General features: G+C 39.7%; 2 protein-coding genes across 2 annotated transcripts; both read left to right on the forward strand.

Moving 5' to 3' along the window:
• The first annotated feature begins 25,810 nt into the window (after positions 1-25,810).
• Positions 25,811-33,886, forward strand: LOC107810684 (neutral/alkaline invertase 3, chloroplastic). Its single transcript, XM_016635486.2, has 7 exons — positions 25,811-26,014; positions 27,046-27,843; positions 30,664-30,829; positions 30,939-31,150; positions 32,104-32,597; positions 32,713-32,761; positions 33,296-33,886. Exons 2-7 carry the CDS (start codon positions 27,127-27,129, stop codon positions 33,620-33,622), a joined length of 1,965 nt encoding a protein of 654 aa, XP_016490972.1. The 5' UTR covers positions 25,811-26,014; positions 27,046-27,126; the 3' UTR covers positions 33,623-33,886.
• A 17,805-nt stretch (positions 33,887-51,691) lies between these two features.
• On the forward strand, positions 51,692-53,957 carry LOC107813830 (protein kinase G11A-like). The gene is made up of 2 exons (XM_016639137.2): positions 51,692-52,342; positions 53,107-53,957. The coding sequence occupies exons 1-2, from the start codon at positions 51,792-51,794 to the stop codon at positions 53,906-53,908; spliced, it is 1,353 nt and encodes a 450-aa protein (XP_016494623.1). The 5' UTR covers positions 51,692-51,791; the 3' UTR covers positions 53,909-53,957.
• Positions 53,958-72,089: the final 18,132 nt, after the last annotated feature.

The following is a 72,089-nucleotide window of genomic DNA, read 5'->3' on the forward strand; positions in this document are numbered from 1 at the left end:
TCGGACATACCTTTCTTAAGGCTGAACGGGCTTTAATCGAAGTGTTTCTCAGATGAGAAACACTTCGATTAAGGTCCATTAGACCTTAATCTTTTGGTTTGAACAAGACACGAACCATCGACGAAGACCTTTAAAGTTCCAAAAATTAGATCTGGGATTCGTGCTTCCCTGGTCAGATTCGGACCAAACCAAGCATGGTTTGGTCACGAGGGGGGTCTGGGGGCTGTCTGGTGTGAAGTTGAGGTCGGTTGGTGTAAATCGGATTCCGACTCGAATCTTCAAATGAAGATTCGAGAAGGTGGGAAGGGATTTGAGCTATGTGGTTAACAGATCCGTGTTCCGGATGGCAAGGGGGTTCTATGGTGTTAAGGGCAGGGTCACCGGCGTCCGTGCCGCCGGTTTTCATGGTGAAGGGTACAGGGGCGGCTCTAGGGTTTGGGGTTCTGGTGAAGACGACGAAGGCTGGGGTTTGGATAGGGGGGGCAGGGTAAGGTAAGAGGCTTATATATGGAATGGGTGGGTCGATCTCAACCGTCGGATGAAGCACGATGAAGGGCCAGGATCCTTCAGCTCGAAGGAAACGGTGTCGTTTCATATTTTAGAGGGTTTGGGTCGGTCCGGGTGGAAATGGGTCGGGGTCATTAGTGGGTTATGAGAAATGTGATCTTGGCCGTTGATCAATCTGAGATCAACGGCCCAGATCAGACTGGATTAAAACGGCGTCGTTTGGACACCCTGGGTATCAACTTGGACTGGACCGGGCAGGCCTGGTTTTGGGCATTGTTTGTTTGGGCCAATTTTAACAAATTGGCCCAAGTCCGAAAAGGAAGGGCTTTCTCTTTTTTTTTTTTTTTTTCTTTATTTTAAAAAACAACCTAAGCAAAAAATCAAATTAAAATTAAATACACACTTAAATACGATTATTTGCACACCATTAAAATATTTTAAAACAGGTAAAATCAAACAAAACAAAATCACGGACGAGGATGCCTATTTATGATTTTCTATTTAACAACCGGATTACGGTTTGAATTATACATGACACACACATTTTTGTATTTTGTTTTAAATAAAAATAAAAATAAAAATGGGCAAAAGTCACAAATAATTAACAAAGTGTCGTACAGAAATCCAAAAATTGTACAGCAAGACCAATTATTATTATTTTATTTTATTCTTTTGGAGCGATTGTCGCGCAAAACAAAAATCACGTGCTCACAGCTGCCCTTCTTTGTTCGGAAACACGAAGTGTTTTCGTGCAAAGATAAAGTGAGCGTGTATGAGCGATTTTTGCCTATGGACTACTCCGTATGAAGCATGTTTTTTTTGAAAGATCTGACCGAATCTTGCTTCAAAGCTTTCCTACATATCCTGGGCTAAACAGGAATCGGGTCAATGTAGTTCGGGAAGCTTTGGTAGCTGGGACTACCGTGGGACTGCAATGCTTGCTGTTACTGCTGTTGCTGTTGTCACTGCTGCGTCACTGACCGCCTTATTACAACCAAATGAAAATTGGAAACTGAACTAACTACTTATACGCATTCAAACTGCTAGTTACAAGATTCCTATCTATGATTCTTTTATGACTTGATCTTGGGTCTTAGCAGATTCTGCTTGTAGACTCCGATCTGAATCTTGATACTTGCGAGTTGCGGCGACTTGTTTAACCTCTGGGATACTGAGTGAGACGCGATTGGCAGGGTTCAGGACCTTAATCAGATGTTGGAGTCAATCTGCCTTCCATTTACTCTGATATCTCGGGACATCTTCTTTTTTTCTTTTTCTTCTTTGATTCCGAGCTGGGACTCATCTCGTGGGTCATTTCGATCCATGTGGCTCGAGGTTAGACCTGCGGGAGAAAACAAACGAACGAAATTTTCTGCCCCAGTTTCACTAGGAAAATTTCGTTAATTATTCGCCAGGAAGTTCACAAAAATTGATGAAGGAAGATAAAAATGCTTAGTTCAGGACTGGAGCCCTAACACAGACTAGCTGGGGAAAGGTTCAGTTTAGGGTTTAAAACCCTAACGCTGACTGGAAGGAAAAGCTCAGTTTAGGGTTTAAAACCCTAAGGCTGATTAAAGGAAAGAGTTTAGTTTAGGGTTTAAAACCCTAATGCTGACTGAAAGGGAAAGTTTAGTTTAGGGTTTAAAACCCTAATGCTGACTGAAAGGAAAAGTTCAGTTTAGTGTTTAAAACCCTAATGCTGACTGGAAGGAAAAGCTCAGTTTAGGGTTTAAAAACCCTAATGCTGGCTGAAAGGAAAAAGTTCAGTTTAGGGTTTAAAACCCTAATGCTGACTAAAGGAAAAGTTCAGTTTAGGGTTTAAAACCCTAATGCTGACTAAAGGAAAAGTTCAGTTTAGGGTTTAAAACCCTAATGCTGACTGGAAGGAAAAGCTCAGTTTAGGGTTTAAAACCCTAATGCTGGCTGAATGGAAAAAGTTCAGTTTAGGGTTTAAAACCCTAATGCTGACTAAAGGAAAAATTCAATTTAGGGTTTAAAACCCTAATGCTGATTGCATGGAAAAGCTCAGTTTAGGGTTTAAAACCCTAATGCTGGCTGAATGGAAAAAGTTCAGTTTAGGGTTTAAAACCCTAATGCTGACTAAAGGAAAATTCAGTTTAGGGTTTAAAACCCTAATGCTGACTAAATGGAAAAGCTCAGTTTAGGGTTTAAAACCCTAATGTTGGCTGAATGGAAAAAGTTCAGTTTAGGGTTTAAAACCCTAATGCTGACTAAAGGAAAAATTCAGTTTAGGGTTTAAAACCCTAATGTTGATTGCATGGAAAAGCTCAGTTTAGGGTTTAAAACCCTAATGTTGGCTGAATGGAAAAAGTTCAGTTTAGGGTTTAAAACCCTAATGCTGACTAAAGGAAAAATTCAGTTTAGGGTTTAAAACCCTAATGCTGACCGGAAGGAAAAGCTCAGTTTAGGGTTTAAAACCCTAATGCTGGCTGAATGGAAAAAGTTCAGTTTAGGGTTTAAAACCCTAATGCTGACTAAAGGAAAAATTTAGTTTAGGGTTTAAAACCCTAATGCTGGCTGAATGAAAAAGTTTAGTTTAGGGTTTAAAACCCTAATGCTGACTGAAATGAAAAAAGTTCAGTTTAGGATTTAAAACCCTAATGCTGACTGCATGGAACAGCTCAGTTTAGGGTTTTAAAACCCTAATGCTGGCTAAAAGGAAAATTCAGTTTAGGGTTTAAAACCCTAATGTTGATTGCATGAAAAAGCTCAGTTTAGGGTTTAAAACCCTAATGCTGGCTAAAAGGAAAATTCAGTTTAGGGTTTAAAACCCTAATGCTGATTGCATGGAAAAGCTCAGTTTAGGGTTTAAAACCCTAATGCTGGCTGAATGGGAAAAAGTTCAGTTTAGTGTTTAAAACCCTAATGCTGACTGAAAAGGAAAAAGTTCAGTTCAGGGTTTAAAACCCTAATGCTGACTAAAAGGAAAATTCAGTTTAGGGTTTAAAACCTTAATGCTGATTGCATGGAAAAGCTCAGTTTAGGGTTTAAAACCCTAATGCTGGCTGAATGGGAAAAAGTTCAGTTCAGGGTTTAAAACCCTAATGCTGACTAAAAGGAAAATTCAGTTTAGGGTTTAAAACCCTAATGCTGATTGCATGGAAAAGCTCAGTTTAGGGTTTAAAACCCTAATGTTGGCTGAATGGAAAAATTCAGTTTAGGGTTTAAAACCCTAATGCTGATTGCATGGAAAGCTCAGTTTAGGGTTTAAAACCCTAATGCTGGCTGAATGGAAAAATTCAGTTTAGGGTTTAAAACCCTAATGCTGATTGCATGGAAAGCTCAGTTTAGGGTTTAAAACCCTAATGCTGGCTGAATGGAAAAATTCAGTTTAGGGTTTAAAACCCTAATGCTGATGGCTGGGGACAAAATTCGAGAACAACAACTGACTTCTGTTTTTTTTTGAAATTTATTTTTGTTTTAGTAAGGATAAAAGGGAGTTTCGTGGAAACTTACCTTTCGAGTGAATTCCTTATTGCCAAAATGTTTCTTGTACCCATGTACCTTCTTCTTTGGGCGACACCTGCCTCTTGCACGGTTGTCTTGGATTAAGCCTGTTTGAACCTTTTCAGACAAAGAACACTTGTTAGTTCGGGAAATGACGGTCGATTTGGTGACCTTGATCGTTCCCGGCTGCCTTGTTGCATCTTCATTTCTGTCGCGAAGTCCCGCTATCGATTTGATTCATATGTCGGAACCCTTTAGACTGCTCAAGCTTGCATTTCCATATTCTGTGATGACTTGCCTCGTAAGGCTTCTTTTTTTTCTTTTCCTTTTTTTTTGTCCCGTTTTGCTTAGAGGTTCTCAACGGGGATTTTATTGGAGGTATTCTGTGGGGATTTATACAAAGGAAACTCTGTGGGGGAATATTTACAAAGTGGATTCTTTGTGTGGATTTTTGTACAATGGGGCATGCTGGGGATTTATTTCAAAACGGGCTTTCTAGGATTTGTTGGGGTAAGCTTGTTGGGGAATTTTTACAAAGGGACTCGCTGGGATGTGCTGGGGAGATTCCATTTTTTTTTTGATTGGGGAGACTCTGTAGGGATTGTACAAAAGGAGAGACTCTGTGGGGATTTGTACAGAGGGAGATTCTGTGGGGATTTATCTGAAAGTGGACTTGCTGGGGGGGAATTTCTCTTTTCCTCTTTACTTTAAACACCATCACACATCATGATTCATCAGGCTCGGGCAATAGTAACAATGAAATGAGGCATTTTCCTTCATGAAACGGGATTCCGTGCAAACAAACCTGCCACCTGCCCTTTCCGGTGTATCCTGAACTTGGGGTTAAAACATAAAAGAGATTCGAAAAGAAACAAAGAAAGGAGAAAACAAATTTCAGGAAGGGAGTGTCCTTTTCGGGACGAGAAAGACTTATCTGAGGAAGATAATGCTGGCTTTAAATGACATGACATGCTCTTTGGACTGGACGCCTGACCTTCCATGAACTTGCGTTTCCCTGAACCAGAACGGATCTGTGATTCCAAACCGGTGGAACTTTGCCGAGACTTCCTTGGGGTAGAGTCATTCTTTTTCGGCCAACAGCGCCCTTTGCGGGTTTTCGCTGGCTAACCTCTCTCATTTCTCTTCCTGTCATCGCTTGATAGCACTCTTTGTGAGTTTTTTACTAAAACAAGCTCTCTTATTTTGGTTTCTCTACTCCCGTCGCCTCGTGGTGCCCGAAGGTTTTCACCGACGAGACTCTCTCATTTTATCTCTCTCAATTCAGAGTGTGCTGGTCTCCATTTGCGACGCTTATTGGTTCCCCACCATATTTGGTAACTGATTTGAAGGCTTGTACTTGGTAAAGAGGGGTAGATGATACTAACTTCTCAACTGCTCGACGTGCCCCGGTTTCAATTTCAGGGTGAATGGGATTTTATTGTTGGTGTGACTGAACCTCAGGGAGAGGCTGCCTACATATCCTTTCGGAATCAAGTCAAACGTAGTTCAGGCCTCAATCAATGTTTTGTTTTGTTTTTTTTTTCTTTTTTTTTGTAGAGAGGATTGAGTAGTGTTTGGGAGTAGTGGGGGATAAAACCTTCGCCATTTTCAAATGTGTCAGGATCACGGGAGTATGATCTAGACGTAGTATCTCTTGACTGCATCTGCATTTACTGCTGTGTCGGGGTCATTTCCTTCGATATCACCTAAATACAAGGCTCCTCTCGGCAATATCTTCCTTACGATGTATGGGCCTTTCCAATTTGGGGCAAACTTTCCTTTTGCTTCTTCATGATGCGGCAGAATACGCCTCAGTACCAGCTGACCTACTTCGAAATTCCGGGGTCAGACTTTCTTGTTGTAAGCACGGGCCATCCTTCGTTGGTATAACTGTCCGTGACAAACTACGGCCATTCGCTTTTCATCAATCAACGTCAATTGCTCTAACCGAGTCTTGACCCACTCGCTGTCCTCGATTTCTGCTTCGACAATGGTTCGAAGCGAAGGAATTTCTACCTCTGCCGGTATTATAGCCTCGGTCCCATAAACCAAAAGATAAGGAGTCGCTCCTACTGATGTGCGTACCATAGTGTGATACCCCAATAATGCAAAAGGTAACTGCTCATGCCACTGTCGGGAACTTTGGATCGTTTTCCTCAAAATCTTCTTGATGTTTTTGTTTGCCGCTTCCACAGCACCATTGGCTTTCGGCCGATAAGGAGTAGAATTCCTATGCGTTATCTTGAATCGCTCGCATACATCTCCCATCAAGTGACTGTTCAAGTTTGCTGCATTATCTGTAATGATAGTCGCAGGAATACCGAAACGACAGATAAGATTTGAGTGTACAAAATCCACTACAGCTTTTTTAGTGACCGACTTGAGAGTGACAGCTTCTACCCATTTTGTGAAGTAATCGATGGCGACCAGTATAAACCTGTGTCCATTCGAAGCCTTCGGTTCGATTGGTCCAATGACGTCCATGCCCCAGGCGACAAATGGCCAAGGCGCAGACATAGGATGCAGCTCCGTGGGAGGTGCGTGAATCAAATCACCGTGCACCTGACATTGATGACACTTCCGAACGAAGCTAAAGCAATCCTTTTCCATGGTCATCCATTAATAACCTGCTCGAAGGATTTTCTTTGCTAGGACATAACCGTTCATGTGAGGTCCGCACACACATGCGTGTACTTCCTGCATGATCTTTCTTGCCTCCTCGATATCGACACATCTTACAAGATTGAGGTCCGGGGTCCTTTTATACAACAATTCACCGATCAGAAAGAAACCACTTGCGTGTCGCCTAATGGTCCTCTTTTGATCTCCAGTAGCATGCTCGGGGTATTCTTGTGTCTTCAGGAACCTCTTGATGTCATAGTACCAAGGCTGCGTATTTGATCCCGCCTCGATTACATTGCAGTAACCGTGTCTTTCCTTGATTTGGATTTCCAAAGGATCGACGTGGGCATTGCCCGGGTAGGGTAGCATTGAAGCCAAAGTAGCGAGTGCATCTGCCAGTTCATTGTGACACCTCGGGATATACCTGAACTCTATTGATGTAAAGCGCTTGCTGAGGTCCTCCACATGTTGTCGGTATGGGATAAGTTTGACATCCCGAGTTTCCCATTCACCTTGGACTTGTCGGATGATCATGTCAGAATCTCCCATAATCAGTAAGTCTTCGACATCCTGATCGATTGCCATATGCATGCCCATGATGCAAGCTTCATACTCAGCTGTATTATTTGTGCAAAAGAAACAAAGTCTAGCTGTGGCGGGATAATGCTGACCAGAAGGCGAGATCAAAATTGCCCCAATCCCTACACCCTTGGCGTTCACGGCTCCGTCAAAGAACATCTTCCAAACATGAGCTTCCTCCGAGATCACTTCTACGGTGTTTACTTCTTCATCTGGAAAGTAAGTATCCAATGGATGGTATTCCTCATCGACCGGATTTTCGGCCAAATGATCTGCTAACGCCTGGGCTTTCATTGCCGTGCGAGTGACATAAACTATGTCGAATTCCGTAAGCAAGATTTGCCATTTAGCCAGTCTCCCAGTAGGCATTGGTTTCTGAAATATATACTTCAAAGGATCCAACCTGCTTATGAGGAACGTGGTGTGGGCTTGGAGATAATATCTCAGCTTTTGAGCAACCCATGTGAGAGCGCAACATGTCCTTTCCAATAGTGTGTATTTGGCCTCGTAGCCGGTGAATTTCTTGCTCAAGTAGTAGATTGCTTGCTCCTTCTTTCCGGTTACGTCGTGTTGCCCGAGAACGCAGCCGAAAGAGTTCTCCAAGACTGTTAGATACAAGAAAAGTGGCCTTCCCGGTTCTGGAGGGACCAGGACCGGGGGATTCGAAAGGTATTATTTGACTTTATCAAAGGCTTCTTGACACTCAGTTGTCCATTTAATCGCCGCATCTTTCCTTAACAGCTTGAATATGGGCTCACACGTGCTTGTCAGCTGGGCAATAAACCGACTGATGTAGTTCAACCTGCCCAAAAGACTCATCACGTCTTTCTTTGTTCTTGGGGGAGGCAGATCTCTGATGGATTTTATCTTAGTTGGATCTAGCTCGATACCTCTCCTACTTACGATGAAGCCCAAAAGTTTGCCCGACGGAACTCCGAAAGCACATTTGGCTGGGTTTAGCTTCAAGTCATACTTCCTTAGCCTCTCGAAGAATTTCCTCAAGTCTTGGATGTGATTATCCTGCGTCCTGGACTTGACTATCACGTCATCCACGTACACCTCTATTTCCTGATGCATCATGTCATGGAAAATGGCAGTCATGGCCCTCATGTAAGTAGCCCCAGCATTCTTCAAACCAAATGGCATGACCCGGTAACAGTAGGTGCCCCAAGGCGTGGTGAAGGCAGTTTTCTCGGCGTCCTCTTCATCCATCAATACCTGATGATACCCAGCATAACAATCTACAAAAGACTGTATCTCGTGTTTGGCGTAATTATCAACGAGGATGTGGATGTTGGGCAGCGGGAAATTATCTTTAGGACTTGCTCTGTTCAAATCTCGGTAATCTACACATACTCAAGTTTTCCCGTCCTTCTTTGGTACTGGAACCACATTCGCCAACCATGTTGTATATTGGACTACCCGAATCACTCCCGTTTTCAGTTGTTTGGTGATCTCCTCTTTAATCTTGTCACTGACCTCAGTTTTGAACTTTCGTTGCTTTTGTTGAACTGGGGGACAATCAGGATGAATCGGCAATTTATGAACCACTAGATCAACACCTAGCCCCGGCATGTCATCATATGACCAAGCAAACACGTCTTTAAATTCAAAAAGAAGTTGAATTATCGCCTCTCGCATTTTCTTGTCCGTGTGAATGCTTATCTTGGTCTCCCGGATTTCTTCCGGGGTTCCTAAATTTACCGGTTCAGTGTCATTCAGATTTGGCTTAGGTTTATTCTCGAAATATTCCAACTCTCGGTTTATTTCCCTAAAAGCCTCTTCCGCATCATATTCTGGTTCTGGGTTCATTAATTCGCAGTTAAATAACTCATTGTGATCTGGGCGTGAAGTCCGCAAGCATGTCATATTTAAAGCCGCATTATTATGACTGAAAAGAAAGATAAAAAGGAAAAATAACAAAAATTAGAACAAAAGAAAGAATGGGAAAGCAATGATGATTTTTTTTTACTTTTTCTTTGGAAAGTTGGAAGACAACAATGTTTACAACTTAGGAATTCAAAACAACAATTGAAAGGAAGAAAACGCTCAAGTTATGTCCTGGAGATAACTTGTGACACAGGAAAGGTGGCAGGACAGGTCTACCCGGACTTCCGTCTAGTCGGGAATGGCGTCGCCTCCCAGTTTTGAAGTCGGGCGTTCGGCCCCATGTATAGCATCTCCGCAGTGCTTGTGCCTTCACCTGGTTGAACTATGTGGACCTCGTAGAGCATCTCTCTCATCGCCCCACATATCTCCTCGATTTCCTCAGCTGTGAAGACCTCATCATCTTCTTCTTCAACGTACCTTGGCCTGATGAAAGTTGCATATAAATCCGGCAGTGGTTGAGGTAACTTCCAACCCTCATTTTTCCTTTTCTTTGCCCACTCTTCGTCTGCTGGAGTAGGTTTGAAACCTAGTCCAAAAGGTTTCTTGATGACTGGCAAAGTAATGGGTTCTGTTATTCCCTGAAGGGTTCGTCCAAGTCCCTTCCCTGGCCTAAATCCATGCCGGATCATCTCTTTGGCCACCATGACCGAGGCGTTAGACAAGAAAGGCTGGGGGCAAGGTATTCCCTCTCCGTGTTGCTCTGCCAGTACAATCTCGAAAGCTTGATAGACCGTATGTTCGCTCCCTTCTCTCGGTTCAAGATACGGGATGGATGGGTCCCGATAAATGGCATGTTCGTCTTCCCCATGGACCACGATCTCTCGGTCTTCGTACTCGAACTTCACCATCTGGTGAAGAGTGGAAGGCACGGCTCCTGCCACATGGATCCAAGGTCTGCCAAGGAGAAAATTGTAGGATGTGTCCATGTCGATCACCTGGAAGGTTACTCGAAATTCGACTGGTCCTATGACCAACAACAGGTCTATTTCTCCCATGGTATCTCTCTTGATGCCGTCGAAAGCTCTTACGCAGACATTGTTGGGTCGGATTCTTCCGGTCCCAATTTCCATCCTTTGTAGCGTGGAAAGCGGGCATTCAATAATGATAGCATGGATACTTGTTCAGGGTACTTGCGCAGCTGATCTATCACCTCGTAATCCGGCATTTTCATTTGTTGGAAGAACACTTCCGCTTCTTCAACACTCACGGGCTTCTTTGGCGGGAAACGCCTTTGTGTGGCGTTGTTCAGTCCTTGGGTATTTGAATACCTTCCAATGGAAGTATTTTCTGGAAGTTCTCCCACGACCTCTTTACCTTTGTACATCACCAAAGTCTTTTGATAATTCCACGGCACTGTAGACGGGTTGGTCATTGGCTTTTGTGGCGCGCGTCCGATAACCACTGGCTCATTCAGCCGAGGTGGTTGAATCGTCCCCTGGACCACATAGGCCCCTTTCGGTACGTACATAGGTTTTGTCTTTTTGATTCCGAAGTTCTGCGCCTTCTCAGCTTGACCTCGTGGTATGTAAAGAACTTCATCCTTTACTGGTACCACTTTCTTCTCTACCTTCTTTTCAGGCACTTTCTTTATAGCTTTGACCTCTTCCCCCTTTTCTGGTTTCTGGTCCATTTCGGGCCTCTTCCCCGTGTCGACAATGGCAATTATGGCTTTCAGAGCAGGGTCAAACTCTTTGTCTTCACAAATCATCCCGATCAGCGGCCCATTATTGTGAGCAGGTAATGGATTGTTAGTTACATTCGGGATCTCCTCGTCCCTTAGCACTATTTTCCCTTGCTCTATCAAGTTTTCGACCACTCTTTTCAACGACCAGCAGTCATTTGTGTCATGTCCTTCGGCTCCTGAATGATAGGCGCATCTGACTCCAGCTTTGTAAGAAGGTGACGTCGGGTTTTGCCTTGTTTGAGGGATTGGTTGCAAGAAACCCAACTGGACCAGCTTTGGGAACAAAGTTGAGTATGGCTCACCGATGGACGTGAAATTCCACCTTCTGGGTGGCTCCTGAGGGCGGAAGTTATTCTGCGGGGGTTGTGGGTTATAGTGGTTGCGGTAAGGAGGCTGATTTCTGGGAGGTGGAGCTGGGCCTCGGTTGGCTTGTTGTGGTGGATGGTTATAAGGTTGGGCATTCATGACCATATAAGGTTGATGAGCATATGCCAAATTTGAGTGGGGGTAGTAGTGTTGTGGGGCTCTTTCCGGAAAATGGGGCCTGGGATGACGATACTCCCTTGCTTCAGAGGCTGCCATAGTCGTTTCTTCCTTCTTCTTCCCCCTTGTCGTTCCTCCAGACCCGCTTTGGACGGCCTGGGAGGTTTCCCTTATGGCTGCTTGACTCAGAATCCTACCTGTTTTCAAGCCATTTTCCACCATCTCTCCAATCTTGATTGCTTCCGCGAATGGCTTGCCCATGGCTGACATCATGTTTTGGAAATAGTCAGACTCTTGAGCCTGGAGAAAGGTAGTGACCATTTCCACTTCATCCATTGGAGGCTTCACTCTCGACGCCTGTTCACGCCATTTAATAGCATATTCTCTAAAGCTTTCCGAAGGTTTCTTCTTCAAATTCGACAGAGAGTTCCGGTCTGGCGCAATGTCGATGTTATACTGGAATTGTTTTACAAAATCTCTGGCGAGATCATCCCATATATGCCATCGGGACATTTCCTGATCCATGTACCATTCCGAAGCTATCCCTACTAGACTTTCCCCAAAATACGCCATCAGTAGTTCTTCTTTTCCGCCAGCTCCCCGTAGTTGGTTGCAGTATTTCTTAAGATGTGCAATGGGGTCACCGTGCCCATCGTATTTCTCGAACTTTGGGGTCTTGAAACCCGTTGGCAGGTGCACGTGAGGGAACATGCACAGGTCGGCGTAAGAGACGCTCTTTTGTCCGCTCAATCCTTGCATATTCTTCAAACTTTGTTCAAGGTTTATCATTCTCTTGGCAATCTCATTTTGTTCTGCAGTTCTGGGGTTCTGATCCTGCCCAGGTGCGAGCTCGCACTGAGGCGGTAGAGTATTAGTACTAGTAGCGAACCTAGTTGGTTCCATTGAGAACGGTGGTTCTTGGAATGTAAAAGAGGATGAGTCAAAGCTTGGCTTGTACGGGGTAGGCTGTGCCGCAATCGGGCAAGGCGATGCAGTAAAGACGTTCATGCCTGCATCAGTGGATGACATTCGGGGATGAGGCTCAGAAGGCGATCCAGCAGAGAAGGCTGAGGTGGCTGGGTACCCGAATGGGGTAGCAGGATAATTTATGGGGACATTAGAAGTCCCGCTTGACCTGGAGAATAATTCAGGGAATCCGGGGACGACACCTGGCGGCTCTTTCCCATTATTCCAATCGTCCAGCATTTCCAACATGCGGAGCCATAAGATTCTATTTTCCTCCGCAGTTGTGGATTCAGGTGTGAGGACGGTTGAGATCGAGCTCTCCTCGGAAACAGGGATTGTTTGCAATGGAATTTCTGAAGACATTTCCACACTTCCTTTTGACCTGGTGAAGTAAGTATGAGTACTGCTTCTGGTCCTAACAACAGGTAGTTGAACACTTCTCCTTGACCTCGTGAAGTATGAGTGCGAGGCCAGACTTTCACCAAACCAACCGTCTTTCCAAAAACCCTGGAAATACTCAATGACAAACGCACGGTTAATTTGTAGCAAATAACAGATAGTTAATCTCACGTTGGGCATGATGCACCTATACAGTTAAGTGGATTACTATATGTTTGCTACGAGAGCATGCGTCATTCCGACATTTTTCCTCTTATTAGTTTTTCCCCTTCTTTCCTTTCTCTTTTTTTTTCTTCTATGTTTTTTTTTTGCAGTAAAAGAAATGCGACCGGATCCGATGAGGACTGCCTACGTATCACGATGCCTACGTGAATCAGATCATTACGTAGTTCGAAAAAACACAAATGAGCGTAAAAGAAACAACCTCTTTATTGTTGAAATGTTCTGTTACAAACTACATTTTGCAAAAGAAAGAGCAAACTTTGAAAGTAAACCTAGACTCGAAAATAAACTAAAAATCACCCTGATGGGAAAAACAGGCAGAAGATGCTAAGATACAGGCTTGACTTATGAGTGCATTAAAAATTGGTGTCCGCGGGGCATCGTTCGGCCTCGCCGCGGTCCTAGGTGTGAGATACCTCTCAAGTTGCTCCAACTCATGCATAGTCTGTTTGACATAACCCATTACTGCCGAGAGGACGGTAACGTTGGACATGTTCTCGCATCGTAGACATCGTCTGGTGATGGCATGGGCAATGGCCTTGATCCTATCTCTGGCTTGCTTCTTCTCTATGAGTAGGAGTTTTATCTGATCGCTACATATCTTGAATACTTGAGCATCCTGTATATGCTGGTGCTTCAGTCGCCGTATTTCCAACTTCATCTGGGCTATTGAGTCGTACCAGTATCTGCTCTCAATTTGGAAACCCCTGGCCTGATTAGCTGCTTTGATCTCAAGTGTAACCATATCTTTCTTTATTTTAGCAACAGTTTTCTCGTGGTCGCCTTCCAATTGATTCAGGTATCGGCGATGCTTATCTGCTCTTGTATCCCACTATGCCCTGAGCTCTGCTATGATGTTTTCAGACTTCTCCAAACCATCTTGCCATTCCCTGATTTCACCTTTTAGCCTTTTTATCAGCTGCTCGTCTGATCGATGCCTTGGCTGTTTATCTGCGTCCACCCTTATCTGTTTGATCTGGGCTCTGAGTCTTTCGTTGTCCTGAATTAACCTGTTCCGCTCTCCCAGATTGGTAGCATCTTGCACGTTGTGCTCATATTTCAAACTTTCCACTTGTTGCTTTAACCTGCTGATTTCGGCGCAATAGCCTCTTTCCTTTGCTAACCAATCCCACTGCTTTTGCGATGATTCGGTGAAATTCTGGATGTGGGGCCTCTTAGCTGGCCTTTCATGCTCAAGTTCCCTTCTGTACCATGCAAGGTAACCTGGCGCCGTCTCTCCTTTGGCTCGATCCCGCACGCAAGTATCTGATTTCAAATATTGACACTCACTCCAGATTTGGCGAATCTTTGCTTCTGGGAATTGTCCGTTAGGACTTATTTCAACTGCTTGAGTGCTAAGATCTTCCTCATGAGGTACTGTCTGGCATCTTCCGAACTGTCTCAAAACTCGGCAGGGTGCGTAAGGTTGAATGCTCTTAAACCCCATCAGTAAGAAATGAGTTTTAGCTGCAGACATATATAGGATCTCATCAACAAGCAACCATCCCAACGTCCATTGTATTTGGCTGGCCGTAAGAGCTTGAAAGAACGAAGTCCATGCCAAGACTCCTTTGGGCAAAATGATCTCTTTGGTTCTCGTGTAAGATTCTTCTATGCAGGTCTTTTCCGGGGAACCATGGCTCAAAATCTCGGAATGATGGCAGAGGTGCTCGGTCATCCATATCTGTAGGAGCAAGTTACAACCTTCGAAGAAATCTCCCCCAGCTTTACAAGCTGTAAGAGCTCGAAAGATGTCAGATACCACCATAGGCGCGAGAGTATTGTCACTTTGCGTGAGTAAAGTGCTAACGACCCTGGATATCTTCAAATCAATGTTTCCGTCTTTCCTTGGAAATACTAGAAGGCCCAGGAACATCATCATGAACGCTACCCGTCTGTGCTTGTCCCACTTCTGACGAACTCCTTTGCTGCACAGTTTGTTGATTGGATTATTGAATCCCCCCTCGTGACCGTACCTATCATATATGAAGCATGGAGTACAAAATCCGGCTGCCAGATCCGGGTTGTGGACTGTTCTAGGTATCTTCAATGAATCCAGGAACCAATGTATCGTGACGACTCTTGGGGCGACCAAGTATTTTTCCCTCAAGGGAAGTTCAGTATTCCCGATGTATCCGGCCATTTCTTCCAAAGTCGGGGTGAGTTCAAAATCAGAGAAATGGAAAACATTGTGCGCCGGGTCCCAATAGGTAACCAAAGCTCTTATGATATCTCCCCGAGGCTGGATTTCCAATAAACCCACAAGACCTTTCAGATATTTCTTAACCTCGTTTTGTCCTTCAACACCTAGATCATTCCACCATAGCCGTAACTTGACAGGGATTTTGGTCATTATTGAAAAATGTTCATTTTGCATCGTACTCATCCTGCACATTTATTAAGGTAATTTTAACAATAATGACTTGACTCAAAAATATTTTACAGAGGGGATCAAGTTTTGCACACGGCCTTTAAACACTTCGGGGACGAAGATTTTAAGGCTGTGTGGGTCAACTGGACAAAAATGCTAAACAAGACCCAAAGGTAGCTGTTTATGCAAAGTCAGCCTTCCGGCGTCCCTTTCGGGAACATTTGGCTTTTTTATGACAAAACAGCGTCACCCAATTTTTTTACGACTCTTTTAAAGTTTGAAACGCATTTTTTTTATTCATTGATTTTGGCTATTTTAGCAAAAATGGGGTTGAACCCGACGAGAGTTGCCTACGTATCTCACATCCGGTGAGAATCAAACCGGCGTAGTTCGGGCTATCGTGAATAGAGAAAATCAAATAAACCTAAAAATCAAGAATACGTATTTTATTATTTTTGAAAAGAGATAAAAATTAAAGAAAATATTTATTACTAATTATTTTTTAGGAAATATTTGGACTATTAGTCTGAATTTATAAAAGGGGTACTACAAAAGAAACAACATTTTTTTTTAATTTTAAAAATAAATACCCTTTTTTTTATTTTGAAAAATGATAAAAGAAAATTTTTATATATATTTTTTTTTAAAAAAAATCGAACTAAAGGACAATCTCTTTTTTTTTATATATACATTTTAGAAGAAATTCCGGCGAGGTTTCGACACTACTCGGACATTGGTTCTATTTTCCAAAATAAGTAATTATCTCCCTACGCTGCTATTTTTCCTTTTTTTTAGAAACCGGTCAGCATGCGGAACCGAAGCAAATAAATGCGCAAAACAAATAGGATGCAGCAGGGTGGTCTTTTCATTTCAGGTTGCTAGTCCTAGACGGACCCAACCCCTGTGTTGAGCCCCCTAAGTCAAATGCAACATGATGCAAATAAGCGTTCCTACTAGGGATCCGGCATGAAGTTTCGTTATACTAGGTTTATGACTTGGGTATTTGTTCTAGACTGTGTACCCGAGCGGACAACTCGAGTCGAGGAGGGGGCTACGTACCGGGGACCCACGAGATCGTCCGGCTTTGTAACTTGTCCGACCTTTTTCTTATTTCAGGTATAGACACTAACAGAATAGGGAGTCTCGACCAGCGAGCTTCTCCCCGGAGGTAAGAAGAGAAGGGTTTCGGCACAGTTTATATACAGTTCAGATAATATCAAAGCGGTAAAAGACAGCATTTAGCACATTATGCAAAAACATGTAATAAAGATCAGATAATAAAGCCAAATATAACAATTATTCTAAGCTCGAATTCTTGAACCCTGAACCAGTGGTTCTGGGTCATCTTCCCCAGCAGAGTCGCCAGAGCTGTCACACCTCCTTTTTGCGCGCCCGCCCCGAAGGGTTAAATGCGCGAGGGGGTTTTTCCAATTTAAGTGACAATATTCGAAATGGGATTATTTATTTAATTCAGAGTCGCCACTTGGGAAAGGTTTGGCTTTTGGTGTCCCAAGTCACCGGTTTATCTTGAATCCCAAATCGAGGAAATTTTCGACTTTTCCAAATGAAGTCTGCGAACCAGAAATTCTAAGTAAGGAATTCTGTTGATCCGAGGGAAGGTGTTAGGCACCCTCGAATCCTGTGGTTCTAGCACGGTCGCTTAAATTGTTATAATGGCTAAATATCTGATTAAATACATGTTGTGACTTATGTGCTTTTATTAAGTTTAAAACCGCTTTTATTATTATCATTTATTTTATAGAATTGCAACGTCGCGAAAATGCATCTCGAACCACGTCACAATCAATGTACCCGTAGTTGTTAACACATTTCGACTCCGTTGAGATTTGGATTCGGGCCACATCAATGTGCACTCGAGTTTAAGAATGTAATTTAATTAAGCCGTACCTAAAGAGTCTAACGCGTTATTATTTGTAGGAGGCCATGAAATTCGCTAAACGGCCTATCCTGGATTCTAAATAATTGTTATGGTTATTTATTGATGGCCCCGCAATTTTGCATTTTTATTTGGCGAGGCTCGCCTCTATTTTTAGAAAAGGATATCCTGAAGCGTCTACATTTCTATTACATTTGTCTCTAATAAAATGAAAGAAAGAGGATTATGTGCTAATTACATGCTTGACAAGCTTCGGATTCTTACCTGATTATCTTATTTTATGATGCGTGAGTTATTTTATGCCTTATTTCATGGATGAGCATGTTGTTAAATTGTCAGGGGAAATTAATATGCAAGATTAATAGAACCGTTAAAAAAAGCTTATGATAAATGTTCTTCAGATCCGAGTTTGAACTTGCTTATTTAAGCCAAATCAGTGGAATTAACCTATCGGAAACTATTACTAATAGAGTTTGAACAGGATCCTGTAAACTATCTACAAAGATTCAGTAAAACTAAATATCATATCTAGCAAGCTTAAGGCATTCTCTTTATACATGCATAATACTAGTTGAAAGTTATCTAATTACCTGTGTGTTAAAACACTCATACATTCCCCATTAGACAACCCATTAAGCAGACGAAATCACAATTTAGGATGGACTAAGCTGCGATTAAGTACAAGGCTACCTGACGTGTTTCTTTATTGAATTACAAACTAAACCAAATTACACAGATGTTAATAACATTCGTAAAAAAAAAAACTGTAACTGCAGCAAACGAATGATTAAACTCCTGCATATCTTTTGATTTCATGCTTTCATTGTTACATCAGATGCAAAGTCTTAGTATGTACCTGGATGCTGGATACAACAGAAGAAGCAAGGGGTCAGTAGAACAATAGAAGCAACACCAAACAGCAGTAGTAACAGCAGGTGCAAATAGGACAGCTCCCAGTGCAAGATACAGTTAGAACCAAAAATGGCAGAAAGGCAACAACAGACAATGCAGTAGGAAACAGAAATCCAGAAAATCCAATTCCAAGGGGATCAACCAAGGCAAACCAAACTAACACACTTTAGCTGATACTTGAAAGAAAAGAAAACTGGCTGAATGGGTTGAGCAGGCTAAAAGTTGAACAAAAGCAGGTAGAAAACCAGTTTCTGATTTCTGTATCTTTATCCCTCTTACTATTTATTTCTTTTCAAAGTCCGAAATGTCTAATTTCAGTCTTGAAATCTATTTTGGATATCCAGAGGAATTCTTTTCCAGTATTCTGTTTTTCAGAACTCAATTCTCCTCCAAAATGTTCCCTCTCAGTTCCCTCTGTTGTTATTAATGTCTATCTCCTCTCTCTATGCTCTGTCCATGTTCTCTCTCTGTGTGTGTATATCCCCCTCTCTTTATAAGCCTAAAATCAACCCTTTAACAGCCTGTTCGACAATCAGAACACCCTCCCATGTGCTGCCCTCTTTTCAGTTCCACTTAGTCATTTAAGTATTAACAAAATCCCCATCATATTCTCTTGGCAGGCTTACCTTTAGTGATGTTTATTATTTCTGAAACTAAAGTAGGGTCTGGGCAGCAGGATGTATCTGACAGCATATGCTGTCAAAACATTTTTAAATCAAACAAAAGCCTTTATGCCCATGTTGTGCACAAGTGCACATGTTGTGCACAAGTGCACATGTTGTGCACAAGTGCACACGCCCTCCAATTCTGACTGCAACTAAACAAAAACCAATCCTTTTATACTTCTGATTCAGATTAACAACTATAAGTAGCTGAATTCAATTCCTAACTGATTCATACAATGCTAAACAGAAGCAGATCAATTTGTATATCGTTCAAACAATCTGAAACTAATTGACGACATATGTCGACTCGACTATACTAGTTATAACTCATATAATCGAGACCAAAGTCAGACATTTAACAGTATCGAACACATGATTCGAATTGTACTGACTAAGCAAAATTACATGGGAGGAATCAGTTGGTCAGTTCACATTTGAAATTCAATTAATTGCATAACAAATACATACATACAAATTATCAGAACAATTAAAAGAAAGACTCAATCAAACAACAAAGGTTCAGGTGAGGTGGACAGGAACAGTTGATAAAACTCAAAGCACAGATTAAAACAAAACCTGAACAGACCTTTTAAACGAACACTGACTAATAGAAATAAGCAAAGAAAAACAAAACTCACCTCAAAATCTCGAAAAATCAAAAGCCTTAACTCGGATTCGGACAGACCTTTCTTAAGGCTGAACGGGCTTTAATCGAAGTGTTTCTCAGATGAGAAACACTTCGATTAAGGTCCATTAGACCTTAATCTTTTGGTTTGAACAAGACACGGACCATCGACGAGGACCTTTAAAGTTCCAAAAATCAGATCTGGGATTCATGCTTCCCTGATCAGATTCGGACCAAACCAAGCATGGTTTGGTCACGAGGGGGGTCTGGGGACTGTCTGGTGTGAAGTTGAGGTCGGTTGGTGTAAATCGGGTTCCGACTCGAATCTTCAAATGAAGATTCGAGAAGGTGGGAAGGGATTCGAACTACGTGGTTAACAGATCCGTGTTCCGGATGGCAAGGGGGTTCTATGGTGTTAAGGGCGGGGTCACCGGCGTCCGTGCCGCCGGTTATCATGGTGAAGGGTACAGGGGCGGCTCTAGGGTTTGGGGTTCTGGTGAAGACGACGAAGGCTGGGGTTTGGATAGGGGGGCAGGGTAAGGTAAGAGGCTTATATATGGAATGGGTGGGTCGATCTCAACCGTCGGATGAAGCACGATGAAGGGCCAGGATCCTTCAGCTCGAAGGAAACGGTGTCGTTTCATCTTTTAGAGGGTTTGGGTCGGTCCGGGTGGAAACGGGTCGGGGTCATTAGTGGGTTATGAGAAATGTGATCTTGGCCGTTGATCAATCTGAGATCAACGGCCCAGATCAGACTGGATTAAAACGGCGTCGTTTGGACACCCTGGGTATCAACTTGGACTGGACCGGGCAGGCCTGGTTTTGGGCATTGTTTGTTTGGGCCAATTTTAACAAATTGGCCCAAGTCCGAAAAGGAAGGGCTTTCTCTTTTTTTTTATTTCTTTTTTTTTTCTTCTTTATTTTAAAAAACAACCTAAGCAAAAAATCAAATTAAAATTAAATACACACTTAAATACGATTATTTGCACACCATTAAAATATTTCAAAACAGGTAAAATCAAACAAAACAAAATCACGGACGAGGATGCCTATTTATGATTTTCTATTTAACAACCGGATTACGGTTCGAATTATACATGACACACACATTTTTGTATTTTGTTTTAAATAAAAATAAAAATAAAAATGGGCAAAAGTCACAAATAATTAACAAAGTGTCGTACAGAAATCCAAATATTGTACAGCAAGACCAATTGTTATTATTTTATTTTATTCTTTTGGAGCGATTGTCGCGCAAAACAAAAATCACGTGCTCACAGGTATGGTCCATAATTTTTAAACGATCATCTATCCAAATCCCCTCAGAATCTTTGAATGAGACAATTTTATTAATCCGTTTTTTGTTAGTGGCACTTATATGGAAAAATTTAGAATTACCATCACCCTCGTTAAGCCAATTGATTCTGGCTCTAAGCTTCCAATAGTCTTCTTCCATCCGGAGGCAATTGTTAAAGTCAATATTGAGGTTAGCCTCTAGATTTGTCAAGAAGAGACTATGACCATAAGCTTTGGAATTTTGGATGCCATTAATCCTTGCTAACAGATTATTCTTCTTTTTTGAAAGGTTTCCAAAAGGTGTTAATTTTTTATTTTGTAATGGTATTTTTAAAGTTTGTGGCTGCCTAGTAAAAGCCTTGTTATCCCAACAATTTTTAACTATTGAAGCAAAATCAGGATGGCATGTCCAAAATGTTTCTAATCTAAAGGGCTTTGAGAGGAAGTAGTTAATTTTAGGGATTAATTCTAATTTAATGGGGTTGTGATCAGAGTGTGCTTTTGGTAGGTGAACTACATAAGCTTTAGGGAAAAGGTTGATCCAAGATTCATTAGTAAAGATTTTATCAAGTCTTTCCATTATGTGACTAGAATTATGTTTCTTATTATTCGACCAAGTATATTTTGGACCTTTGAAGCCTAAGTCTAAGAGCTTATAATAATTAATCTTATTCCAAATTTTAGAGGGACGTTTCCTATTAACATGATTGCCACCCAATTTTTCATTAGCATTTAAAACGTCATTAACCCCTCCCCCCAAAGCCAAGGGCCTTTATAATTATCAAAAATACCACATATATTATCCACATTAAGTTCCTAATATTGACATTAGTACTAGTACATATGGATGAAAAGAACCAAGAGTGGCGAATTGGAGGTACCTCAATTAGAGCATGAATCTCATTGTTCCTCCTAACGAAGTTGTGCACATTAACCATGATTGTGTCCCATAACACTGCCAGCCCGCCCGATTGCCCCTCAGATGGGACCTCGATCATATCAGAGAAACCAAATTCATGCATAAGACTACCATGAGTAGACATCCTAGTTTCTAGGAAAGTGACCATGCATGGGTGGTGTGTATTAATCAAAGCACGAAAATTCCTTTTAAAGTCGTCATTGTTGCCTCCCCTAATGTTCCAAATGATAATTGTTTTAGCACGATTCATGGAGTGATTTTGAGGTTGTTGGTGACCATTCATCAGGCTTCCTGCCGGGAATACTGGGTTCCTCCTCAAGCTCGGCACTGGAATTATTGCATTCTTCCCTACTGTGGGATTCTGGGGTGGACGAATGTCCATTGTGCATTTGAAGAGTGAATTTGGGCAGGCTAGAATAAGCCTCTTCTCTCGCATCTCCTCGAAGAGATAGACCTTGATTTCATCTAGGTTTGATGATTCCACCATCGACTCTCCTATTAGATCTACCTGATCTTCCATATCTCCCCCATTTGGTTTTCTACCTCTTGAGGAATTGATGGTTGTGGAGCTTGATAATCCATGTTCCCTACATTCATGGGCATTTGAGGTTGCTGGTTGAGTATAGATGGATCCCACACCATTAGAACTGGGTTCAGAGCAGTTAGCTCTTGAGGTGGGAAGAAAGGAAGGTCCAGCCCCATGTTCTGAGGTAGATAGGGGTTCTGGTTGAATGGGAGTGGAAGATTCCACTGGGCATGCATGTTTTGAAGTATGTTGTTGTTCATGCCCGAGGCTAGGGGTTGCATTATGTTGTTGGCACAAATTTGATTCATATAATTGTTCCTCGCTAAGTGTAGACCCTCGGACACTAGTTGAGCAAGAAACTGGCGATTTTGGATTAGGATTATGCTTTCTTGGCCGTTGAGATTGAGTTGAAGTGAGACTGCCCTCCCCATTAACCCCAGTTCTATCCATAATGTTGGACGGTAATCTTAGGGTAGTAGGGGTTGAGCATAGAATGGAGAAAGGTTTTTTACTTAAGGGGGAAAGGTTGTTCATATTGAGAGAACGATGATTCCTTAACACTTGTATTAGCCTGTCTCCTCCTTGGGTTGAGAGTGATTCTGGGCATTGTGAAGGGGATCGAGGATGGAGTTTAAAGGGTTTGAGGGATGAGGAGAGGGAATGATTGCTTCAATTTGCATGCAATCTGAGAGGAGTAGCGTGCTAGGTTTAATAAGAGATATTGCGTGGATTTGTTTGGGCATGTGTCTCAAGGAGTGAGACAAATGTGTGTTGCCTATATAGTTTTTGTCCCGTTGTGATTGAGCGTGTAAATTAGCTATGGTACTTTGGTCACTGGTTGGCTTAGTAGTGATATTAGGCTAATTATTAAGGGTATTATGGTAACTAGTGTCAGATTTTTTGGTGTTAGTGTGGTTAATAATTTTGTTAGGTCTAAGGGTTACTGTTATGTTGTTTTGTGAATTTTCAGGTGCATGCATTGGCTTAGTTGTTCGAGATGGGTTCATGCAAACCGGGTTAACAGTGGGAAAGTTAGTCTGATGGGTGGTATTATCCAAAACCATTTGATGATTTTCTGAGTTCAGGCTAGAGAAACGATTTACACTAGTCAAGATGTTTGTATTATTAGAAGTTCCAGAGATTAACAGATCATGGTTAGATAGAGTGAATTTTGATGAACCACTTAGAGAGTTTTTAGCAATGTATTTTAATTTTTTAGCGATCAAGTACTTACCTGTGGCATCATTGAATAATTTAACCTCAATACCTGAATCTTGGTTAGCGATGGAGTTTGCCTTGCCTTTCCTGGATTCTGCTTCTTTTTGCTTCTTGAAAAGGGTACTATATGCCAATCATCCATTTGGGTTGGGGTAGATACACTGATTTTGGGAGGATAGGGTTGGGTTTCCTTAGTATCATTTTTAGTATCCAATGTATCTGAGCAGTTTTTTGTTAGGTGTCCTAGTCAACCACAATATTTACATAGAAAATGGTCGGCTTCATAGAGAATGATTTGTTTATGGGTGCCGATGTAAATAAATTTAACAACTGGTATTCCCAGAGGTAACTCTATGCAAATCCTGGCATATCTTCCCCTCAAGGATGATGATGTGCATGCGTCCACTTTGAGGAGTCTACCTATGACACTGCCTATTTTTTGAAGCAGTTGTTCATCATAGAATTCTGTGGGAAGTTAAGGTAACCTTACCCAAACTGCTGAGTGTGCTTGGGTGGCCTCCGTTGCTACAAAATTTGGTTGCCACCTTTGGATTGATAGGAAGAAACCAAATACAAAATATGGCCTATTCTAGAGGATTGAGTTCATACTATCCTCTTTTTGTAGCTTGACAATGAAATAATCATTCCCTAAGTCTATGAAAGGGAAGTTTTCGTTTAATTTTCAGAGTTTTTGTGCTTTACGTTCGAGGATATGGTGTAGGATTCTTTTGCCTTGAAGTTTGATAATTAGGGAGAATCACAAAGGTTTGTTTATTCTTTGCCTATCCTCTGGTAAAATAGGGATAGTAATCGGGGTATTATCACCTTCTTCTGAAGAGGGGATATACATTTCTTGATCTTGAGCAACTATAGGTGGTGGGATGGGAGACGACAAGTCAGTGTCTATGTTAATGTGGTCCCTTTGTTCTAGGAGTTTTGCTTTAAATGAGGGCGGGGATATGGGAAATGGTATTGGACAAATTGTTGGGGTTACCAATTCATCAATCATTTCCATATTTGGGGAATTCAAACAGTCCGATGGTTTAGGTGGAATATGTTTCGATTCAAAATTAGGTGTTGGGATTTGCATTTGGAAAAATAACTATGGAAGTTAATGGGGGAATTGGAGAATTATTCTAGAGAGAAGGCAGAGCTTCTCTTGCTAGTCCGGTGGACATATGATTTTTATGACTCTCGTTGTTTCGCTTTAAATAACATTAGTGTTATTCTGTTTTTATTTTTTACTACAATGTTTTCATTTAGTATAAAATATTTTTACTTATAAAAAAGTTGTAATATACAATACTTTATATTTAATTTTTAGTATTCTAGACTATATTTATAAAATTAATTAATTAATGTTTGAGTAACAGGAGTATAACTTATACAGTAGGGGCTAACAGTACAAAAGTTCAATGGTATACACAAGCAATTACAGTCACACAAAAAGGAGGAGAACATGGAGAAAAATAAAGTAAAAGAAGAAAAAGCGAACACAAAGATAACTTATGTTGGCGAAACAAAAATGTCAAACTTTTGGTGCGTGGAACGAAAAAAAAAAAAAACTTTTGAGACGTGAAAACTTGTTAATATTTGAAAGGGACGTAGTAGATAATATTTTGCAATAATATTTGTATTTTTTTTTTGTTTCAAAGTTACACATGTGAATACTTTTTTTTCCACCTAAAGCTAACGGTAAAAAATATTTTGACATTAATCTAATAGAAATCAACTTAAACCTTATCATTCCGACTTAAATTTTGAATTTAATTTTAAAAGTTAGAACTTAAAGGAAGAATATATACAATTTAAATATAGTTAAGTGATAAAAATATATACATAAGAAACATATCTTGTATTTATTTATTTAGTGTAAATATTTGATAAAAAAAATTCAGGTATATAATCTATCTCTGAAACAAATGCTCCATTTAAATCATGTGGTCTCATGTTCTATTTCCAATGGAGACAAAAAATACTAAGTGATTCTTTCAAAGCCTTGGTGAATAAAGTTACTTGATATATGTTATTGGTGGGAGATAGCAGACATCTCGTAAAATTAATTGATGTGTGCGCAAGTTGACCTGGACTCTACAATTATCAACAAAAAAAAAAAAGAATTGTCCTTCTTTCAAGATTTTTGACTACACTTTTCTTTGTAACTTTTGATTTCTAATATATCTGTTTGAAATTTTGAAATTTTACCACCAATGGATATGATGCAGCAGATGAAGCTATTCTTTCCTTAACCAGAAATTTCGGGTTCGAGCATTGGGTATGAAAAAATTCTTGGTAAGGAGCGCTTCCTCTAGAATGGGGCCCTAAGCGGTACGAATCCGAATATAGTCGGGCTCCAATGCGGATAAACGATGCTGGGTGGGGGAAAAAAAGGAAAAAGAAAATTTGAAACTTTACTTTTCCTTGCAAACTTTAAGCTACATAATTTATATTCAGGGAAAAACAATCAATCAAATACAAGTTAAAAGATAGAACTAGAAAAGGCAATGCAACATTAGACTCTTTAAATAAAAGAGTCAAATGACGTTGAGACAAAACTAACCATAGACTTTCCCATATATTGATCAAAAATCAATCAATTTGTTCACGTTCATTGTGTAGCTTGGAGCCGTAACTTGCAAGTTGCAACTAAGCTCTTATACCCGCCATTGATTTTCTCTATATTCATTTCTCTCTTCTTATATAAGTTACAAATAAATAGGAAAATCTCCGATATTTGTCCCGGTTCCTTTCAAATTCTTTATCAGGTAAAATCAAAATTCGATATTTTCCTTTAATTTTATGAGATTTGCTTTGTTTTTTAACCTTCAGTAAACGCTTAATTGCTCAAAGTTTGAAACTTTTAATTTTTGTTTTCATTTGATTTCATTGCATGTCAATTGGGTTATTGCCACAGTTCACGATTCCATGTGGTTTCATCTTTGCTCGTTCTTTTAAGAAGTAATTAGTGATATTGTTTAATAAATTTTGGTTTTTGTGTATACCCACTTTGTAATTAAGTGAAATTTGTGGGCTTACTGAAGTATGAGTAATTGATTAAAAAGATGGAATTTTTAGATGACTTACGGTTGGTCAAATGTTAGTATGAAATGAAATTTTTTGATGAAGATTTCAGTACGAGTGAATTGTAGAAGATTTAAAGGTAACAATAGTTGAGTGATTTATTGTTCATCAGCAGCTATGGGAGTTATTGACTGAGTTGAGATCTTCTTCACTTTATTTTATATGATTCATGTAAAGGAGGAAATGCCTAAATTCTGCACAATTGTTGGCTATATTTGACATGTAATTTTGAATATCAATTGATTTGGTTATCTGATGAAATAATGTCCTCCTTTCTAATTTCTCCAATTTTGAAGTAGCTGAGAGTAACTTGTTCCTTTTTCAAATAGTGCAATTTTTGAATATCTTGTAGACTTTTTACCTCCACAAAGAATACTATGAAGTAGATTTTTGGAGGATTATGCTCCCTAGTGGGATGCAATGAGAAGGAAAAAGCTAAGCAGAGAAATTTATTATTCTTACTTTATAAATCGGTAAGTCTTGTACAACTTTGTCTTCTTGGTCTTTTGTACCAATCTCTTTGGACAACAAATAATTCAATAGAGCCGAAGTATGTAGACAAGATTCTACCAGCAGTCTGACGTGTGACATATGTAATCAGTTAGCTGGTCAAATATTTTGAATTAGTGGTTCTTGATATATATGGTATCTGGTTGATGGATATTTTTTCAAAGTATCATTTCATTCTGATAGTAACCCTCTGGTGAATGTCCAGTATTTTTAGGTATCTCTCATTTGAACCAGAGATATTGGATTGTTGATAAGGATTCCGGGTGTAGAAGCCTCAACATCAGGAATGATGGCCACTTCTGAAGCAGTTCTTCAAGTTATAGGTGGTTCACAGCCTTGTCTTTTTGGATCTGATCATTCTTTTAGGAAATTTGGATCATCACATACCTGCAGATCCTTCATAAGATACAGAAAGAAGAGGGTTTCAAAATATGTGAATTTTCTCAACTGTTCAAACACATCATATCGTGCTATTAGGGTCGATCACTTTCTGAACACCAGACAACCTGTTCATGGGAATATTGCTCAGTCCTATTTAAGATCTGCGAACTGCAAATGCCAGCGAGCTGACAGTGTGAGTAGTACTGCATCGGAAAATGGAACTGGGACATGGTTTGTTGACAATGACCAGAGCTTCGATGCAGTTCATGGTAATACACCAAGTGTTCTGCAGTTTGAGACAGTAGAAGAGCTTAAAGTAGGAGAGGACTTTCAATCCAATGGGAGCTTACCTCCAAATGGCTCAGTGCAAGATGCCTTGAACAGAATAGCTGAAAACTCCATTGAGGATGAAGCGTGGGAACTACTACGGGAGTCTATGGTTTATTATTGTGGTAGCCCTGTAGGAACAATTGCTGCTCAGGACCCAACCAGTTCCAATGTCGGTGTTCTAAACTACGATCAGGTCTTTATCCGTGACTTTATACCTTCTGGTATAGCTTTTCTGCTGAAGGGAGAATATGAGATTGTTCGCAACTTCATCCTTCACACTCTTCAGTTGCAGGTAAAATGCTACTTAACTTGCACAAAAGTTATGTTTCGTGTGTGCAAAAAGATCATCTACCGATATTTTCTTTTATATAGTCATACATTTGCTTATTGCATTTTTCTTGCTTGTATCTCGTCATTTTGTTTCTTATCTCATTGAGCAATCTTGCTATGGATGTTCGTAGACAACAACAACAACAACAACGACCCAGTATAATCCCACAAGTGGGGTCTGGGGAGGGTAATATGTACGCAGACCTTACCCCTACCCCGAAGGGTAGAGAGGCTGTTTCCAGGAGACCCTCGGATGGATGTTCGTAGACAGCTGTGTAATTAAAGATGGTTGCAGGAATACCTTATAGTGATATGCGACCGCTTCTTATTTAGCTTATTCAGGGATAAATGCCTGGGGAAAATTCATGTTAATATCTGGAAATGTATGCTAGGATGCAACTCTTTTTTTGACTAATTCTGGAATGAATGGTTGGATACTGATTTTTCCTCTTAAAATGCTTGTTGAGATAATTGTAATGTGGATATACATTTATTATCTTGTATGTCTGCCAACATTTAGATCACTGTTTTTCACTTTCCACTATTATATGCCCCTCTCAACATTCTGATGGTTTTGCTTTTCTATTTCAAGGTAAAATAACAAATCCTTGGATTATTTTCTTGTGTTATACCTTCCTTTATGTAAAGGGTATGTTCAATATTAGTCTTCTTCTGATTTACCAAGGTAATAGTAATAGTGTAATTAAACTAAATGATGACTGCCTTATTTCCTTGTCGGCTGTTCTTTTACAAAGAGGCACTGAAAGAAAACCCCCTATGCTTTTCATCAATGGCGTGTTCATTTTTTTGCTTATCACACATCAGGGAGGAAATGCTGTTATCATCTAATTCCCTTATGGGTCATTTGCTTTGCGAACAAGTTATACAGGGAGTATAATGTGGGCATAATAACATGATTTATTTGGTGGATATTCTTTTCTTGGTCGAAGTTTGGTTCATTGGATTAAAAATGGAACATACTGGGTATGATATAAAACATGTGTTTGGTTTTACACTAGATAAACTTTTTTTTCAAATATTTACCTTTGCCTTAAAGGATTTAGGGAGAAGAGCTTTGGAGAATGACAACTTTCTCATTTGGTTGTTTTATCGCTGGATGATGTGATCTTGGGATTGGTATCATCAAATGTGGTATAAAAATAATACCAAAATTGTGGTATAAATAATCACAGGATTACTTGTACCAGAAGAACAAATTTCAAGTAATTACAGGATAAAATTATCCCATATTTTATCCAGGATTATTATCCTTATCACTGATACAACAACCCCTTAGTGGAACTAACAAACATTTCCTGTTATTGGTTGGCAGCACTTAATATGATTAAGATATGGATTAAAATTCTTTATTAGGAGGTTTATCATCTTCATGTCCCTTAATTGGGCTGAGATACCTCCTTTGTGACTAGCCGGAAGCACTTGAAATGCATATCACAAGACTCTTTCAGGCAACGTCAGTATTATTGGGTTATTAGGTGGCTGAACTGTGCCTCTGCAATGATTATCTGATCTAGTTGCAGATAGGTGTACAATAACCCTAGTGGTAAATGGTGATAAAGAAAGTTGGTGGTAATCTGGCAAATGGTGTTGCTCTTAGAAATTTTTCAGTTTTTGCTTCTTTTTTTTCAAAAAATGCGTCAGGGCATTCAAGGGTGTGATCTAGTGGTCATTGAAGTGGGAAAAGGCTATAGAGACCATAGTTCAAATCCTAGTGGAGATAAACACGCTAGGTGATTTCTTTCCATCTGCCTAAGTCTAGTGGGCAGCATTTCTTGGTACTTGTGTTAGTGGGAGATAGTAGGTACCTGATGGATTAGTCGAGGTGCGTGCATATTCGCCCAGATACCATCATTACTAAAAAAAGGTGTGGCAAGCATTCATTCGCAAGCATCGAGCGTGCATCTTTCCAATCTTTTTTTTGGGGTGATATTTCTTTTAGTAAAATATACAACTCAACTTATAGGAGAGTAGATAAGCATAGTGGGCCCCAAACTCGGATAAATGAGGAGGGTTGTGGTAAGCTGACAGTCAGCATAAATTTATTTACTTATGATGAATACTTAACGTGATATTAAGGACGCCAACTAATTCAAGATTCAGTGCTAGTTGATTGATTGTATCAGAAAAATATGTTTGCAATGACTGATCATATTTTGGTAAAGGAATGGGCATTTTTTCCAGTAGCGTCTCTTATACGATTAGTTATAGCTCGGGAAGAAATAAATGATTTATCGTAAGTTACTTGTGCTTTCATCGGAATTTCAGAAGTAAACGTCTTCAACTACTGGAATTTTGTGAAGTCCACTTCCAATGTAAATTGTTGTTTCCTAGAAGTATGAAAAAATCACTCATACAGACCTCCTTCTCTTCTGCCCGCTCCTCGTTCACACAGTTCTCAAAACAGAGGAGGAAGGGTTGGCAGCAGCTATTTATCCTGCATGGAACAAGTCCTGATTTACCTTTAAACTGTAGTAAAAGATTGAAAACTGTGGGTTTAACCTGCTAAGTTGATTTTAATTTCAGTGAAAGATGTTTCGTAGGTTGTAAACCTGAACGTTCTCAATATACTCTGCTAATGTAACTAGCATTTCGTGCAGTCTAAAATTTCTCTTAGTGGAAGTGTTCAATCATACAACTAAGCTTTAGATCAAATGACAAGTGATTCTGATTTCAGAGTCATCTGTATTATCGATTATCTTGTTCAGATTTCAGGGGGAAAAAATTATAAAAATGACAACTGTGATATGACATTATTTTGCAGAGCTGGGAGAAAACTATGGATTGTCATAGTCCTGGTCAAGGGCTGATGCCCGCTAGTTTCAAAGTCCGGACAGTTCCATTGGATGGTGATGACTCTGCGACAGAAGAGGTACTGGATCCAGACTTTGGAGAGGCAGCAATTGGTCGCGTTGCCCCAGTTGATTCCGGTAGGAAAACGATCTCTCCAGAAAAAAAGAGTTTGTTTATTTGTGTTTTCTTTACCTTGTCATTCTTGTGCTTATAGAGACCTCTATTTACTGTAACTGTTAATCCCAGGACTATGGTGGATTATTTTGTTACGTGCATATGGGAAGAGCTCTGGTGATCTCTCAGTGCAGGAGAGGATTGATGTTCAGACTGGAATAAAAATGATACTAAGACTGTGTCTTGCTGATGGCTTTGATATGTTCCCAACATTGTTGGTGACTGATGGTTCATGCATGATAGATCGCCGTATGGGAATTCATGGTCACCCTTTGGAGATTCAGGTTTGATTTCTATAACTGTAATAAAAGAGCTGTTATGGCAGATTAGTCTTTAGATGGGACGGAAAAATAGTTGAACAAAAAGTGGCTGGTTTAGTCCTTTACTAGATTTGAGAATATTGATCAGTCACAAAATCTTTGGAGAATATTCTCCACCTCAGAGTAATTCCAAGTTTTCTTCTGCTGCACTATGCTACTGAGATTTTCTCCTGTTAAATACTCATGAAGCTACTCGCACTGGGGACTTGTGTGGGACCCGAACTGAGTGAAAATTGCGTGCGGTCCTTCTGTTTTCCTTAGTAGAGAATTAAACAAATGCAGGCAAATCAAAATTATGTATCTTCCAGAAGATTCTTGTGCTGTTGTTTATTCAATCTGAGGTCTAATAGATACGTTTTTTGTTGGTTACTTTTCGATGGGGTGTCAGAAATTTAGTGGACTCTACTGACTTTGGGATGGGAAAGAATGGATTTACAGCTTTAGTTCATCTGAATAGGAGTCCTTATTGATAGGTATATGTTTTAAAAATCATTATAGTTTAAATATTAGATCAGAAAATAAGAATTTCTTAAGTTCATTGTAGTTCCTTCATTTTCACGGAAGACTGTTATGATGCAACCCCATGAGTATCTGATTATGTCAATCAAATCCAAGGATTTTCCTTGAAGTGTTTGATGCAACCCTGGTTGAATGATTAATATGGTCAATAACGAGCATGTAGATTCTTCTGTGTATTCTGCATCCTCCTTCCTTTTCAGAATCATTTTTTTGTTATTGCATTCTTCCATATCTCTCAACTCATGTGTGATGATCTTCTATGAAATTAGAGGTATTTGTTCTTTATCTGAAAACGTAATCAACCTTAGCTTTTGTACTGTCAGATCCACCTTGGCTTTAGGCTATCTCAATTTGCTCCCTGCGAATGTTGTTTAAGATTACATTTTAATTTGTTGCAGGCGCTGTTTCATTCAGCACTGCTTTGTGCTCGGGAAATGCTTACGCCAGAGGATGGATCAGCTGACCTTATCCGAGCATTAAATAATCGTCTTGTTGCCTTATCATTTCATATTAGAGAATACTATTGGATTGATATGAAAAAGCTAAATGAGATTTACCGGTACAAGACGGAGGAGTACTCCTATGATGCAGTTAATAAGTTCAATATTTACCCAGATCAGATTTCTCCTTGGCTAGTTGAATGGATGCCTAACAAGGGTGGATATTTGATTGGAAATTTGCAACCTGCTCACATGGATTTTCGCTTCTTTTCTCTAGGAAACTTGTGGTCTATAGTCTGCAGTCTTACAACAGACGATCAGTCACATGCTATATTGGATCTCATTGAGGCGAAGTGGGCAGATCTGGTCGCTGATATGCCTTTTAAAATATGCTACCCTGCTCTTGAGGGTCAGGAGTGGCAGATTATTACAGGGTGTGATCCCAAGAACACGTAATTTTCTACCTCGGTTACGTTAAAAAGTTTACTTCTTTGTCTTCTATTGGCTCTTAATGCCTTAGTCTATTATCTTTCTTCATCTCACATTATCTTCTTGTTTGTGATGCAGGCCTTGGTCCTACCATAATGGAGGTGCGTGGCCAACTTTGCTTTGGCAGGTAACATTTGTTTCTGTCTTCAATTCCGAATTGGGTGCTTGTAGAATCTGATCTTGGGTTGGGAGAACATTTCATTTCTATTTTTTCTTTATCAAGAATCTTTCAAACATTCCCGATCCAATTTTTCGTTACAGTGCATGACGTTGCTAATTCAATCACTTATATTATAGCTTACATCTCTGTTTTGTGTTATGTCTCATTAGTTAATCGACAATTGCGTTACAAAGAATGACTTGCATTACTGTGCATTCTTAGTCTTGTTTTTATCGTGGGAATCTCATCATTCATCTTATTTCTTTTATCATGCTAGCATCTAATGAAGTTGCACAAGTTTGTTTCTAAGATGTAAAAAGATACTGCTGAATGTTTGAACTAATTTCACGGTGTTATATGATACTCTTTGTGTATGAAGTAGTATTGTCGAAGGTTTGCTCGTCTTCTCTCCAGTAATTGAATTAGTTTCTCTAAGCTATTATTATAGAATCAGCTGGGAGGAATCCGAAGTTCACGTAATATCTCTTGCAACTTTTGTAGCTGGCTGTTGCTTCTATTAAAATGAATAGACCCGAGATTGCTGCCAAAGCTGTTGAAGTTGCAGAGAAGCGCATATCACGAGACAAGTGGCCGGAATATTATGACACTAAAAAAGCAAGGTTCGTCGGGAAACAAGCTCGCCTTTTCCAGACTTGGTCAATAGCTGGATACCTCGTCGCCAAGCTTCTTCTTGCCAATCCAAGCGCTGCAAAGATCCTCATTACTCAAGAAGACTCTGAGCTTCTCAATGCCTTCTCTTGTGCTATCAGTTCTAATCCCAGAAGAAAGCGCGGTCCAAAAAGTTCCCAGAAGACCTACATAGTATGAGATCAAGTCAGTTCAAGATTATGATGAAAGCAACCCCTCAAATGCTTGGTTGTTACAGTTGTTGAATGTCTCATATTTGACATAGACATTCTTCTATGGGTAATGGCTATTCATTGAGCCAGTCAAAGTGTAAAATAGCTACAGATTATTGTTTTGCCTGGTCTTCACAAGCTGAAATTCTATTAAATATTTCAGCTTATTATATTCGTGTTCTTCTGTAAACAACATACTAACTACAGTCAATATTAAGAAGCTTTCAACCTAGGACGATAAAGCGTTGATACCTGAATTTGAAATGACTCAGTATGCATTATATCTCATAATTATCCATATGGAAGTTCCTAATTGTTTTTGCATAAATTTTGCTGTTGTACAGTAGGGAGAAGCCAGGTTGGGGTCCTTATTTTATAGATATGGTTTGTCATGCCTGGTTGTAATAGCACTAATCAGTCTCTCTACCTGACTTTTTCTACCAATTTCTGTGTGATACTGTAATACATAAGTTATTCCTTGTAGCACTGTACTTTTGTTGAATCTGCTGTGAAAGCATTGATATAAAAAACAAGATATTATGCCACAGAGCATGAATAGTGTGTAATAATACATTTTACTTATTAAGTGTAGGTCACTAGTCAAGGTTCTGAACAACAAAAGAATGGACCAAAGTAAGAGAAACCTGAATCTTTTTGAGCTATAAAATGTTACAACCCATATCCACACGCGTTAGTTCATATATTAGTTAACATAAATTCAAGAAGGAATTGTCTTTGAGATGATAAGAAGTTAATCCTATTGGTCTTAAGTGATACAAGGGTGTATAAGGGTGATTAGCAAGTATTAGAAGTTAAACGAATCAAGGATGTTGTAACTCGTATTTTTAGGTAAACCTAGAGGTTCTTAATACACTCAAGGTCATGTATTAAAGTGTTTGAATCATATAATATCCGTATCATAAGTCCTGAAGTCAAACGAGTTATGAAACAAAAGTCGACAAACGTTGTCGCAACTTAGGTTCATAATTTTACTTAAACATTAGGTTAAATATTTCTAAGCTTTTATCCTAATTTACAAGGAATTACGGGGTGATCTACCCACCAAATTAAAGATCTACGAGTCTAGTTTCCAACGCATTAAACCATTTGTCAATACGATCTCGGAGTATAGAGATATTCATATTTTCGCAAGCCTGCGCAGATTGGTAGATGACAAGTAGGTGCATCACCTACTTGCCAAAATGATAGGACAAAATTAAAAGACATAAGTCGGCCAAGAGAGCACTTTTAAGGGGTTATGAACTCAGTTATTTCATCCATATTTCAGACCCTCAAAACCAAAGTTAACCCCTGCAACTCCTCCCCAAAAATCCCACACAAACCCTAATCGATTTTCCCTCTCTTTCAAGTTCTATTTGAAGGTAAAACCTAGAGTTTGAAGAACCAAGGGAAGGGCTGAGTTATCCAACAAGTAAGGTAAGTTACTGCCATCTTTCATACATTTTTCTCTACTGTGAATTCATGGTAATTCGTTCTATACATGTACGAACTCACGGGACGGTGATCGGAAGCCGTGAGTTCGAGTTATTCACTTGTAGCGGACTGTTTTGTGTTGCTATTGTGCTGAGTGTTTTACTACTATTTTGTGGAGTTTTGGAGGTGGAATGATGTGGAGTAACACCATATATATGTAGGGTTGTGGGCTGATAGTGATTCGTAACATTTCCGGGTCGTTTGACACGACTACGGTGGTCGTCGTATGTATGATGTAATTAGGTTGTGCGTGGACTATTTTAGGAGGCTCAATATGTCTATTATTGATGTTGTTTGGGCTGTTTGGTGATTGTTTGGAATGGTGTGAAGTCATATATATAGGGGAGGTGCTGTCCGTTTCAACGTAAAATAGGTTGTGGTCGATACATAATAGTTATGACGCTTAAATGATAACGATAGTATCGTTTCTCTTATTGTAGACTAAGGAGTTGTGACAATTGCATAGCTTGTGATTGGGGAAGTATATACAAGGTATGTGAGGCTATCCCTTTTCTTCTTTTGCACGACTCCGATTGTACATAATGTAATGAACGAGCTTCCAAAGATACTCTACTCTTAGAAGCTAGCAGTACTTACATTGCTTTCCCTCTTATGGAACGATTGATGTTAATGTTGCTTCTCTTATTCTTATGTTATCAATGTTGTTGGTACTTCCTGATTCTTATAAGGTTCGTAATGAAGAGTTGGTCCTAATAACGTGTACAGAGGATACCGACCTTACGTCACTCCGAAAGGTTTAGAATGTGATTCCATGAGTCGAGCATGCATTATATATATGTATCTATTTTACTCTACCGAGCCGCGCTATAGTCGGTCGGGTACGACACATATTGTGCAACCACTGATCAGTTGGGTTTTACCGATCTCCACATGGCCGGGTACGATTCGACCGAGCCTTATGACGATCGGGTACGTTTTTACCAAGCCTATTATGGCTGGGTACGATATGATGATGATGATGCCCACAGAGGAGTATGTTTTAAAAGTTTATGTATATATACATATGTATCATGCATTTCATGTCAGTAGCCCTCAGAGGTACTAAGATGTTCCAGGTTGTATATTCTCTATCCCTGCTTATATTACTGTTCATATTTTTGGTTCCCTGCCTTACATACTCAGTACTTTATTCGTTCTGACGTCCTTTTGTTTGTGGACGCTGCATGTCGTGCTGCAGGCCCTAATAGATAGGCAGGTGCAGCTCCCCCACCACAGTAGGTTGTCCAGTTCAGCAGTGATTGACGAGATCCCTTCTCCAGACTTGCCGTGGTCTTGGTATGCATTTTTGTTATAGACATTATGGGTATGTCGGGGCCCTGTTCCGGCTATGTTGCAGCACTTATGTTCATTAGAGGCTCATAGACAAGTGTCGACTCATGTATAGTTTGGTATGCCTTGTCGACTGGTTTTTGTTGTATAATCTTTCATGGTAGCGTGGTAGCTCGTACCTTATATGTAGTTTCTTGATTGTCTGGTCATACCCTGCTATGTATGTTCATGCCATCATATTTTATTGCTGGTTGTCCATGATCTAGGTCTACCATTTATATTGATCTCGTCAACCCTAAAAGATAATAAAACAAAAGGTTAGATAAAATGTACGTTGGTGCTCGGCAAGTATGGTCGGGTGCTAGTCATGGCCCTCCAGTTTGGGTCGTAACAAACTTGGTATCAGAGCAAGTCTATCCTAGCAATTGTCTATGAGCCGTGTCTAGTAGAGTCTTGATTATGGATGTGTAGCGCGCCACATTTATAATCAGGAGGCTACATGACATCTAGGGTTGTTACCTTCTTCCTGAATCTAGATCGTGCATAGAGTTGAGTCGTAAGTGTTTGTCTCTAATATTCACCTTGTTTTCTTTCAGCGATGCCTTCGACTAGGAAGCAAACAATTAGTAGACGGCTTGATACAACTGCGGGAGAGGGTACCAGTCAGGTGCCCCAAGCCATAGCAGGCCAAAGTGAGGCTCAAAGTGAGATGCCGTCTCATACCTCATCTACCCCGTCTCCTCCAGAGGATATTAGGAGGCACCCAGCACCTCCAGTTCCTTTGTCTGGCACTACAGACCAGGATATGCAGAGTGCTTTGCAGTTATTGACTAGCTTGGTAGCTGCTCAGGCTCAGAGGCAGAATACAGGTGCTGCTGAGAAACCAGTTAGTACGAGAGTTCGTGATTTTATTAATTTAGACCCTCCAGTGTTTACCGGATCAGACCCCAAGGAGGACCCGCAGACTTTTATTGACCAGGTTCATCGTACACTTTGGGTTATGCATGTTAGTGATACAGAGGCAGTAGAGTTGGCTTCTTATTGGCTACGAGATTTAGTGGTTCTCTGGTATGATAGTTGGGAGAGATCTAGGGGTTCGAACGCTCCTCCAGCTGTGTGGAAGGAATTTTCTGAGGCCTTTCTTTGTCACTATTTTCCAGTTGAGATAAGACGAGCTAGAGCTGATAAGTTCTTGAACCTTAGACAAGGTAATATGAGTGTGCGAGAGTACAATATGCAGTTCGATTCTTTAGCAAGGTGTGCTCCCCATATGGTGGCCGAGATGAGTGATAGGGTGCATTTGTTCGTGAACGGATTGGGACCACATCTGATAAATGAGTGCACGACAGCCTCCTTGGTGGAGGGCATGGATATTTCCCGTATTCAGGCTTATGCCCAGACCTTAGAGGATCGTAAGCGCCAGCAGAGGGCAAATAGGGAGCAGGATAGGGGCCAGCATAAGAGGGCGAGATTTGCAAGGTATTCTAATGACTTCAGAGGCAGCGTCAGGCCCCAATCTTCGAGGAGTTCGGCGCCACCTGTAGCTAGTGCTCCCCCACAGTTTCAGAGGCCTCAATATGATCGATTTACCCATTCTGGTCCAGGTCAGAGTTCGCAGGCATCAGGCTCGCAACATCACAGGGATACTAGTCAGACGATACCCACAACACCATGTTGTGATCAGTGCGGCAAGGCCCATTTTGGACTGTGCCGTCGAAGTTCTGATGCATGTTATTCTTGCGGACAGCCTGGCCATATGATGTGGGATTGTCCTAACAGGGGAGGTGATGGTATGGCTCAGCCGACTGGATCTGTGTCTGCTTCTTCCTCATCAGTTCGACCTCCAGCACGGGGTTTTCAACAGTCAACAGGTCGTGGTAGAGGTAGAGGTGCAGTGCCGAGTTTGAGGGGTGGTCAAAATCGAACCTATGCTCTAGTAGGTCGACAGGATCTCGAGTCATCTCCAGATGTTGTTATAGGTATATTATCTGTGTTTTCTTATGATGTATATATGTTGATTGATCCGGGATCTACATTATCATATGTTACACCCTTTGTGGCTAATAAGTTTGGCATTGAACCTGAATTGATAAGTAAACCCCTTGCGGTATCTACCCCGATAGGAGATTCTGTGATTGCTAGAAGGGTATATAGAGGTTGCATTGTGATGATTTGTAGTCGTCAAACCTCGGCAAATTTATTTGAGTTAGAAATGGTTGATTTTGATGTGATAATGGGAATGGACTGGTTGGCCTCATGCTATGCAAATGTTGACTGTCGTACGAAGATGGTTAGGTTTCAATTTCCTGGTAAACCCATCATTGAATGGAAAGGGAATATTTCTACACCAAAAGGTAGGTTTATTTCCTATCTTAAGGCAAGGAAAATGATCTCAAAAGGTTACATTTATCATTTCATTCGCGTTAGGGATGCGGAGGCGAAACCGCCTACTTTACAATCAATCCCCGTGGTCAACGAATTCCCAGATGTTTTCCCAGATGAACTCCCAGGCCTTCCTCCTGAAAGGGAGATTGAGTTTAGCATTGATGTGTTGCCTGACACTTAACCGATCTCTATCCCTCCATACAGAATGGCTCCGGCAGAGTTGCGAGAGTTGAAGGTGCAGTTAAAGGACTTGCTGGATAAGGGCTTCATTAGACCTAGCACTTCAGCTTGGGGCACACCAGTCCTATTTGTGCGGAAGAAAGACGGGTCGTTATGGATGTGTATCGACTATCGACAGTTGAATAAGTCTACTATAAAGAACAAGTATCCACTTCCAAGAATTGCTGACCTATTTGACCAACTCCAGGGTGACAAGTATTTCTCCAAGATTGATTTACGTTCAGAGTATCATCAGGTGAGGGTTAAGGAGAAGGATATTCCAAAGACGGCCTTCCGGACAAGATATATGCACTTTGAGTTCTTGGTGATGTCGTTCGGGCTAACAAATGCCCCAACAGCTTTTATGGATCTCATGAATACTATATTTAGGCCCTATATTGATGTGTTCATGATTGTATTCATTGATGACATTCTAGTATATTCTCGTTCGGAGGCGGAACATGCGGGCCACTTGCGGATAGTATTACAGACGCTTCAGGATCGTAAGTTATATGCTAAGCTCTCCAAATGTGAATTTTGGCTGAACTCAGTAGCGTTCCTTGGCCATGTGATATCTGACGAGGGTATTAGTGTCGACACTCAGAAGATCGATGCAGTAAAGAATTGGCCGAGACCTACAACACCTTCAGAAGTCCGCAGCTTCCTAGGGCTAGCAGGATATTATAGGCGGTTTGTGGAAGAGTTTTCCTCTATATCATCACCATTGACTAAGTTAACACAGAAAGCTACCAAGTTCCAGTAGTCTGACACTTGTGAACGTAGTTTTCAGGAGCTGAAGAATCGATTGACATCCGCACCAGTGCTCACTCTTCCTGAAGGAGCAGAAGGTTATGTGGTATATTGTGATGCCTCAAGTATAGATTTGAGGTGCGTATTGATGTAGCGTGGGAAGGTGATTGCTTATGCATCAAGACAATTGAAGAAGCATGAAAAGAATTATCCAACCCATGATTTGGAATTGGCTGCAGTAATATATGCTTTGAAGATATGGCGACACTACTTATACGACATCCATGTTGACATCTACACAGATCACAAGAGTTTACAATACATCTTCAAGAAGAAAGAGTTGAATTTGAGGCAGCGTAGGTGGCTTGAATTATTGAAAGACTACGACGTCGAGATATTGTATCATCCCGGTAAAGCCAATGTTGTGGCAGACGCTCTCAGCCATAAATCAATAGGAAGCTTAGTACATATTGAGGAAGGTAGATGGGGGTTGACTAAAGAGCTTCATCAGCTAGCCAATATGAGAATCAAATTGTTAGACTCTGATGACGGAGGTGTTACTGTACAGAATATATCAGAATCATCTTTGGTAGCCGAGGTAAAAACACGGCAATATGAAGATCCTATCTTAGTACGATTAAGAGAGAGCATTCAGCAGTGTAAAAGTATGGCTTTTGAGATCGGAAGAGATGGGGCACTGAGATACCAGGGCCGATTATGTGTGCCTAATGTGGCAGGGTTGCGAGAGAAGATTATGAATGAGATTCCATCAATCCCGATATTCCATCCATCCCGACTCAACAAAGATGTATCATGATGTCAAGGAGTAGTATTGGTGGGATAACATGAAGAAGTCTATTGCAGAATATGTAGCCCAATTGTCAACAAGTAAAGATAGAACATCAGAAACCCGGTGGATTGCTTCAAAATATAGAGATTCCGACCTGGAAATGGGAGGTGATTAATATGGACTTCATTATTGGATTACCTCGCTCTTATCATAAGTTTGACTCCATCTGGGTGATAATTGATCGACTTACAAAATGTGCCCATTTTCTGCCAGTTAAGACAACTTACACGGCTGAAGATTATGCGAAGTTGTATATCAAAGAGATTGTTAGGCTTCATGGTGTGCCCCGATATCTATTATATCAGACCGAGCATCTCAATTTACAGCTAACTTTTGGAGGTCTTTTCAGAAGGGTTTAGGCACACAAGTGAATCTCAGCACTGCATTTCATCCGCAGACTGACGGACAGGCTGAACGTACCATTCAGACACTGGAAGATATGCTACGAGCATGTGTTCTAGATTTTAAGGGAAATTGGGATGACCATCTTCCACTCATAGAATTTGCCTACAATAATAGCTATCATTCCAGTATTAAAATGGCCCCATACGAGGCACTATATGGGAGAAGATGTAGATCACCAGTTGGATGGTTCGAAGTCGGTGAAACAGAATTATATGGGCCATATTTGATTCACCAAGCTATTGAGAAGGTGAAAGTGATACAGAAGCGATTGAGGATGGCACAAAGCAGGCAAAAATCTTATTCCGATGTCCGACGTCGTGATCTGGAGTTTGAGGTTGGTGATTGGGTTTTCCTGAGAATCTCACCAATGAAGGGTATTATGCGTTTTGGGAAGAAAGGTAGGCTGAGTCCAAGGTATATCGGGCCGTATAAAATTCTTCGACGGATTGGACAGGTTGCTTATGAGTTAGAATTGCCATCCGAATTGGAATTTGTCCACCCGGTATTCCATGTATCTATGTTGAGGAAATGTATTGGAGACCCTTCTCAAGTCGTCCCTATCAAAGATGTACAGGTTACAGAGGACCTATCATATGAAGAAGTGCCAGTGGCTATATTAGATCGACAAGTTCGCAAGCTGAGAACAAAAGATGTAGCTTCCATCAAAGTATTGTGGAGGAACAAGAATATGGAAGAAATAACATGGGAAGCAGAAGAGGAGATGAAGTCTAAATACCCGTACCTATTCCAGAATGAAGATAACAAGGATGCTGGTGGAACACATGATACATTGGAAGGTGAAATGGCTCTATGAGGTAAGCAATAACTTGAGAATACTCTTCCTTAATACAAAATGGCGATATTCAGATAATGTACATGTCCATAATGCTTTGCATACTCTTGTAAGGCCATATGTTGAGTTAATCGCTTGCAAGTTTGTCCTCTATTTATGGGAGAAACTTGACCGGAATCCACGATGATTTAAACTCCCCATGAACCCTTACATTCGAGGACGAATGTTCCTAAGGGGGAAGGGTGTTACAACCCATATCCATACGCGTTAGTTCATGCCATATATTAGTTAACATAAATTCAAGAAGGAATTACCTTTGAGATGATAAGAAGTTAATCCTATTGGTCTTAAGTGATACAAGGGTGTATAAGGGTGATTAACAAGTTTTAGAAGTTAAACGAATCAAGGATGTTGTAACTCGTATTTTCAGGTAAACCTAGAGGTTCTTAATATACTCAAGGTCATGTATTAAAGTTTTTGAATCATATAATATCCGTATCATAAGTCTTGAAGTCAAACGAGTTATGAAACAAAAGTCGACAAACGTTGTTGCAACTTAGGTTCATAATTTTACTTAAACATTAGGTTAAATGTTTCTAAGCTTTTCTCCTAATTTACAAGGAATTACGGGGTGGTCTACCCACCAAATTAAATATCTACGAGTCTAGTTTCCAACACATTAAACCATTTGTCAAGACGATCTCAGAGTATAGAGATATTCATATTTTCGCAAGCCTGCACAAATTGGTAGATGACAAGTAAGTGCATCACCTACTTGCCAAAATGATAGGACAAAATTAAAAGACATAAGTCGGCCAAGAGAGGACTTTTAAGGGGTTATGAACTCAGTTATTTCATCCATATTTCAGACCCTCAAAACCAAAGTTAACCCCTGCAACTCCTCCCCAAAAATCCCACACAAACCCTAATCGATTTTCCCTCTCTTTCAAGTTCTGTTTGAAGGTAAAACGTAGAGTTTGAAGAACCAAGGGAAGGGTTGAGTTATCCAACAAGTAAGGTAAGTTACTGCTATCTTTCATACATTTTTCTCTGCTGTGAATTCATGGTAATTCGTTCTATACATGTACGAACTCACGGGACGGTGATCGGAAGCCGTGAGTTCGAGTTATTCATTTGTAGCGGACTGTTTTGTGTTGCTATTGTGCTGCGTGTTTTACTACTATTTTGTGGAGTTTTGGAGGTGGAAGGGTGTGGAGTAACACCATATATATGTAGTGTTGTTGGCTGATAGTGATTCATAATATTTCTGGGTCGTTTGACACGACTACGGTGGTCGTCGTATGCATGATGTAATTAGGTTGTGCGTGGACTTTTTTGGGAGGCTCAATATGTCTATTATTGATGTTGTTTGGGCTGTTTGGTGATTGTTTGGAATGGTGTGAAGTCATATATATAGGGGAGGTGCTGTCCGTTTCAACGTAAAATAGGTTGTGGTCGATACATAATAGTTATGACGCTTAAATGATAACGATAGTATCGTTTCTCTTATTGTAGACTAAGGAGTTGTGACAATTGCATAGCTTGTGATTGGGGAAGTATATACAAGGTATGTGAGGCTATCCCTTTTCTTCTTTTGCACGACTCCGATTGTACATAATGTAATGAACGAGCTTCCAAAGATACTCTACTCTTAGAAGCTAGCAGTACTTACATTGCTTTCCCTCTTATGGAACGATTGATGTTAATGTTGCTTCTCTTATTCTTATATTATCAATGTTGTTGGTACTTCCTGATTCTTATAAGGTTCGTAATAAAGAGTTGGTCCTAATAACGTGTACAGAGGATACCGACCTTACGTCACTCCGAAAGGTTTAGAATGTGATTCCATGAGTTGAGCATGCATTATATATATGTATCTATTTTACTCTACCGAGCCGCGCTATAGTCGGCTGGGTATGGCACATATTGTGCAACCACTGATAAGTTGGGTTTTACCAAGCTCCACGTGGCCGGGTACGATTCTACCGAGCCTTATGATGGCCGGGTACGTTTTTACCAAGCCTATTATGGCTGGGTATGATATGATGATGATGATGATGATGCCCACAGAGGCGTATGTTTTAAAAGTTTATGTATACATACATATGTATCATGCATTTCATGTCAGTAGCCCTCAGAGGTACTCAGATGTTCCAGGTTGTATATTCTCTATCCCTGCTTACATTACTGTTCATATTTATGGTGTCACACCTCCTTTTTCCGCGCCCGCGAGGCGCAAGGGGAGTTTTCTCCAATTAAAGGACAGTCGAAACGGGATTTGTTTGTTTGTTTCAGAGTCGCCACCTGGGAATTTTAAGGCGTCCCAAGTCACTGGTTTTAATCCCTGAATCGAGGAGAATATGACTCTGTCTATTTAACAGTCTGCGCACCAAAAATCCGGATAAGGAATTCTGTTAACCCGGGAGAAGGTGTTAGGCATTCCCGAGTTCCGTAGTTCTAGCACGGTCGCTCAACTGTTATATTCGGCTTGATTATTTTGATTTGTAAAATACATTTTTATTGCATGATTTTATTGTTACCGCTTCTATTTATATTTAAAGACCATTCTTTGAATCGAATCACGCGTACGTATATTCGTGTTATATTTTGACAAAATTAAAATTTTGACACGTTTTTTATTTATTTATTTATTGGTTTTTGGCTATTTTAGCAAAAATGGGGGTTGGACCCGATGAGGGTTGCCTACGTATCTCACATCCGGTGAGAATCAAACCCGCGTAGTTTGGGCAGGTCATGAATAAAGTAAATAAACTGATTTTAAATTATGATTATTTTTTTTATTTTTTTATTTGTAAAAGAACTGCTTTAAAAGAAGAAAGGAAGTATTTTTATATTTTTTTTTGGATTTTTGATTGATTTTCTTTTTGAAAGAAAGACTTCTAAGAATTCCTTTTCTTTTGATTTGAACTTTGAGAATTTCAAAAGTAAAAGGAAGATATTCTTTTTTTGTTTGAATTTTTATTTGTTTTCTCTTATTCTAAAGAAGAAAGAAAATATTTTTTGGAATTTTACCTCTAATAAAAGAAATGCTTTCTAAATTTTTTTTTTGAATTTTGAATTTTCTTTTCAATTTTTAAAGAAGAAGGAAAATATTTTCGGATTTGTTTTATTTTATTATATATATATTTTTTTAATAATTAAAAAGACTTTCTAAAGAAGTCAATAATGGAAAATATTTTTGGATTTTTTGTTTTGAAAATTGGGAGTCTAAAAAAACTTTTCTAGACTTTTTGGCAGGACAAATATTTTTGCAACAAATAAAGATATATATATATACATTTTTTGGAAATAAAGAAAAACTTTTTTGGACTTATATATATATATTTGTGACAAATAATGAAAGACTCTTTTTATTTTATTTTTTCTATTTTTCTTTGCTTTTATTAAAACAAACTAATAAACATTTTTTTTCATTTTCTCAAAATTTTGGCAGAGTTCTGACAGTATTTGGGCATTGGTTTTTTTCCAAAAATAAACAATCAATTCCCTAACCGATATTTTTTTTAAAATTTAAAATATCATTCCCGATATTCAAAAGTTAGTCAACACACAAACCCGGATCGAATAAATGCACAAGTAGCATCAAGTAAGATGCATCAGGATGGTCATTTTCATTTTGGTACACCTGTCCTAGATAGACCCAACCCCTGTGTTGAGCCTCCAAAGTCAAATGCACGTGATGCAAACAAACGTTCCTACTAGGGATCCAGCATGAAGCTGAGTTATTCTAAGTGAAAAAAAACCTGAGGCATATTGTTCTAACCCTGGCTTACCCAAGTGGACAGCTTGAGCCGAAATGGGGGCAACGTACCGGGAGCACGAAAGTCTGTCCGGCCTAGTTACTTGTCCCAACTTCGTCTTATTTGGTATGACTTCTAACAGAAAGGTGGGCCACGCGCACGTGTACACCATAAATTCAGAAGACTCAGAAAGAAGAAGGGTTTCGTAGCAGTTTTATATACACAATTCAGATAATATTAAAGCGGTAAAAGCATCATTTAGCACATTAAGCATATATCATGTAAAAATCAGATAATAAATAAAGCCAACTATAACAGTTATTTTAAGCTCGAATTCTTGAACCCTGAACCAGTGGTTCTGGGTCTAGTCCCCAGCAGAGTCGCCAGAGCTGTCACACCTCCTTTTTCCGTGCCCGCGAGGTGCAAGGGGAGTTTTCTCCAATTAAAGGACAGTCAAAACGAGATTTGTTTGTTTGTTTCAGAGTCGCCACCTGGGAATTTTAAGGCGTCCCAAGTCACCGGTTTTAATCCCTGAATCGAGGAGAATATGACTCTGTCTATTTAACAGTCTGCGCACCAGAAATACGGATAAGGAATTCTGTTAACCCGGGAGAATGTGTTAGGCATTCCCGAGTTCCGTGGTTCTAGCACGGTCGCTCAACTGTTATATTCGGCTTGATTATTTTGATTTGTAAAATACATTTTTATTGCATGATTTTATTGTTACCGCTTCTATTTATATTTAAAGACTCTTCTTTGAATCGAATCACGCGTACGTATATTCGTGTTATAAATTATATTTTAAAAAAAAACATGCGGAGTTGTGTCACGCGCACGTGTACACGATAATATAGATAATTTATTTATTAAAACAATTATTTTCGAAATTGTGCTTAAATAAAATCAAAAACATTCGCCCTTTTTGTATAATTAAGTAGTGAACCTCACATCTCGGGGTTTTATGAAATTAATAATGATATTCTCCGAGGAATCCCTTTTATTAAATATTCGATCGAAGTTGCGCGAACGCATAATCCGAATTGCTTTTAGAAATATAATCAGGTTACGCGAACGTATCCCTAATCACAAAAATATTCTTGATAAGGTTCTCTACAAATTGTTATTACGTGTTGACCGCGAGCCTTATTTTACACATATGAATCATATATCTCAAATTTTAAAGAATTAATGGCGTGAAGAAGAAAACAGACAATATGTATCTAAAACTAACATTTTTTGTGGATACAACATTTGGATGTCCATAAATCGAATGGTGTATAAAATTGGGAAAGAACTTAAAATGATAAACAAATTAATAGTTTCTGCAGAATCTTCATTGTTTCATTTAAGGCGAACTCTTCTTCTATATATCTTTTACATAAAATGCCACGATTTGTTTATAAATCCCATGTCCTTCTCATGTATTTGTTTTAGTCCAAAGTTATAATTATTTAGTTGATTTTTGATTACGAAGATTGAGTTTGAGATAAATAAACCAATTCTTATTCTCTGCCTATGCGAATATTTGCAAACACTAACTCTATATTTTGTAAAAAAAAATCATCGACATTATTTCATACATTAAAAGAAATGAGTTGATTTAACTACGCCATTTGTTATTAATAAAGAGAATTAATCTACCAATTGATTTAATAAGACGACATCATCTAGCCTTAAACAAAATTGGATATTTGACAAAATAAGCTAGTAATGTAATTTCTGGGTATTTCCGTACTATTCTTTACTTAGCTAACAATATCACAAGATTTAATTAATGGCCAATTTTCTGCAATGTTCCCTATCAATTCAAACAGTAAATGTCATCACTAGTCCTCAAAACATGTAAGATTATCGTGGAATTTACTACTCCAGAAGGTTAATTAGTTAACAGTTTATCATGTCAAGTATAATACTATACTAACCAATTAAAACAAAACTAAAACTTAAACTAATAAAATTTAAATGAGTAGAAGACATCCTTATAACCAAACTTCATTTACTTGCCATGTTGAAGCTTTTAATGACATGAATTTACAGATATGTACCTGATATTGGAAGCAAAAGAAAATGATGATGAGAATCAGCAGCAATAATAACAGTACAATAGCAACAACTGCCCAGCAACAGTAACAACCCAGTAACAGACAGGTGGAGTAGTAATCCCAAAAACAAAAGCTTTAAGCTTTAAATGAAACAACAACCATTAATACTAATTTCAAACAAAGAAAGAAAGCAGTAGATTTTTTTAGTTTTATTTTTATTTTGAAAGCTTAAATATTTTTCGGAATTTTTCTCTCTTCTATTCTCTGTCCGTTTTTTCTCTCTATCTGTGTGTGTATTTTTTTCGTATCTCTCTCTATTTCTTCTCCCTGTATTGTGTTCAAGACTTCTTCTTATAGCCCATCCCATAAACCTTTAAATTAATTAAAATCCATACTTTTTCTCTACCCAACCCATTATCTTTCCACTCATCCCCATTACATTAAATAAACATATCACACCACCCCATTATATTTTGTCCCCCATGCTTCATTTAAAATAATGCAAGATTCCCCCTTTAAATTAAATCTTGTCCCCCCTTTATATTAAACAACTATATCACAACCCACCCCATTTCATTTTGTCCCCCATGCTTCAAATAAACAATTTCAAAATGTACAATTCCTAAACTACCCCCTCCGACCTTACTGAAATTACCAAACTACCCCTGAACGTACTACAAATTTATCAAACTACCCATCAGCTATAACGCATCAATTAATCAAACTTAACCAAAATATAGACAATATGATCAATTTCTAACAATGTTCAAACAACAATATGAACACGGATGAACATCATAACAACAATATCACATGAACACGATTTTAACAACATTTCAACAACAAATCACATGAACACAAATTGAACAACAAAGAACAACTACAATTTGATTGAACAATATTTCAGCAACAAACAATCCTATTTTCGGATTCAACAACTACAACAAACAAGTATATTTAGATTTCTAACTTCAATCATATTGAACTTAAAATCAATTCTAACAACATTACAACTAACAATTCCTATATTAAACTTTATGAGACAAATTCAAGAAATAATCACAAATGGTAAACAAGAAATCAAGCTATACGAATTTCGGATTCAAGAACAATCAAACAAAGTATGAACATGAATTAAATCTATTTTAAACAACAAACATGATGGATTTAAACGATTAAACCAACATATTTTTCTAACACAACTAAATTCTTTAAACAAATAACAAGATCGACGAAGAAACAATTATGAACTTAAACTTGAACTTAACAATATTAACAATTTCTAACAATACATAAACACATGAAACAAATTGAAGAAATAGTTAATTAAATTTCAATTTGAATCTAACAAACATCAAACTAACAAATATTCATTTAAACAATAATACAAACATGAAATGAATATGAAAACAACTAATTAAACTTCTATTTTGAAATCTGAAAATTAATTTAACAAACAACATGAACATGAACAAAACCAAAAATCAAATATCTAACCATAGACATGAATAAAACAAACATTCGCCGATTTTAGATTCGAAAAATATCAAAACAAAATACGGACAAAATAAAATTCAAAAACTACTAACCGGATTGAAACAACGAATGACTAACCAACGACGAAACGACATCGACCAAAACTCATCCGTGTATGCGAGGCCGAAGTGAAGAGGACGAAGGTGAGGCGGCGTCGGGGGCAGCTGAAGCCACTGCCGCGACAAAGCAGCAGCGGCGACGACCTAGCAGCGGCGTCCAAAGCATCAACTCGGAGACGGCTTCCATGGCGACGCTCACTGAAGAAGACGAAGAAGAACAGCAGCAGCTGAGGCTTGTTTTGGCCTCAAACTACTCGACATAAGCAGCTGGCCTCAAGCTCATCCATGGCGGAATGAGCTGGACGACGAAGGCAGCGACGGGCTTGGCCGTGACGAGCAGCGGCGATGGGAGCTTCGAACAACAGCTGACTCGTCGAGGGCTGTGTTCGTTTGGTTGTTTGGTTGAGACACAGAAGCAGCATGGTCAGCCATGAGCGTCGAGCTCAAGCTTGAGCTCGACGAGCTTCGTCAATGGCGGATAGGGCTAGGAATTTTGGACGAAGAAGAAGAAGATGAAGACGATGTAGCCATGGGTGGTCAGAGAGCAGCTTTGTTGCTGCGTCAACTGTTGGACGGTGGTCGACGGGCGGACATGGGAGGGTAACTTGGAACTTGAGGAAGAAGAAGAAGATAGGAGGGTGGCGGATGATTTTGCAATTTTTAGGGTTTTCTTCATTTTGTTTTTTTTGTTTTGTTTTGTAAAATGTAAGACAAAGGGGTTTGGGTCTTTTGGGATATGGACTGGGTCGACCCAGTTCGAAATGGACTGGGTCGTAGGGAAGATTGGGCCGTTTTTTGGGCCTGTGGCTTGAAATTGAAGAAGAGGCCCAATTCCGACTTTCTTTATATTTTCGCTCTTGTTTCTTCTTTTATTTCTCTAAAACTAAATTATAAAAATACTTAAACTATTATTAAGAATTAAATTAAGTTATAAAAGCGCAAATTAACTCCCAATAACAATTAACGCACAATTAAGTAATAATTAAGCATAAAATTGTATATTTGGACATTAAATGCTAAAAATGCAAACGATGCCTATTTTTTGTAATTTTTTAATTTTTGTAAAACAAATTTAATTACTAACAATTGTAGAATTAAATCCTACATGCAAAATGCAACATATTTTTTGTATTTTTTATTAATTTAGCAAATAAGCAAACACAGAAAAATAATTATCCAAAAATATCACAAAAATACTCAAAATTGCACACCAAGGAAAAATCATTTGATTTTGAATTTTTTGGGAGTAATTCTCATATAGGGCAAAAATCACGTGCTTACATATGGTTCCTTGCCTTATATACTCAGTACTTTATTCGTACTGACGTCCTTTTGTTTGTGGACGCTGCATGTCGTGCTGCAGGCCCTAATAGACAGGCAGGTGCAGCTCCCCCACCACAGTAGGTTGTCCAGTTCAACAGTGATTGGCGAGATCCCTTCTCCGGACTTGCCGTGGTCTTGGTATGCATTTTTGTTATAAACATTATGGGTATGTCGGGGCCCTGTTCCGGCTATGTTGCAGCACTTATGTTCATTAGAGGATCATGGACAAGTGTCGACTCATGTATACTTTGGTATGCCTTGTCGGCTGGTTTTTGTTGTATAGTCTTTCATGGTAGCGTGGTAGCTCGTACCTTGTATGTAGTTTCTTGATTGTCTGGTCATCCCCTGCTATATATGTTCATGCCATCATATTTTATTGCTGGTTGTCCATGATTCAGGTCTACCATTTATATTGATCTCGTCAACCCTAAAAGATAATAAAAAAAGATTAGATAAAATGTACATTGGTGCTCGACAAGTATGGTCGGGTGCTAGTCATGACCCTCCAGTTTGGGTCGTGACATAAAACTTGCATACGCCATAAGACAAACTAGCAAACATAAAGGGACTTAGAAATATTTACCCACACCGGTGTTTATTTCCAAAAAATTTAATCATAAAAGTCACAAATGTGTTTTGCATTTATTTGCACATCAAATGCAAATAAGTTTTTTCCATAAGAACCCTATAGGCGAGCCGTGGAAACAGCCTTAGGGCTGCGTACAATAAATCCTTGCGGTCTGATTCTTCCCCGGACTCCACGTATAACAGGAGCTTAGTGCACCAGGCTGCCTTTTTATAAGAACCCTAAAGGATGTCATTATATTCCCTAAGAACAATATAGGTAAATTGTTTTTAATATCTGTCACTTTCAATATCTACAGCTGAGATGGCTCAGATATACATAATTAAACTAATGGTCAATATGCCACCAAAGAGATACCAGAATACTAATCTAATATAACACAAAAATATCATACTCATAAATTATGGCCAATATATAGTAATAAACTGTTTGGGCCATGAATATGGGCCCGGACTCTCTCCAACAGCCGGCACGATTGACCCACAACCATTTTGCCGGCCCAAAAATCTACATTTCTTTGATCCTTCTCCTACCCATCAAAACAGAATGAAATATTTTCCATTCTCCCCTCCATTATAACTCACCAAACAATACTTCCACCATCTTATCACCTTCATTATTTTCTCTTCTTCTTTTGTAAAACCATGTTAACATCTCTGGTCCACGAGGACACTGACTTGTCGCCATCTCCAACCATTAGCTCCGCCACGTTAGAGGTGGAAGAAGTCCGTCTTAGCGTGAACTCGGAGGTGGAAACAACCATATACAATGCTCATACTTCCATTTCATACTCCATAAAGCCCCATGCAACGTCTAACGATCCATGTTGGAACGCCATGCGTCGTGTCCAGACAGAAGTCGCGAGTTTGAGCCTTGATGATTTTAGCTTCATTCAAAAAGTTGGGAGTGGTGACATTGGTTCTGTTTATCTTGTTGAATTAAAGGGAAATAAAGGGTGTTTATTTGCAGCTAAAGTGATGGATAAGGAAGAATTGGTTACTAGGAGTAAAGAAGGTAGAGCTAAGACAGAAAGAGAAATATTGGAAATGTTGGACCACCCTTTTTTGCCTACCCTTTATACAACGTTGGACACTGATAAATGGTCTCTTTTGTTGACTGAATTTTGTCCTGGTGGTGATCTTCATGTTCTCCGGCAACGGCAGCCGGAAAAAAGATTTGATGAAGCCGCCGTCCGGTTAGTACTTCGTTCTCCTCTACCATTACGTCTTTTTTGTTTAACCATCTGTTATCCGATACAGACCCTTGTGGTCTCTAGATCCCGCGCATAGTGGGAGCTTAGTGCACCGGACTGCCCCATCTGTTATCCGAAACCTACTATACCGATTAATTTAGATACGTGTCACATAGGCATGTTAAAATGGAGAAGCGCTACCAAGGGTTGTTGAGTGTGTAAGAGCGCACATCTTCATCCATAATTACCAGAGATTTTGGGTTAGAGCTTGGCTATTAAGTCGCTTTTATTAGTTAGCGCTTTATTCTTAGTATGTGATTTTCCTGCGCGAATATAGATTTAGTTGGATCCTAAAGAAGGTACTATACAATACAACGGATGGTAAACCAAACAAAAAAAATGGAGAAACGCTATTTTATCGGTTAATTAATTCTTTATTTCTAGGACTCGAACTCCTAAAATTCTGATTAAGTCTGGAGGAATTCTATCCATTCCGGCCACCGTACTCATTGATTTTTCCTCTACAATTAATTATTTCAACTATATTTTATCAACTTATGTCCTGAATGATTGACGTAGTAGTCAATGTGAATGTTTGTCCAGTTTGCCTATGGACCACTTTGGTAGAATTCTAAGATAATATGGAAATAGATTTTAATATAACATGATATTTAATGTGTCCTATTATTATGTGCTTTCTAGTATTAGCTGAAATTTATTCTTGACTAATTAATGTAACATGTGAGTTTGTCTATTTGATGTAACAGGTTCTACACATCAGAAGTGGTGGTTGCTTTAGAGTATTTACACATGATGGGGATAATTTATCGTGATTTAAAGCCTGAAAATGTGTTAGTAAGATCAGATGGTCATATTATGTTAACTGATTTTGATCTCTCATTAAAATGTGACGATTCAACAGTAATGCCTCAGCTTGTTCAAGAAAGAAGTCCAAAATTAGATCATAATTCAAATGATCAATCCTCCAATAATTCACCTCCATATAATTCTTCGTCGTGCATTCTGCCAAATTGTATCGTGCCACATGTCTCGTGCTTGTACTCTAAACACAGGCAAAGAAGAAGAAGAACGATTCGACGGCGGTTCAGGATGGTAGCAGAGCCAATCGAGGCACGATCAATGTCATTTGTTGGGACCCACGAGTACTTGGCCCCAGAAATTGTATCAGGGGAAGGCCATGGCAATGCAGTGGATTGGTGGACACTAGGGATTTTCATATATGAATTGCTATATGGTGTGACGCCTTTTAGAGGACTTGACAATGAATTCACCCTTTCAAACATTGTGGCTCGACCCTTTGAGTTCCCTAAGGAACCAATGGTTCCAACCACGGCTAAGGACTTGATCACCCAACTTTTGGTTAAGGACCCTACCATGAGAATGGGGTCCACAATGGGGGCCACAACAATCAAACAACATCCTTTCTTTGATGGTGTGAATTGGGCACTCTTGAGATGTACTACCCCACCTCATATTCCCCAATATTTCAAAACTAGAGACTTTGTCTCATCTTATGATAATTGTGATGATTATGTTGATTATTATTAATGATAAGAGTTGCATTAAGTGTTTTTACATGATCGAATAGCCGGTCAGATTCATTGTTTCATTGATAATACATCGATTATATATATATATATATCCGTCGCTTATTTTTAATTTAACTATTGTGTGAGAGGATATTTAGGTTAATTCTTCTTTCATTAACTTGAAGGCACTAGCATTGTATAGTTATTTTATATATGTAACTATTCATTGCAAGTCTGATATAACAATCTAGAAAATAAAGTAAATAATTTAATGTAATTTGTTAAAATGCATTGATAATGTAAAAGAATCTTTACACTGTTAGTGCAATAGTTTAATTTTTTCACTTGATATTCATGAATAGAACTGTTTGACCAAAAAGTATACTACTCTTTGTTAAACTAATTTAATGATAACTGAGATGAAAGGTAAATCCTAGTCAAGCATAATAATTCCTAGATCTAGTTTAGAGTTTGGGTGACACCATTTACCAAATGCTTATAACCGTATATTCAGTTATTAAATGCACATTTTAAGGAGTAAATGAAGAATGAATAATGAGCAATAAATATGAGAAATGACAATAAATGTAAACAGTAAGAACAATTCACTCAAATATCAAATGATGTGGAAGATTCTCCCTTCTGACAACGAAATGTGGCAATCACCAAGAATATGAGTAATGTTTTCTTGGATCATGTGAGTGGAAAAGAAGAATAATCGATGAAATCAATCACTATGGAAAGGTATACTTTGTGTTTTCTCTCAATGGTTAACTTCTTACAATAGTTTTCTCAAATTCAATCTCACGTGCCCCTTTTTCTTCTCCCTCCCCTTCTATTTATATGGGATATTCTCTAAAAACCCTAAAAAGTACAACAAAGGGAATATCCAGGAGAATATTCATGTCACTAGTTCCAAGACCACACTAGCTGTTATTCCTATTCTTCGCTATTCGACCTCGACCTTTACGGCTCGCTTAGCGACCGCTCGTTGTTGGGCTTTGGTCGACCTTGTCCTATCTGCCAAACTCGGAATACAATCTTTTCACCATATGATCTTTCCACGCTCAACTTCCTCAGCAAGATTTTGACCTATACAGTTAGTCCCTCTGCTTGTCGGGGTCGCCTTCTGGTCGGCCCCGATGAGTGACTTTTTTAGTCGGCGATTTGTGAAGAAATTTTTGGCGTGGAGATCGAGTGGAGGTGTTCGTTGCCGAAGCAATGACGTGTACTTTTGAGATTCGTGGGTCATGGGGTTGGTATAAGATGACGTCACAATACATGCGTCATCATTGCACATCTTCCTGATGCGTTGCCTCGTTCCTCGAGTCCCTGTCGTTTCGATTCTAGGGCCACTGGCGGTTACTCGCATCGATTCGAGCACCCCTGAGGTCTATAAATAAAGAGGGGGAAATTTCTCAAAGAAACTTTTGCACTCTTCTAGTTTCTTTAACCCTGCATTTGCTTCCTTTTCTCCTTCTTGTGTTCGTGCTTCCTGTAACTGCTGCCATTGCCACCCTTTTTTTTTCTGTCTCTTCACATACATATCATCGAAAAATGGCTACCGCAACCCCCAACACTGAGATAGTTTCCGATCCTACTCCATTATCGGTGGCCATGCCTTTTGGTGGCGGAGAATCAGCGGTGGTAGAGGATGAAATCTTTCCCACTATGGAGAAGATTATTCCTCGTAACCCTGCTTCCAGGTCTGAATTCTCTAAGGAACCCACCCTTGAACCAGAGTCTGTGAAGTCAGAGATGGAAGCAAAGCACCTTGCCTCCCTTAGGGCCAAGTACGACATTCTAGCCCACGTTGACTTGGTTCCGGCCGGAGACGACGTGATTCAAGTTCACAGTCCTAGGTATTGTGCTTTTTATGCCTACCCATTCCATATAGGATATTCTCTTCCTCTTCTCCGTTGGCGGAGGAGTTTTTCTGTTACTACCGTGTTTGCCCGGCACAATTCTCTCCCTACCTTTACAAGATTTTTCTCATGTTGGCAAAGTTTCGGAGCTCGCCTGCTACGAAGTCTCTATCCGCCATCTTCTGTATTTTTTTGGGCCGAGCTTCCATAGAGGTATGATGATTCACCTCTGCCATCGTAGAACCAAAGGGTTGGTGGCCGGGATGGATGATAGGACAAACCGCAGTTCTGGGCCCATTATTTCTTTGTTAATACCGAGCACGTGGTGGCGAACCCCAATGACTTTCCTAAGCAATGTAATTTTGCTCGTGAGTATCGTTATTTGGAGTATGTTCTTCTCTTCTCTTCGTGATTCGTGACTAGTAACATCATTTTTATTTTGTAGCTGAGAGGCGTCCCCCATCTTTGGTCGCCGATATCAGTAATTGGGTGGCCTGCATTTTGCCTCACACCATAGGTATCCGTGACTGGACGTCCTTTAACAAGAGATTCGGGATCAAGCCCTAGACCGATAAGTCGGGTTTCGCCCTTATAACTATTTCACTTTTGCCGTGGTGCATGTCTTTTTGTCGTTTTACAGTTTTCCTTTAATGCTAGGTCAGAGAACTTCTAAGAAGGTGAAAGCTCCCGTCCCCGGGTTTCGTCAGGTGGTTGCTTCGGTAGGGATGCATTTCGTGTTGGCCGAGTCTATGCGGAATAATTTTTCCCAGACTCCAGTATTAAGGGAGCTTGGTCGTCAGACAGCCACCCCGTCAATAGAGATCCCAGCTTGCCTAGTGGTTTATTTAGTGGATGAATCTTCCACTAGAGAGGAGGAAACAACGCCATTGAAAAGACGACAAGTGGAGGCCGTGGTCATACTCGAATGGGTCATGACCGTGGATATAGAGGCAACATGCACTTCCACCAAGGGGACTGCTCCCCCGCCGGAGATCGCCGCGGAAGCTAGGCCGTTGGAGATGACGGAGGCAGCTGCGGAAATGTAAACACCAAGGGCAGCTGAGGTTGGCTCATCATCTGTCAGTAGTAGAGGAAAAACGGCTGTCGTGGAGGATGACGTGTCTGGTTCTGATATCGACCCCAAGGAGGTGCGGACTTTCGAGGGGAGATTCACTCGAGTGGAGGTGAAGACCGAGGGGTCCACTCGAAATATTGTCATCCCCGTGGATTTTAACTTGTTAGTCAACTCGAAGAGCGTGGTTCCAGCTTTGGCCCCTTTATACGCAGAGCCCGAGAACAGGACCTTGCAGACGCTGAAGGATGAGGACCTGTCATTAGGCATTTCTGGGATGGCCCTGCGAGTAAGTCCTTTTTTATCATTTTGATTTCTTCCTTTCAAGTTATTTGTCTTTGCTGACCTTTCTACGTCTGTTTATCAGACCCTCATCTTAGAGATTGAGAGTGCCCGTCGGGAGGACAAGAGGACGAGAATCTATAAGAAGATAGAGTCAAAGTACAGAGAGTACCGTACCAAACACAAAGCCCTGGTTCGTATGCTTGGTGAGGACGCTCTGTTTCCAACCCTCCGTGGCGATCTGAGGCAGAAGAATGAGGAGTTAAAGGCAAAGGATGACGAGTTGAAGGAGAAGGATGACGAGCTCATGAGGATTATTGACAGGTGCAGTGAGCTTGAGGAGACGTTAAGGGCCAAGAATGATGAGCTCGATGTGAGAAATGGGTTCGTGGCGGAGTGCCTCGATCTCCAAGCTCAGATGACGTCTTTATGGGCCGAGCTTGAGCAGAGCGCAACTGTGGTTATTGGCTTAAGGGATGAGTTGGTTGCCAAAGCTGCGGAGTTGGAGTGAGTTGAGAGAGCTAGATTGGCTGCTGTGGTAGCGTTAGCAACGTTGGCGCGCACCCTCCGCATCTTCAGATCAGAGCGTTCTAGTGAGGTGGAGACCTTTGCTCTTAAAGAGGCGAGGCTCGAAGAGCGAATTGGCGGACTGGTAGGAGACATTCAGGATTTGAATGGGCAGGTAGCTGTCCTTAAGGCCGAGAAAGCATAGCAGCAGGCCCAGCCATCTACCTCTCATTCTTCTACTTATCCCAATATCCCAAAAGACTTGTACAAGAAGTGGGTCCATGATGAGGCTCATTTGACATATACAGAGTTTTGACGATGTCCGGGAAAGCCTCTGAGGCTGAGTTTGAGGATGCTCGTGTTAAGGCACGTGCTGCTTGTGCCATTTGCGGTTATGACCCTGGAACGCCTGGGGTGGATGATGACGAGGAAGATGTGGACGAGATTGAGCTAGATGCTTGGTATGAAGACGAGTACTTGGATGGAGAGGGTGGATATGGTGCTACTGGACTGGGGGCAAAGGTGGCGACGGAGATGATGTAGTGTAGTTTTCTTGTACTTAGTTTTTTCTTCTCTTTTTCTTCTCTTTTTTTTGCGCGGGGGGGGGGGGGGGTGCTCTTTTTGGCCCTTTGTAATATACTTTCTATTTTGGAATGGAATGGCTATTGTCTTTTTGCTGTATGTTTTCGGCTCTTTTCATTTTTCTTCATATGCTTTTTCCTTTGTAAGAGTTCCTAACTTCATTAACGCGACCGAGGTCGAATATCAATTAATTTGAGCGACGTCGAATTGCTAGTTGATTCGCACGAGGTCGAATGTTAATGAATTCGAACGGAGTCGAATGTGAGTAGATTCGAGCGAGGTAAAATGTTTGACCCTTTAAGTGATTCGAACGAGGTCGAAGGTAAATAAATTCGAACGAGGTCAATGTGAGTTTTCGAGCGAGGTTGAATGTTTGACTCTTTAAGCGATTCGAACGAGGTCGAATATAAATAAATTCGAATGAGGTCGAATGTGGGTCGATCCGAGCGAGGTCGAATGTTTGACTCTTTAAGTGATTTGAAAGAGGTCGAATGTTAATAAATTCGAACAAGGTCTAATATGAGTCGATTTGAGTGAGGTTGAATGTTTGACTCTTTAATTGATTCGAACGAGATCAAATGTAAATAAATTCGAGCGAGGTCGAATGTGACTCGATTCGAGCGAGGTCGAATGTTTGACTCTTTAAGTGATTTGAACGAGGTTGAATGTCAATAAATTCAAATGAGGTCGAATGTGAGTCGATTCGAGTGAGGTCGAATGTTTGACTCTTGGCGTAATACAGGAAATTAGTGGAGATGAAAAATTCATGTGTTTGCATACTTCGCTTTTTTTATACATTCATTGGAGAAGTTCATATACGTTTGAAGTTTGCATGTTTTTCTGAAGTCCCAGTATATCTAGTCCCTTCGTTGGTCAACCTGGAAAAGTAGTTGATAGGTCGAGTGATGAACCCGAGATGCTCCCTTCGTCGCCTCGTTAAAAACCTCCCCGAGAAAACCTAATTGGGACAAAACTCGGGTAAGGAAAAAAAGAGTACGACTCAGGGGGCGTCTATCCTTAGAAGTTGAAGTGTTTAAGGTGGACGACATTCCAATTGTTTGGTAGTGATTTTCCTTCCATTATTTCCAGCTGGAATGACCCTTTGCTTGCTGCCACCGTGATTTTGTATGGGCCATCCCAATTATTTCTCAGTTTGCCTTTTCGTGGGTCTTTGCTTGCTTGTGTTTTGGATTTGAGTATGTAGTCCCCGATTTTGAGTGGCCTGATTTTGGCTTTTTTGTTATAGTATCGCTCTGCCTGTTGTTTTTGAGCTATCATTCTTATGTAGGCCATGTCTCTTCGTTCTTTAGCTTCATCGAGGTCTTGCTTTCTGTTCTTGTCGTTGCTTGGCCTGCTTTCATTTGAGTATCTCAGAATGGGCTCCCCGACCTCAACTGGTATCATTACATCAGTCCCATAGACTAGTGAGTATGTCATTTCTCGTGTGCTCGTTTTTGGTGAGGTGCGATATGCCCATAACACTTCTGATAGCACTTTTGGTCACAGCCCCTTGGCATTTTCGAGTTTCTTTTTCATGATATTCAATATTGTTTTGTTGGAGGATTCAGCCTAACCGTTACCTGGCGGGTGATATGGCGTGGAGAGTATTCTTTTGATGTGCCATTTTTTGAACTCGACGGTTTTTTTCCCAATGAACTGAGGACCGTTGTCGCAGCTGATTTCTTTGGGGATGCCGAAGCGACATATGATGTTTCTCCATATGAATGTGATTACTTCTTGTTCGCATATTTGGGCAAATGCACCTGCTTCCCCATTTGGAGAAATAGTCAGTCAAAACTAAAAGAAATCGTACATTACCTCGTCCCGCTGGGAGGGGTCCGACGATGTCCATTCCCCACTTGATGAAAGGCCATGGCGAAGTGACTGAATGAAGATGTTTTCCCGTTTGGTGAATCATGGGGGTGTATCTTTGGCATTGCTCGCACCTTTTGACGAAGTCGGCAGCTTCATTCTTCATCGTGGGCCAATAATAGCCTGCCCATATGAGGCATCTGACGAGAGCTTAGTTGCTAGTGTGAGCTCCACAGTGGCCCTTGGGTACTTCTTCGGTGATGCGTCATGTTTGATTTGGCCCTAAGCACTTTGCTAGGGGGCCACCAAATGTTCTTTTTTACAAGTCGTTGTTGATGACGCTGCACCTGGCCGCCTGCATTCGAAGCTTCTTGGCTTCTTTTTTGTCGAGTGGGAGAACTCCGTCCTACAGGTATACGATAATATGATTGCCCCAGTCCCAAGTTAGGTTTATAGTGCGTACCTCGATTTGGTCCATCGACGAATGGAGGAGAGTGACCACGTCCCCCTCTCCGATTGTCACACCCCTTTTTCTTGCAAAATCGGGTTTTGACACGTGACAACTCTTTTAAGAGAAGGGTTAAAAGAGAAGAGTTGCCATCTAACGATTTTCTAAGGTGCGTTAGGGAACCTATTTGCAAATGACTCAAGTTCAATTATTTGTGTCACCAAAGATCGGGTAAGGGCTTGAAATTACCTCGAAGAGAAGGTGTTAGGCACTCTTCAGGTCCATAACTGTAGATCCCGGCCGGACTTGAATTATATGGATTAGTCAAATAAATAAAGAGAGAGAGATAGCACAAAGTTTGGGAATTTTATTACTATAAAAGATTTTGAGTAAATGAATACAAACACTTGATAAGGTAAAGGGAAATAAGATGGGGGTCCTAAGTTTTTTAGCCTAAAGGATCACTCCCTGTAACATAAATAATACTTCGTAACTCCCTCATGATAGGGTGTTACTCTTATTATTCAGCGGGCACAGACTATCATCTCCTGCTACCCATTTACTATCTTTAAGTTATTACTTAAAGTGCACTAGTTGATTCTAAATCTTGCCTTAGACGTGCACTACCCGTCCCATACTTATGGTCTAGGAGGCATTGGACCTCTACTTTTGGTGGTTCTAGACTTTTCTTAGGCTACTCAAAAATGTCAAAAACTAGGCGACATAAAAAAGCACATTGGACTTCACATACGATGCAATCAAAGGATCAAATTAACCTCCACAGTTAAACATTAAATGCACACGAAAAACAGATTTTCAAGTTAGGCAATTCAAGATTAAGGAATTTAATTTCCTATAGACATGATTTCTAGGTGACCTTGGATTCAAACGCACATATATAACATTACTGCCTTTAGTGGTTTAGACGAGGGGGCGGTAGACCATTTGCTGTTAACAGTGGTTTTAGATACTAGTTTTAGAAAAGTGGCATTCTCCTATAGGCATGATATCTAATAGTAGCATAGTTAAACAAACGAAGATAATTATGGAAATCCAGCCTTAAAAAGGGGATAATATTAAGCGAATGATAGTCTTATAGGCATGATCTCTAGCAATTGACAATTGAATTTTGATTTTTATAACCCATTATCTCTATAAACATGTTATCTAGGCGGAGCAGTAGATGATCAGTTAATTAAGGTCTTATAGACATGATTTCTAGGTGAAATTAATGGAACATAAACTAGTGAAATCCTATAGGCATGGTATCTATTGGATATGATGCAGTAATACGAATTAATAGAAGGTTCAACGATATTTCCTATAGGCATGGTTCTCTAATAACACATAGCAACAAAGATATTGAGACGTTTGAGCTCATGCTTTACTAATAAACAAATAGTGCAAGTGTGTGTGTTTTCCTAATGGCGTGCTTTCTACAGTGTTCATAGAGAATGGACCACATAAGGCAAAATCATCATTCAATCCTATAGGCATATCATCTACCCATCGCATGTTAATATTAGAATTTACCCCATCCCTTTTTACTAGCACCCCAATCGTTTATACAAAGATTGTACAGACCCAAATTAATAATACAGGTAATATTACATGGCAATAGATAAGCCTATAGCAGGCCCAAATAGAATTACTAAATACCCAGCCTTACTGGGCCTTCAAAAATTCTGGCATAGCAGACTTGGGCCTTCAACAAAGAACCATACGATCATAGGTCTATAGGGGAGTTCAGACCCCTTTCAATGAGCTAAAACACCAAGTATTGCATCACTTGGAACAACCAGTATAAAACACAACATATGATAGGGAAGTAGAGCATTAGGGATAGTTTGGGGGCAGAGAAATGACTGAGCCCCTAGTATGTCAGAGTTCACAAGGGCATCAAATGGATCCTGAGCAGTGCTCACACTGGGGGGGGGCAACAAAGAACCTAGGTAGCCTTGGCTTTTAGTTGGCTAAAAATAAGAATTCAAAATACCAGAGTAACAGGTAGGGAGGATGGACAGAAATTCCCAGAATGATCATACATCACAACTGGTCAAGTAGACCAACAAATTCAAGCCAGGTTCACATAGTCAAAGTCCCACATAAACAGTCATCATAGGAATTAGGAGAAGAAACATGTTTCCAAACATAGGTTGCTCTAGTTGACATTTAAGGGTCTAAATTAAGTTAAGTCTAATCTAATGCCACATTAATCAATACTTGGACATAATAGATGGTTACATATATTGGCAATTATAGGAAGGAGAGAATAGCAAATGAACCAAAGCATACTGAAGATATGTTAGCATAGAAGTAATGATAGTTTATATGAGTCCACCAAACTGTAGAGTACATGGTCCTCTATGAGACCGATACACAGAATGCAGTAAAGACTGAATGTAAAGAAGGCAAGAGATTTTCTACGTGGAAAAATCCCACACAAGGGGATCAAAAAAACCATGACCTACTCTTGTAGGCTTTTAACTCAACTAACTTGTAATCTACCTATTACAAGCCACTTTGCAAACACCCTATTGCAAAGACTTCAAACTAACTTATGATGCAACCACCACAAGCCACTCTCTAACTCTCCTAGTTACAGAGGATTTAACTTATGACTATTCCTAGTCACAACATAAACTCTAAAGTTTACGAGTTTGGTTTGTTCCTAAGACAATGCTTCTGAGAAAACAAACTATGAATTACAATATAGAACAATTAACACGATTACAACTCAACTATGGATGTACGTAAGACTTGTTTAGAAACTGATCCTTAGTGGAGTTATCTTCTTGTTCTTGACACATCAGTGACTTCAATGCCGGATGAATGCCTTTTCTTCTTGAGAGAATATCACTGAATGCACAAGAGATGGTGTGTCTTGCACCAGGTTGTTTTATCACAAAAGATATCACAATAGATAGTGATGTTAACTCTTGGTGTACTTCTTCTCAGTGAGAAGTGACTGCTGCATTGTCTGCACAACCATTTCTTGGCAATTGCGTTCCAGCTGGATAGTGGACTTTGTACTTCTATCAGGACACACCAACGGACCAGGTCCTGGTTGTGTTCCTCTTCTGTAACAGTTGCCCGATGGTCACTTTCTTCTGCTACGTTCCAGCTGTGCACTTGACCTGTACTTCTATCAGAGAACCCTAAGGGACCAGGTCACCATGTCCCTATTGTGTTTCTCTCTGTGGTCGTTCGTCCATTTGCTGACAAGTTCATATGAAATGTATCTTGTGGAATAGATTCTCTATCTGGTTCTTTACAATAAGCTTGTTAGATCATCAAAACATAGGAACCATAAGGCTAAGACATTGAAAACCCATCAATTTCCTCCTTTTTAATGATAAACTTAGGCATGGAAGGGATTTGTTTGGATCAGAATTAACCAGATGAGATACCAGTTCCCTCTTAAGCTTAGATCTCCCTCCTTGTCATTTTTAGTTCCCTCTTAATCTCAGACCCCCTTTTTTGATCACATGGCTAATATTACCCCCCAACAACAGCATCCAACAACAACATTCTCTTCTTTTTCCCCCTTTTGGCATCAAAAAAGAGCACAAGCAGATAATAAGCATAAAGAAGTCTAACAAAGCTAGTTCATGCCACATATGTGCACACAACATGACAGAAAAGAGAAGCCGGAGGAGAACAATATTGTACACGCAAAGAAAGGGAAGCTGTTTTATTAATGTTTACATTGGACTGAGTAATATATGAACAGTAATGGTTAAGTTCAACATGCCATCACAAAAACAAGTAAACACAAGTAAAACAGCAGCCACAGGAAGTTGTAGCAAAAATAGCTTGACACTAGGGAGGATCCTTAAGGAGCACTAAAGGAAGGAGGCTTGGAGGAAGAGACAACAATTGTTTTGAGAACCAAGTCCAATCTAGCATTTGCAGCCAGTTGTTCTTCAAGTAGTGTTGATACCCAATTTTTCCTATATATTTTTAATATGCAAAATAACTTCAAATTGGCATATATATATATATATATATATATATATATATATATATATATATATATATATATATATATATATATATATATATATATATATATATATATATATATATGCATATGTAAGCATATCCAAGTGTTTTATTATTTTTTCATAATTTTTAAAGGTTTTTAAACCAATTTATTTCCTCTTTTTATACATAAACATCCAATAATTATTTCTAAAATTATTATTTTGTTAATTCATTTGTTGGACTTTTATATTTATGCTAAAATATAGCTAAAGTAATTTTTTCATATTTTTAAAAATTTATTTATTATTTTAAAGCTAAATTGCACATAATTGCAATATTAGCCCCTTTAAGATTCAATTGTGTTTTATATTCATAAAATTAAGTCCTATATTTTCAAATTCTTAATTATATGTCATAAATCATTTTGGTGCTTTCAATTTATTTTCAAAAATTAATTTACTATTTTTTATAATTTAAAAAGCGGAAAATGGGCTATTTAAATAATAGCTCAATTACATTTTAATTTTAGCCTAAATCTGACCCAAATTAAACCCAATTTCCCGGCCCAATTCCCATTCAAACCCGACCCCTAACCCAATTAAACAACCCAACCCGGATTCCTCACCTACCCTCTTTAATCCAAACCGTTGATCATTCAGATCAACGACCAATATTTGCCATTTCCATTTTTAACCTTAAACGACCCCTAAACCTACCTCATTCTTCACCAAACACCGCCCTTGAATCCCTTTTCTCTCAATTCTCTCTGAAACCTCAAATGAACCCTAGCCGCCGCCATCTAATCCCTCCCTAATCCACCTCTACCCCTGCCTAATCCATTGCCTCTCATGGCCATTGGAGATGTGTATCAGCCTCCTATGGCTCCTGGGTGTTTGTTTCAATGGTTTCATGGCCATACCTCGAAGGGATCTGGTCCAGTCCTTGCTCGACTTCTGTTTATAGCCTTTCTCGGGCCATCCATGACCTTTCTCCGGCCATTCATGGCCTTTCAAGGCAGATCCTTGACCTTCCTGGTTAGATCGGTAACTTTCAAGGTCTTTCTCACCTTTTCTGAGTTTTCCAAAACCCTAATCTTTAAGATCTTTCAATTTTCTTCAGATCTATCTTAGATCTGTGCTTACTATGAACTTCTTAAGTGTTTTCGTGAAGGTCTCTCGATTTTTTTTCAAAACAACTCTTCATTTTTCAACTATTAGGGTTTTCCTTTAAGTTCTTTAAAGATCTTGTCTCTGATTTTAATGTTGTTCGTGATTTTGCTATGTTTAAAATGACTTGCTCATATTGTTCTTCTATCTACTTTAGCATGTAAAAAACTGTAGTTCCTTTTTTATCCGAGTTCTGAAATTATTTGCCTAAACGTATGCTTATTTTAAGTTCTTTGTTTCTAACTATCTTCTCCTTGTTTGACTTATCTTATTTGAGTTCTTTTTATCTCTTAAACTCGACTACTGTCAAAGCCCTAATTTCTTAAAATGGGGTTTTTCTCACTTATTACTACTGTGAGACCTTTAGTTGTTTCTAATTTATCTTACATGATATTATGTTCTTCTTCACTGTTGACTCTATGTGTCTACTTGACCTACTTGACTACTGAGCTTCGAATATTTTTCTTACTAATGAATCCTAACTTATTTCTGCCACTACTGTATGTTTGTGTTATCTCTTTTGCCAATATGCTTGGCCTCGCATGTCTGATGCTTCTGTTCACTCTATTTATATACTGAAGTGCAGAATCATGTTTCTTTTGTGATTGAACTTGATCTTGGGATTGATTGCAAAAGCTTTTCCTTTATGAACCCTAATTTCACTCGCCTGTTAAAACTTAATTAATTCCTTTCCCTTTACTGTGATGTTTTTCCTTGCTGAATTCTTTCCCAAAATAAGCCTATTTTGTACTTAGACTTGATTGTTTACTTCATGCTTTTACTGCCCCTTATATGGCAATAATCAATCTGTCCCCAAACTGATTTCTTTCCTTAATTAAACCTGCTACTACCCGTTAAACAGTGATTCCTTAATTAAAGGGAATCACTTGTGTTAATTGATTCCGACTTGTGATTGTTTCCATATTTGTGTTAAAACTTTACTTATTACCTTACTTTTCACTCGTTTTCAAAAACTATAAATACCTACCCCCTTCTTTCAAAGACACGAACAAAAAATTGAGTTCAGAACACATACTTACACTAAAAACTTTCTCTCTTTTCTCTACTACTACTTGTGCTACTACTTTGTCTAGCCGGCTGAAAGCCAAGGCTAGACTGTGGAATATTGCTTATTTCTTTCTTTCTTTCTGCACTTTGCTTCTCTACTGGTATGTCCTAGTTAATTTCAAGCATTAATAACAACATGTTTCTTTAGATGTTTCCATTTCTTTCACTCTTGCCTGCTTCTGCTCATGTTTATGAAGTCAAGTTACTTTATTAGCATGCTGTAATATGCTCCCTCCCCTTTTAAATTAATGTTTCCCTATGTATGTGTTCTGTCAGGCACTTGTTGTGTGTTTGCTGACTTATGAATCCCAAACCCCATATCCCCTCTATGTGTTTGTGTTTTCTGGCTGGTTTGTGGGCATGTCAGCATCAGATATTGCTGCGCATGACCCAAACCTGACCCTTTCTAGGCTCACATGCTTCATACAATGTACTCCCAAAACCCCTTTGACCCTTTTGTGTAACTACTGATTCTGTGCCGTTTGAGTTTTATTATAACTATTTTCAAATCACCCTTACTACTTACTATTTTCAACCCAGTTTTAAATAAATCTCTTTCAACAAAGGTTCTGCACGAATTCTTAGAAATTAGGTTCTGCCCCCTTTGTGTGGCCTTGCCTTGGGACCCTTGAGCTCCCTCTAAACTTGGACACATAAGGGTTGGCCCTTCCAAACTGCACTCATTTTTGTCTGGTTATGTAAACCTGGGTGTAAGCACTACCCGGGGTCCCTTGAAACCCTTAGGGAACTTTGACACACCCAGGTGTGAGAAAGACTTTGAACATCTTTGGCATTTGAGGTAGTTTATTCCATAACTCAGAGAGGAAGTCAAGAATCAGGCTTCCTATGGTTGTAACTTCTTATTTTGCACTTTTCTGATGTAATTCAGTCATTTTTGGTCTGTAATAATTTGTAACAAATATTGGGGTTGGCTAGTGAAAAAGGATGGGGTGATTATGCATGTTTTAGCTATTAGAAGGGTAGATAACATGCTTGTAGGATTTGTTTAATAAATTCTGCATGTTTTACTTCGGCACTTAGATAACATGCCTATAGGATCTGTTTAATAAATTCTGCATGTTTTACTTCCACACTTAGACACCATGCCTATAGGATCTAAATGACTATAATCAGACATCATGCCTACAAGATTAAAATTAGCTTTGAAATTAGATGTCATGTCTATAAGATTAAAATCAATATTTTTATAGAAATCATGCCTATAGGAGCTTCGCTGTGATCAAATAAATCCTGCTTGTTTCATTTCATGATCAATTAGATACCACGCCTATAGGACCAAAATCAGCCTTTAATACTTAGATACCATGCTTGTAGGGATTAAAATCAGCTATAATAGAAATCATATCTATAGGATCTGAAACCAGTTTAGTTAAAAATCAGTTTGACTCGTACTGTTCTGAATCAGTTTAAGCAACCTACTCCTCTTACTAATACGGTTTAGAAAGCATGCATATAGGATCCAAATTGCCTGTTTAAAAATTAATCGCTGCTCTGCTGCACTCCTAATCAGTAATAGATATCATGCTCATAGGACATCACCAATACACACTTAGGCAAGCCTTAGGTAATAATGATAAAACTGAATCTGCCTTTGTTAATTAGCAACTGCTACAACTAGCAGGCAGGACTGATTCAGACTTCTTATCTGATTTATGCAATAAATTGGTCTGCTTCAACAATTAAAACACCCTACCTCAGTACTTTAAATTCTGACCCTAATTGTGTTTAAGTCATGCTATTATGTGCATTGTCTGCGGAGGTATATATGAGCCTCTTAATTGTTTATATGTTTCCACTAATATGCAGTCCTACGTGTTTTGTATGTTGCCTTAGCCTTTTTACCTTTAAAACCCAAGAGTTAGCCTAAAATCCTCCCTCTTATAGAAATAGTAGTCCTAAATTCCTCCGGGACTGATAGGAATGGGACGGGTAATAGCATGCAATAGAGGTCGAGACCAATCCGCGCTTTAATACCTTAATGGGGTGGGAAGGGTAGATATGGATATGGTGACCGATGCGCTAATACCACGTGTATCCCCTCTTCTGAGGAGTGTCATACCGGGTATCGCATTGATGTGATCCATATTATAAATAAACCTAGGACCCCCCTCTTTTTTATATTCTCAAGTATTTGTAGAACTGTAACTCCTTTTCAAAATTCGCCTTTTAATAATTGTTTTCAATCTCTTATGAGTTCAAACTTAAATCTCCTACTATTTGAGCTTATATTTGTCTGTCTGCTAATTGTACAAAATTCACAAAATTGTCTGGCCAGGAACCACACTTGTGGATTCTGAGGGGTGTCTAACACCTTCCCCTTAGGATAATTTCAAGCTCTTACCCTATCTATGGTTATCAAACAAACTTAGAAATGAACCCTATAGGTGTACTAATGCACCTTAAATCATTATGTGGTGACTTTTCAAATGCAAACCCAGTTCCCAAAAGGAATGAGTTGTCCTACCCCAAAAATGTCATAAACCCGATTTTCAGATGCAAAGAGGGAAAAAGGGGGCGCGACAAGTAGTTGAGTCCGAAGTCTTTCGTTTTCCTTTCTTAGTTGGGCAACCTCCTCATGTACAGAATCATGTCCCTTAGCTTCTTGGCTAAGTTGAGTTTCCAGTATGGCATTTTGAGCCCTCAACCTTCTTATTTCCTCAAAGGCTGTATTTTGAGCGTTTATCAGCTAAGAAATGGTCGAGATGCTTTCACTAAATTTTTCTATACATTCACATTCTTCTAGAGTGGTCTTAGAAAAGGTCTTCTTGCATGTTCCCACTTTAGGATTTCCCATGGGAACCTTATAGAATCTGAACACTTGAGTGAGGAGAAAGCCATAAAGTAGCCCATGATTGCCACCCTTAAAATTTGCCACCTTCTACATATGATCTATCATGACTGCAGGCAAATTGATTGGTACAAACTCATCAAGCACTTCCATCAGGACCAAATCTGATTTTGTAGCAATGGAACGTCTCTCAGAGCGGGGTAAGAATACTTTATTAACCAGTTCAAAGAGAAGCTTGTACTCGGGAAGCAATACCTTCTTATGGACCTGTTCCCCCTGTTGAATAGCTTGCTCTTTCATGATGGCTCTCCGAAAGTTTATTCCACAGATGTCCTTAACTGAGGACACACCTTCACATGGAATTTTGAGAATTTTTCCCAATGTTGAAGCGTCAAGTATGATATCCATTTACAAGCGCACAGATGTGATCCCCCTCAACAGTGAAGAGATATGCGTAGAAGGTTTGTACTGCATCTTCGTACACCAGAGGCATGCTCCCTTCAAACAGGTGTTCCTAGTGTTGAAATTCCACAATATCCAGAATTTGTCTCATGCCTGCCATCTCCGAAATTGCTGGATCAAATGTTCGTCCCCACAAAACTTTTTGAGTTCTTAATCTCTGCTGCCATAGAACACCATCACAGGTCAAGGACCTTGTTGAACCAGGTTCCTTAACAGTTTCCCCTTTTTGTTTGCTAGTCCCTTTGGCAGATTTTCCTTTCCAGCTTGCTGCCCCCATAATATTTTCCTCAGACACGGCTAGCTCTGCTTTACTCCATTTAGACTTGCTGTTGTACTTCACAGATGACCCTTTCTGTTCCTCAACAATTTCCTTAATCGTCATAGACTGTTGCACTATGGAACCAAGTTCCCTAGAAGCATTTTTGTCTATCTGGTTTACTGACACACTCTTGATGAAATCCTTTGGATTCATTTTCCTCTTTATCCTTGTCTTGACACTCCTCTTACTTTTCTGCAATGAGGATTCAAAATTCTCTTACTGTAGGGGCCTGGTGATGGGTGATTTGGAAGAATACTCCAAGAGCTTGGAATGAATAGGAAGTGCAGGAGTGAGTTTGCATGGAAGTGAATTAGGTTCATCAGAACGTTTTTTTGAGAATATCTCATGAGCCAAGGACTCGAGGAGCAGTGTGGTTCTTACATCTCCTAGGAATGGCATGTCTTCCCCCTAATACTCAAAAGAGAGATATGCTCCTTCATTCATCAGACTCTTAGCAGATATAGCCATAATGTTATGCACTGCTTCCTTTTCTGGTGACTCCTTGAGAGTCACTGAGTCCAACATGGAGGTGTTCAGGTACTGGTCAGGATCATCCTAAGGGGCTTCTGATACTCGAGGAGTAAGACCTCCTGTGCGGTCTTTGATGAGATCGTAGGATTGACTAGATATAGGATTCTCAAAATAGTGGTAAACAGGGTTTATCAGAAATAGAAAAACTGTAGGGGTGGAGGAGGAACCAGAAGTATGTAAGGTGGTAGAAGGTGTGAAATAATGATGCTCAGGGAATGATTTCAAGGGTAATGAAGAAGTGAGAACAATGTTAATGGCGAGGGAATGGGAAGATTGTTTGATCGCCATTAGATGAGTACTTAGTAGATGAGTAGAGAGAGAAAAAGATAGATTAGAAGAGGATCCTAGCTATACACGGGAGATGAAGGTACATGACTTGCTGTGAGATAGAGAGAGAAAGTTTTATTGGAAGAAGAACTAATGATGAGTGGAGAGCGAAATAGGTTCTGAAAATGGCGGTAGGTTTGTGGGAAAGTGTTACCGTGCAGAGGGGATGAAAGGATTTGACGGACAAGACATGACACACAGATGTTGAAAAGTAGGATGAAATGGCAGCTGAATTGTAAAATATTTATATATATATTTTTTGTTTAGAAATGGCATGCAAAATTAAGCACATTACTACTAACCTGAGATGCAGGAACCTGATGCCAGAGCAATCTTTTGAACAAAGTTTTAGCAGCTCCCCTCTTGCAGTTCATAACTGTACCTTTAGCTTCTATGATCGTCATGCGTGTTTACCTACAACGGTATTGATGTGAGTTAGGCTTGGTTAGATAACACTTTAGATACCTTGACCTGACGGCGTCTTACACAGTCAACAGATAGAGGATCAGGTTCTTCATTAGTTTCTTGTGTCCCCATCTTCACCTTAATTTATCCGAAGTATTCTCTACTTGAGGCTTTGATGTAGATATCTGGAGTTTGGTCTTCTGTTCTACAATCCTTTCCACCAATCAATCCCTTCTTCATATTGGCCCTCAGAAGAAGATCTCACCCTTCAGTGTGTTTGCAATTTCTCTCCAGGTGTTGATGAGGTCATTTCGTTTTGCTTCATTGACTCCTGAAAGATGAGGTATGCATCATGACAGGTGCACTTTGGTTTTCCAATTAGAGACAGAAGTTGGTTGAAGAGAGAAATATGGAGGTTAATTTAATTTTCCCACACTTTGTGTTCTGCTGCTTGTGTAGTGCCATGAGCTGCATCTTTACTTCTTCTTTCAGCTTCAGTGGTAGCAACTGACGTACCCGGTACTTTGTGAGATATGGAGGATGATGTTGTGTTGTCTT

Source organism: Nicotiana tabacum, chromosome 11, assembly GCF_000715075.1.
Source record: "Nicotiana tabacum cultivar K326 chromosome 11, ASM71507v2, whole genome shotgun sequence".
Taxonomy (NCBI): domain Eukaryota; kingdom Viridiplantae; phylum Streptophyta; class Magnoliopsida; order Solanales; family Solanaceae; genus Nicotiana; species Nicotiana tabacum.

Excerpts from the sequence above, each read along its gene's own strand:
- LOC107813830 (XM_016639137.2), top strand. The coding sequence starts at position 51,792 with ATGTTAACATCTCTGGTCCACGAGGACACTGACTTGTCGCCATCTCCA. Across the intron at positions 52,343-53,106 it reads TTTGATGAAGCCGCCGTCCG|GTTCTACACATCAGAAGTGG; the intron begins GTTAGTACTTCG and ends TTGATGTAACAG.
- LOC107810684 (XM_016635486.2), top strand. The coding sequence starts at position 27,127 with ATGATGGCCACTTCTGAAGCAGTTCTTCAAGTTATAGGTGGTTCACAG. Across the intron at positions 27,844-30,663 it reads TTCACACTCTTCAGTTGCAG|AGCTGGGAGAAAACTATGGA; the intron begins GTAAAATGCTAC and ends ATTATTTTGCAG. Across the intron at positions 31,151-32,103 it reads GTCACCCTTTGGAGATTCAG|GCGCTGTTTCATTCAGCACT; the intron begins GTTTGATTTCTA and ends AATTTGTTGCAG.